Here is a 72,089-nt window from a genome sequence, read left to right as displayed (position 1 = left end):
AAAATTTTGAGCTACCCCCTATCCCCGGTACCCCTAAGGGCAACATTTTCAAAACTGACCATAATTATTGTAGCCCTTCATATCCAAACAAGTTGCCGCAAACCGATTTCAAACATCTAAAATAGTAACAAAGTTAAAGAGGGTGCAAGTTAATTGTTTTGCCACCCTCATGGTTATTTGGATTTGAAACGTTTTAGGGTGCCACTTTGTTATTAGTGAGCCGATTTTGGTTTTCTTTATGTCAATGTTTATGTTTCGTCAAGACCTGTAAAATGATACCAAACTCGACTATACTTGTCATTTGAAAATTTTGAGCTACCCCCTACCCCCGCTACCCCTAAGGGCAAAATTTTCAAAATTGACCATAATTATTGTAGCCCCTCATATCTAAGAAGGTCGCCGCAAACCGATTCAAAATATCCCAAATGGTTGAAAAGTTAAGTGGGGGTGCAAGTTACTTTTCAGCCACCCTGTATAATTATAATATCATGAACACCATTTTTCACTGGCTATAACTTCACAACAGTTTCAGACGCTATAATGTTGCACCTTAATTCCTCATTAGACAATTTCATAACAATGACTGACTTGTTCCTTTGCTAACCGAGTCAGTACCGGCGGCGTATTTCCTGCTTCCACCGTGGCCACCAACAAAATATCTGACGCGCCGAAAATCTGAATCTGATTCTGAATCTGAATCGGCGTGCACTCTGGAGGTACCGCTAATTCATCTACGGAAATTTAGGGGTGGTGAAATATAATTAAAGTGAATTCGGCTTTTATTCTTGGACTGTTATGAACTTCCTCGTTTATATGGGCGTGCGGCTTCAGTGGCAGCAAATAATGTAAATAACATAGCAATGCGGCATTACAAAAAGCACAAAATACTGTAAATTCGATGTTACGTAAATATTGACGTTTACATGCATTGTTAAAAACGTATCTTATAAAGGATGATGTGATCTAGATTAAAAGGAATATGACCTTTCTGTCATGACGGTAGCTGCTTAAATAGTATTTACTATTTGTGCCTTTTTTTACAGACGAAATGTCGTATGATTTTCAATCATGTTAATAACCCAGTTGGCAACGGTCCATAATATAGGCAACTGCAAATAATTTGTCAAGATAGGTACCATTGTAGGCAAGGGTTCTGTGTTTGGATGTTATTAGACACGATAAGAACACAATGAACTTCTGCAAATGAATTATCTGTTGGAGAAATAGAAGCCGAATTTTAAATGACACAATGCGAGTTCGAGCATTTTGTAACTATATGGGTAAGTGACATATAGTATTTTTTAGGCTGCTGCTCAGTGCAATTTAAGAATATACTTTTAGAGATTAATTAAATGGTTTTTGTTGCTGAGAAGCGCTAGTAAACATGCACAACCGATTTCGTTATTCTAATAACATTCAAAGGCTCTCTAAGAGTTCAAATTCTTATTTATAAAACATATTTATATTATAAGCTGAATGATAACATCAAAGTAACCTGTTTGAAAAGTTTGTAGTAAATTGCAGTTGTACAGCTTAATGACTTTCTAAATCATCTACATAATTCTACATAAATATTGTAAAATGTTTTATCCAGTTTATGTAAACTACTAATTTAACAAAATATGGATACGGCTCAAATGGACAACGTTCCCTTCTGCACTTGTTTTATTTTGTATTGTATTACACAATCGAAGATTTTTCCAATGATTGAAAACATGTATGGCAATAATCTCATGAACCTATGATGATCTGAAGAATAATAGGCATAGATAAAATATAGGCAAAAGTGGTGAAAAAGGCAGACAACAACCCGTATAACAGAATATATAAGATTGTCCAATAATAAATTATTGTATGATTTCTGTGATAACAGGAATTTCCATTGATTTCGTAATGAAACGTTATATTGCAAAACATGACATGACACAGAAGAAAAACAATTTTAAAATCAGAAAATAACATTGCAAATACTTCTTTTGGACAGTTCAGTAACTCCCAATTAAATGTGTTTTGTTTAAAACACAGTTTAAAAATAACGAGCTGTTTCGTTAAAAAATATACAATTCCAACATCAAAATTTTATTATACACGATAAGAGCAGATATTTCTACATAAATATTTGATATGTGTAGAATAATATGATAAAATGTAGACAAAAGTACTGAAAAAGGCAGACACCAAACCCGTAAAATATACATTAGATATTTCAATAAGAAATAATTTAAGAATTGCTGTGATAAAAGGATTTTCCACTGATTTGGTAATGGAACTTAATATTGCAACACATGACATGATACAGAAGAAAATCCAGTTTTAAATCAGAAAATAACATTGCAAATACTTCTTTTGGATTATTCAGTAACTCCCAATAAATGTGTGTTGTTTCAAATACAATTTTAAAATTAACAGCTGTTTTATTAAAAAGTATTCTCCACGTGACCAAAATGTAAACAAATCTGTGGAGGGATCTTTAAAGGGTTCTGGGACAGAGACCTAATAGAATTTACTTCGTTTTTCTTTTGATAACTCATCTATAGACCAAGACCTTTCTTTGGACACCTCTACCAAGTTTCTACGCCCAGCCGTTCTCTCAAATTAGTGGAGACAAAGTTTCCAATTAAATATTTAGATTCCCCCATGTTAATCTTATGGGAGAAAATCCAACTTTGATAGAAGATTCTGCCCAAACTAATAAAGATATCAAAAAACTAAAAACACTTTGCAAAACTACAGATCAGGGCAATTTTTTTGACACTTTAATCATCAAAATCGGTCCAAAAATGAGGGAGGAGTTCTGTTTACAAAAATCTGCTTAGCGTATTATATATATAGATAGATGGTTTCAGCACAGATGGGGTTATATTATCTGTGGTTTCAGCCTTCTTGCGTTTTTTCCCGGGTGAACATATTTTTGTATAGTAGCACCACGTTTTCTTAAATCCAGAGCTACAAGGACCGTCCAGAACAAAACAGAACTCACAACGCGAACACAGGAGACTGCACTGAATCAAATGACGTGACCACATGATGATAACCCACTTACTAAAACAAAGCTATGAGTAATTATGTTTACAACAGTTGTTTACAGACAGACATCGAGGCGAGGTGCCCAGATGCTTGGCGCCTGAAAATAGTGCGCGATACCCTCCAAACATAGCTGCGTATCGCTCTGGCTCAAGGGACTTCTTTACTCTCGCAGACAGTAGTTGAAAACTCTCTATCCCAAGCAACCGCTGCGATTTCTTACTACACAGCGGGCGAATTAGAAACCGCAGCGGGAGGTCAACCGCTATCGCTATCGCTCTTGGTGCATAAACAGCCCCATTTAACTCAATGGTGTTAGAAATCGCTCCCGCTGTCGCTACCGCTCTCGCTCTTGGTGCATAAACGGGGCCTAACCAAGATTAGATTACAAATGTACCGCACTAATTGCACCAGTTGCGAGAGTAGTGGAGAACTGCCGGTTTTACCTCACTTTAGACACGTTTTTCCCATGTTATTCTTATGGGGATCATTTTTTGGCCACCAATTCCAAAAATCCTGATCTTTGTCTAAATATCCCTATAAAATTGTCAAACCTTATTTCTTAGTTATTCCCTATAAATATATTCGATATTAAGCAAAAAATAAAAAAAAAACTAATTATTTCATTTATTGACCCATGCATGTGTATATGTATAGTAGTATAGTTTGTCGGTGCCGTTTTTTGCGCATCGGCATTTTTGGGCTAACTCCCCGCCCATGCCTAATTGCTAGTACATTTACCATTCCCCTTTCTAGTTGATGTATTATATTTCTGTCTTATCTTATCTATATATTAGACGTATGAGTTGTTTAATATTGTTAGTATAGTTTGTCGCCGCCGTTTTTTGAGGTTCGACATTTTTGGGCCAACTCCCCCCCCCCTCACCCCTCACCCCCTCACCACTCCCCTCTGCCCCATGCACAATTGCTAGTACATCTACCATTCCCCTTTCCAGTTGATATATTATATTTCTATTTCAAAATCATGTATGTGCGAACTCGGCTCATGGCGTGGGCGCGATCCTGACTCATGGTTGTTTCTTGCCTCTAGTGGTGACGTGGTGAAAACGTCACTCACTTGGGCTTGTTCCTTGCTAGTCTTGGATCTGTTGAAGTAATTTTTACAAATTTTTAATTTCTAGCTGAAAATTATTAAAATTTCCAAAATTTTGAAATTTTCGAAAAGTCTATAAATAGAAGTGACACAAATTTTTTTTGTTATATATAAAAATGAGGCCCACCTGTCAACACTGCTCCGTGTCGCTCTCCACCAAAAGTAATATGATTCGTCACTACAAGGTAATTCATCAAATGAAGGTGAAACTGTGCAAAGTTTGTAATTTAATCTGTGATAGTAACATTGCTCTAAAATCGCATATATTACAAAGTCACAAGAGTTGTAATTTCTGTAAAACGAATATTGTTGGACATTTTAAAAGACATGTTAATTCTTGCATGAAATGTCCATACACAATGATTAAATTTGTTGGTGAATCGATTAGAACTGACCTTGAAAATACTCTGAAGTCTTGTCCTCTACCGATAAAATGGGCTTTAGTTAGGAGAATCAAATTTATAAAATATTCAATGGATCAAAATGGTAAATTAGTTAATGAAAAAGAATGTATAGCAGATTTTCGAAGTCTTACTACCTTAACTATTGAGAAGAGAGATTTAAAGCCTCAAATTGAAAATGCACTTTCAAAGATTGATGCTTCCATACACAAATATCAAGCCCAAGGCAGTGGATGGATATATGACCATACTAAATATTGGCAGTTGCATGTTTACAAGTATAAACCCCTAACTCCAAAGTCATATATCCCCACACCAAAAAGTATTCAATCAAAACATGCTGTTTTAAATATAAAGAATTCTGACAATAGATGTTTTCTTTGGTCGATTTCAGCAGCTTTACATCCAAGGTATGCAAACAATGCTGAAAGGGTTTCTAATTATGTACCCTATGAAAGTCAGTTGAATATGACAAACATAAAGTATCCTGTGAAAATATCTGATATAGATAAATTTGAAACACAGAATGATATAAGTATTAATGTATTTGGGGTTGAATATGATAAATTTATATATCCATTAAGAACGACTAAACTAAATAGTAATACTCACATAGATTTATTATTATTACAAGAAGGTCGTAAATCACATTATTGTTTAATTCGTGATTTTGATAGGTTAATGTTCCACTCTACAAAACATGGCCATAAGCAGCATTTTTGCAAGTTGTGTTTACAACATTTTTACACTAATGATATATTAGAACGTCATGTAACATATTGTAAAAACTTTGATGCTCAACGAGTGGAAATGTCTAAACAAGATACATTACAATTTAAAAACTATAAATATCAACTTAAAGCCCCATATGTAATTTATGCAGATTTTGAATGCTTTATAAACTCTAATATACATATTCCATCGGGATTTGCATTTGTCGTAGTAAAAGATTCAAAAATTATTTCTGAAGAGTTGTACAGTGGCACAAATGTTATGGATGTGTTTTTTGAAAGATTATTTCAGGCTTATGATTATATTAAAAATCAAATGGCAATATATATTCCTCTTCAAATGACCCCTGAGCAAGAGGTATCTTTCCAAAACTCAACACATTGTCACATTTGTGAAAAGCCCCTATATTTTGATAGGGTGAGAGATCATTGCCATTCCTCTGGACAATACCGTGGAGCTGCCCACAATGATTGTAATTTAAACTATAAAGTAACAAAGAAAATACCAGTATTCTTCCATAACTTGAAAAATTATGATGGTCACATAATAATGCAACATTTGGGAAAATTTAATAATCGTAAAATTAATTGTATAGCTAAAGATATGGAAAAATATATATCATTCTCTGTTGTTGATTTAGTATTTTTAGATTCATACAACTTTCTGTCCCTTCCATTATATAAATTGGCTTCCAATTTGAACACATTTAGATTCATACAAAATCCACTACTACAACGTAAAGGTGTATATCCCTATGAATATATGACGGGACCAGATAAGTTTGCAGAGTCTCTACCCCCAATTGAAACATTTTACAGTTCTATAACTAAAGAACATATCTCTCCCAATGAATATGAACATGCTAAAAATGTATGGACCCATTTTAATATAAATAATTTACAAGAATATCATGATTTATATCTTAAAATAGATGTATTGCTACTGGCTGATGTGTTCGAGACATTTAGAGACCTATGTTTAAAGGATTACAAACTTGACCCTGTACATATGTATTCACTTCCTGGACTTACATGGGAGGCCTGTCTTAGAATGACAGGAATAAAATTACAAATATTCAAAGATGTTGACATGCATTTGTTCATAGAAAGTGCGATCAGAGGAGGAGTCAGTATGATTTCTACACGTTACGCTAAAGCAAATAATAGATATATGGGTGAACACTATGATCCCAATCAAGAGAGTGTCTATTTAATATATTTAGATTGTAACTCACTATACTCTACAGCAATGTGCGAGCCACTGCCTGTGGATGGATTCAGTTGGACTAATGAGATAGACTACAAATATAATCAAAATGATGAGTTTGGATACATTTTAGAAGTTGATTTAAAATATGATAAAAGCTTACATGATTTACATAATGACTATCCATTAGCACCAGAGAAAATGAATGGCAAATTAATACCTAATTTAAATGACAAAACTAAATATATTTTACATTATAAAGCATTACAAAAATATGAGGAATTGGGTTTGATTGTAACAAAATACCATAGAATTTTAAAATTTAGACAGTCTAAATGGCTTGCGCCCTATATTAATTTTAATATTGAAAAACGCAAATGTGCTAAAACTGATTTCGAAAAAGACTTTTATAAATTGTTAAATAATAGTCTCTTTGGTCGAACAATCATGAATCAACGCAAGTTTCGTGATATATATCTCAAGGATGAGTCACTATTAACAAAATATGTCACTAATCCAAGGTTTGACTGTAGCAAAAAGTTTGATAACAATTTACATGCTATACATTTAAATAAATTAGTTGTAAAGTTTAATAAACCAATATATTTAGGAATGACGATTTTGGATATCAGTAAAGTAATAATGTATGATTTCCACTATAATTATATGTCAAAATTTAAGAATAAAAGATTTCTAATGACAGATACAGATTCATTAATGTATGCTATAGTTACAGAGGACTTTTACAAGGAAATAGAATGTGACTTACACTATTTTGATACCTCTGGATATAGTAAAGACCATTTCTTATACTCTGATAAAAATAAAAAAGTCACTGGAAAGTTTAAAGATGAATTAGGTGGTCATATTATGTATGAATATTGTGGTTTAAGACCAAAGTTATATTCTTACATTCCTCTAAAATGGTTATATGAAGAAGACAAGCAAGCTTTAGAGGTGAAGAAAGCTAAAGGAGCTGATGGTGCCACTGTTAAACATCTCCTTAGACATCAACATTATTTGAACTGTCTTGCAACTGGGCAAGATTACTATGAGAATGTGACAAGAATTAAATCTATAAATCATCATCTTCAAACCTTAACCATGAATAAAAAAGTACTATCCTTTGACGATGACAAGAGGTTTATTCTAGAAGATGGCATCAATACTCTTGCGTTCGGTCATTATAAAATCGATGTTCAAAATGTGTAGATGTATAATAAATGCAAATGTTAAAAAAAATCTTTCATTTATTTACCCTTACCATCCTCTTGATAGAATTGGTCAAACATAAATCTATATTTGCCATTATTCTTTGACCTTTCTTTGTCTATTACGAAAAAGCCATATTTAGTTTGATCCCAACATTGATGACAGAGATTTTTAAATTGGTCAAATGAAAAGTCATTACCAACATGATTGTGATATACATGTTTTAAATTTAAATCATCTTGTTTGAATAATATTAGGAAATTTACATTATCACGTAAATGTTTGTGTACTTTGCTGTAAGATTGACACAAGTAAAAACAGTTAATATTTTTATGTCGACCCATTGAGAAAAATTGTGTAATATTTGGACTATTTATGTCATCAAATACAACAACTGACTGTGATTTTACATCATTTGGTGTGATTTCACAGTCAGTAAACGTGTGTAATTTCACTTCATCACACAAACTAAATATTTCAATTATTTTTTTATATTTTTCTTGTTCTAACGATTTGGATATTAAATATAAGTTTGTAAATTTTAATCCTTCCTTTCTTACAATTAAATTGTAAATTACAACCGTCTTCCCACTTCCACTTGGACCGCAAATAACACATCGAATATTGGTAGGAAATAGACCCAACTTCTTTGGTATATTTTCCTTAGTATGTACTATTTTAAATTTATGTTTTTGTTGAATAAAAGACATTTTTTATATAATAAAAATGGTAAAAAATGATAATAAGAAAACATGTAAAAAGGGCAAAGGTTTATTCCTAAAGCCTTACAGGGGTCGAGGGTTATTGAATACTCTTATAAATAACCTTCCATTCCCACTTCACATACCATCATATCAATACTGTGGACCTGGAACGAATATACGTGAAAATATAGCTAAAAATGTACCTCCAAAAAATAAACTAGACTCTTATTGTAAAGAGCATGACATATTCTACATGAATAATCCCGATACTGCTGCTCGGAACAAAGCAGACATGAGATTAGCAGACTTAGCTTGGACTAGAGTAACGGCCAATGATGCAAATCTTGCTGAAAAAGCTGCTGCTTATGCCGTGACAAATTTGATGAAGGCAAAAGCAAAGATGGGAATGGGATTAAAATTTAATAAAAAAGATGGACAACTACCAGCTGTTAGAGGCCGCAAAAGACGTGCCTCACTTCAGGGGAGTGTACCTAAAAAGCGAGCTAAAAAATCTAACACCAAGAGTAAAAGAGTGCGGAATAGTTAATTTAGATAGCTCATCTGGCACACATTGGACAGCATATCGTAAAAATAAAGATATTGTAATTTATTTTGACCCATTTGGAATCCAACCTCCAAAAGAAGTAATTAAATATTTTGAGGGATATAAAATATTCTATACAACTGATCAAATACAAGATTTAAATAGTTCTATTTGTGGAATTTTATGTTTATCATTCATAAAAAATATTTCTTTATAAAAATGGATTCATTTACTATAACATTTTCGGGTACAGAGCCAGAGCTAAAGTCAGTGTTCTTTCCTCCCATAGAATTAAATGATGATTATGTAATTGGATTAGTAGATTTTCAAAGTTATAATTCTATATTTAATGTTAAAAAACCTCTAAATACTTTAACATATTACAAAGTAGAGAAAAAAACATTACCAAAGGGAGAGATCTCAGTTGATGATTTAAACCAGTTATTAAATGGTAAACTTAAAGTTATAATAGATAAAAATGGAGAAGCATTAATTAATACTAAATCCAAACTTTTATTCAAAGGGCTTATTCCAAAATTAAATCAACTTAAAGGAAAAAAATTAACCATTAGTGAAGGTGATGATGTTTTCTATTATGACCACAATGCTCCAGTTATAATAGAAATTTCTGAAGGAACATATGAGGTGGTTGAGCTTGCAAAGGAAATTCAAAAGCAAGTCCCAGACTTTTTCCTTACAGCTAATAATAAAACTATGAAAGCGACACTACTTTCTAGCCACGTGTTTGATTTTACAAAACCATGTTTAGGGTCTATTTTATTAGGATTTAAAGGTGTTTCTACTCCTGGTGTTCAGTTTGAATCTACAAATAAAATAAACATTAATAATGTAAATGTGATTAGAGTAAAATGTAATATTGCAAACGGGTCCTATTTAAATGGCAACAAATCACACACCATACATAGCTTTTATCCAGAAGCTCCTCCTGGCTACAAAATTATTGAAGTTCCAAGAAATATTATATATTTTCCTGTAAATAAGAGAAGTTTAGATGTTGTCAGTATTACATTTGCCGATCAACATGACAAGGCAATTGACTTTAACGGAGAAGAAACTACAATTACTTGTCATATAAAAAAGATATGAGAATTTATAAGAATTTATCTATAAGTGTACAAAATGCTAGGTTCCTAAAGTCAATAGGACTAAAGTTAAAATTTTCTATTAATAAAAATGGAAGATTTTCTAGACGTTACAGGGAAATCCCAATTCGACGATAGTGTGGTTAAAATTACAAATCACTCCTATGTTCCCCACAATACTTTAGCAATAAATAATTCTGATGAAATTCGAATATGTATTAATAATCAAGATTTGCTAACTCTCCCGTGTAGGAGTTATCTGTATATTAAGGGAGAAATTGAGAATCATGATAAAGGTCATTTTATAAATAATGCATTTGCGTTCTTATTTGATGAAATTAGATACGAAGTCGCAGGTAAAGAAATAGATATTGTAAGAAACCCAGGAATTTCTAGTCTTATGAAAATATTGAGCTCTTACAATAAAACAACTAAATTGTCAAATGTAGCATTTGATTCTGACACGAATTTAAAAGAGTTCCATAAAGGTGGCAAGTTTAGTACATGTTTACCATTAGAGCTGTTAATGGGTGTATTTGAGGATTTTAATAAGGTATTAGTAAATGTCAAACAAGAATTGGTGTTGAAAAGATCCAAAAATGATTTGAATTGTATATTAACAACCGCTAGTGCTCCAGCCAGTGGCACTGCTGATTTGATTCCTAAAATTACACTTAACTCAATTCAATGGGTGATGCCACATGTAATACCATCAGATGGAGAGAAGTTACAATTACAAAAGATGTTATTGCAAAATAAAAATTTGCAAATTGCATTTAGAAGTTTAGAGCTGCATGAACTTCCATCATATCCCAATACCACAAGACATACATGGTCAGTAAAGACATCTTCAAGTTTAGAGAAGCCTAGGTATATTATATTTGGTTTCCAAACAGCTAGGGATAATAGTGCACGAAAAAGAACTGATGAATTTGATCACTGTAAATTAAAAAATCTCAAAGTATTTCTTAACTCTGAATATTATCCTTATAGTGATTTAAATCTTGACTTTGAAAATGGAGATGTCTCTAAAGCTTATGAGATGTTTATGAGGTTTAGAGAGACTTACTATAATACTATCCCAGATCCTATGATTAGTAGGGCTGAGTTTATGAAGAAATATCCACTAATTGTAATAGACTGTTCTAGACAGAACGAAACAGTGAAAGAAGGAATTGTTGATATTAAATTAGAGATTGAAACTGCAGAAAATGTGCCAGCAAATACATCTGCATATTGTTTGATAATACATGATAAAGTGTTTGAGTACAATCCTTTGTCAAATGAGATAAATAAAATGTAAATAAAAGATGAAAAACATTCAACAAGAATTGGTTGACTCTGCAAATCAAATACGAGAGAAATATAGAGCTTTAAAACGTGGCAAGTTTCTAGAGGCTGAAGAGAGGTTCCAAACATTCCAACCTTTAATAGAGCCATTACAAGAATTAAAGAAAATCACATCAGAGAGGCCTCGAATGGAGATACTCCCAATGACTCCATCTAGAATATCAATGATACCAAGATTACAACCATTACAACCATTACAACCATCCACCCCACAGAAATTAGATTTTGGTCTTTTAGCATCAGACTATTTAGGAAATTACCTCAGTAAAAGTAGTATGACAGACACTACATATGGTATTAGACGAGAAGCAAATAAATTTTTTATTGGAAATAAGGAAGTTGATATTGGCAATGATGATGTTACAGTTGCAAATAAAACCTACAAGGGGACAAAAGGTTTATGGGAATTGTTAACGTTAAAAGAACCTGAGAACTATACTCAGGCTGATTTGCAAAATTATAAAGAGATTTTGGAAGCTACAAATGGACATTTAAAGAGTTACAAAGATGGTGCACCAATTTCAAGTAATAGACATACTAAATATCTTAATATAATTAAACCTCTATTTAAATCTGTTGGTGAAGGTTTGAGACAAGTGACTGGTAATAAAATAGACTATATTTATTGGGATGATCCTAATGAGCTTGTAGATAGGTTAAGACTTCTTTGGCTAAGTCGCCAAGCCGGTAACTCAGGAGTGGATAATGAAATAGATTCCATTATTGAGGAATTGAGAGAAAGTGGAATTATTTATTAAATAAAAATATGTTTATAGATAAATTTTATCGTTTATATAATCCATATAATAAGCCTGCAGAACCCAGGGCGGCAACCATGAGTAGTGAACCTACTTTAAATTTACAAGATGATAGTTGGAATTGTTTAAACCGTAAAATTGGTAATGTTAAAGATGGGGAGTTTGTAGATGATGTATCAACTTTAGGACAGACATTAACTAGAAAAGGTGATGTCTTTTTACAAGGTAAAACTAAATATGAGTTTTTAGAATCTAAGAATAAAAAGTGGAATGCTAAAAAACAGAAAATTGCTAATGTGGAAAAGGGTGAAAGTTTAGATGATGTGCCCACTTTACAACAGACTTTAATACGAACAGATGGTGGTACATTTGTACAAGACAATAAAAATTATGAATTTTTAGAATCAGAGAATGGTGTTTGGAATGCTAAGAAACGGAAAATTACTAATGTAGAAAAGGGTGAGAGTTTAGATGATGTGCCCACTTTACAACAGACTTTAATACGAAAAGAAGATGGTAAATTTATACAAGATGATAATAATTATGAATTTTTAGAATCAGAGAATGGTGTTTGGAATGCTAAGAAACAGAAACTTATCAATTTGATGGAAGGTACAGATAGTAAAGATGCTGTGAATGTTTCACAAGTTCCAAAAATGGAAGCAGGCTATTGGAGTTTTTATAATAAAAGGTTAGTACGTGTTAAACCTGCCATTGATGAAACTGACTGTGTTATAAAAGAACAGACTATAACTTTTGATAAAAAAGAAAAATGTTGGGATGCCAAAAAACAATTTATAAGGAATCTACCAGAGGGAGAACATTCGGATGATATTTGTCTAATGTCACAAGCTATGCATTACGATGGATCAAAATTTGTATATGGAGAAAAAAATTTTAATTTGATGGAATATAATCCTGATTTATTAGTTGCTGACCCCACATCTTTGAGTGGATTTAAGTATATAGATAATAGACCATATATACCAGAAAACTATGTATTTAAAAGAATGGAAGATAATCTATTGATTGGGGCTAATGGTGATGTATTTAGAGTTACAGGAAAGGATGATGTTATAAAAAATGAATGAAATTGCATACGAACTTCATAAGCCTGCAAGAAAGAATTTCATTAGAAGGTCTTTTAAAGTATTGGGTATAAATGAAACTGTACAAATAGATTTAATTGATATGCAAAACTATGCTAGAGAAAATTCTGGCAATAAATATATTTTAACTTTAATAGATACATTTTCTAAAAAAGCTTATGCTGCTCCACTAAAGAATAAGACAGGGTTGGTGGTTACAGAAGCCATTAAAACCATTCTACCAAAGGGGGTTAAAAACATTCAATCCGACAATGGAAAAGAATTTTTTAATCAATATTTTAGCAAACTAATGAAAAAATTAAATATTAATCACTATCACACATTTTCTACAACTAAGGCTGCAATTGTGGAGAGGTTTCAGAGAACTTTAAAGAATTGGTTATATAGAGAATTTAGTGCTCAGGGGAGTTATAAATGGTTGGATTTACTCCCAAAGTTAATTCGAAAATATAATAATAAAGTGCATAGATCTATAGGTATGAAGCCTAACCAAGTGAATATTAAGAACAGTAAATATGTGCATGAGAGGTTGCATGAAAGGACTTCTAAAGTAGTGCAAGTTAAAAAGCCAAGATATAAGGTAGGTGATAGCGTGAGAATTTCCAAGTATAAACATGTTTTTAGTAAAGGATATACCCCAAATTGGACAGGGGAACTATTTACAATATCAGAAGTTAAGAATACAAAGCCTGTGACTTATATCTTGAAAGATGAAAATGGTAATATAATCAGAGGAGGCTTCTATACAGAGGAGTTGTTAAAGACCAAATATAAAGACATGTATTTAGTAGAAAAGGTAATTAGGAGAAAAGGTGATTTATTGTATGTCAAATGGCTTGGGTTCCCAAGTAGCCAGAATTCATGGATTTCCACTAAGGATGTCCAAGGGAGCATGCCCGCGACCAGGAGCGCGCCCACGCCATGAGCCGAGTTCGCACATACATGATTTTGAAATAGAAATATAATATATCAACTGGAAAGGGGAATGGTAGATGTACTAGCAATTGTGCATGGGGCAGAGGGGAGTGGTGAGGGGGTGAGGGGTGAGGGGGGGGGAGTTGGCCCAAAAATGTCGAACCTCAAAAAACGGCGGCGACAAACTATACTAACAATATTAAACAACTCATACGTCTAATATATAGATAAGATAAGACAGAAATATAATACATCAACTAGAAAGGGGAATGGTAAATGTACTAGCAATTAGGCATGGGCGGGGAGTTAGCCCAAAAATGCCGATGCGCAAAAAACGGCACCGACAAACTATACTACTTGCGAGTAAAGTCCAATGGTCTAAAGGGTGTATCGCTGCCACCACTACTCTAATTAAAGGAGAGTAGCAGGACTACTAACATATGTATAGAACATGCATATGTTAGTCCTATATATGTTAGTGTATAGCACATGCAATTTAAAACCTTTTTTATTCTAGACATTTTTTGATAAACCCACCCGTTTAGGAGTTACAGCCTATGGAAAAATGACTTCCGGTGTACATTTCACATCATGTAGCACCTAAACAAGTAAGTTAGAACAAAAATGCAAGGAGTTAATAAGTCTTAGAATTGCCGCCGTTTTTGAAATAATAGAATTAATATTTTTAACGTATTTTATGGTCTTTATGGAATGTGGATGCAATTTTAAGACTTATTTACTCCTTGCATTTTTGTAAAAACGTTTAACGATACTTTTTGTTGTAGATAAATACAGATAAATGCTGTAATTCCATCTAAAGGTCCTAATAAAATTGTTTTAGGCCTAGGTGATTAACAGAGTTAATTTAGAAAGTACGTAGGCCTATATATTATTGTTTGGATTTTTGATATTTTAGGTTAGGTCTACTTTTGATTTAATACAATCATATGTTTAATAAAATGTAAAATAAATACATTATTTTAAATAAAAAAGTTTTACATTCCTTGAACAACTGATTTGTTACTATTTTAAAAGTTCCTAATCAAACCATGCATTAATTATTTATGATCAGTTTTCTTTTGTTTTCAAATAAACTGAATATTAGTATAATGCCTTTGGCCATTTTGAATTTGGAATTCAGTATTAGTATTCATTCTTTGAAATTTTGAAAGTGGTAGCAGAGATGAGGGGTAGTGGTAGGGAGGAGGGGGGCGCGAAAAACACTGGTGACTAGACCCTTAATCAGACCCTGCATGTGTAGAGTGTAGATAAGATAATACAGTAATTTCGTTTAGTACATTTGGGACCACTGCTTGCTTCGGAGTAGGTACTCTGTTCAGCTCAATTCAGTATCTTACAGTTAAGTACTTAGTTCATTGTGATCGAGGTGTTATGTAAGTTACAAGTGAAGTGAGTGCAATTGCGATGGATAGTGACGTAGGCCTATCTGAAGGTAAGTGAATTTGATTACTCGTATTCATAAAGTAACCTAATGATAATGTTTTTTTTAATTTTGTATTTGCATGTACTGCTTTAATAGTTTGATTACATTGTTATATTAGTTACAGTATAAAGGAACATATTAATAGGAAGTACCTATTACATAGAATTGTAAAGTACCACTAATAAAATAGGTACAGTATATTGAATGTGTTCATTCAATCAAAGTTAAAACTAAAGCAAATAATGTTAATCAGCTTATTTAACTTACGAGAAAACTGTCAAGCCAGTTTTCATCCAAAGCTACGGATATTCTAAAATGTTATTGATCTTTATAAATAGGAACAAAACCAAACTATTTTAATACTCTTTTCGAAATAAATAGAGATTTTTATATGTTTATCTAGTCTATTTATATTCAAATTTATAAAGTCCTTCTAGTGAATTTTCCTGAAGGGAAGTAGCCATTACAAGCATTTACCGGGCACGGTAAGACCTATGCCTGGGACCGATTTACTTTTTCATTTTGATATAATATATATTATATATATGTGATATATATTATCTAGTTATGTATTAATTTTTTGTTTGTAAGAAAAGGTTTCCCTCGTTTTTAAAGGGGTGTACGGGTGGTTTTGGACACCAAGTTTTACATTTTGAGAAAACTCACAAAATAGTCGAAAACTACTGAAAATTTTAAGTTCTTCGAGAAGTTTGTTTGGTGGGGTTAGGTAATGTCAGATGACACTGTTAAAACCCAACATTTGATATAAAATTTACTCATTTGGGCAGTGCTAAAATGAAGTTAGGTCGTGTTTAACTTGGGCTTTATCAGCAGTGATCTAGTGATCTACTTACTCCAAGAGCTTTAAACCATTGGCATCTTGTTTATTATCATTGAATATCTATTATCACTTTCTTGAGACAGCGACGCACACCTAGAAGCGTATTTTAAGCTGATAAAATATGTATATATATATATATATTTAATAATAACCTAACCTAACCCAACCAAACTTCTCAAATAGCTTAAAATTATTTTTTTACTCAGTCCAATAGAATGTGTGAACCCAAATGTTACTTCGTTTTACTTCAGTTTGTTTTAGTACTTCTCAATTGGGTTGCATAAAAATAAAATGAACACCATGTACCATTAGTTTTCATAGTTTTTTTTATTTTTTTTTATTATTAACGAAGTAAAATCCAAATTTAAAACTCGATTATATTATGTTTTATGGACAAAACTAAAACTTTTATGGACTATTTATGGGGAACCTGGAAATTTGGGTGGACTAAGGTTTTTGACTGATTCTGACTCAGTTTTTTGCGCTGATTACGAATATGCCGGGTGCCACATTGGCACCCTTGGGTAAACGCCACCATATTGGAAAAATTGCGGCCAAAACTGGTTTTTCGATAAATACTCGAAAACGGTTAGTTTTAGAGATATTAATGTGGGGACATAAAATGTAAAGCGTAAAAAACTACACATAAATTATACCTACACTTCTTTTGTAAACCTCACGGTTTAAGCATAATTTTGTGAAATTGAAGTTATTATTAACATAAATTTGTAATTTAGTGCCAATACCTATGACATATTATATCCATTCTTAAAAAACTGAATTATATTAAGCGATACACATTAATTTGTACAAGTAACCTTTGTTAAAGATATTGTTGTAACATATGTATGTCACCAACATTAACACTGTATGTCTCCACATAAATATCTCTAAAACTAACAGTTTTCGAGTATTTATCGAAAACCCAGTTTTGGCTGCCATTTTTCCAATATGGTGGCGTTTACCCATATTAGTAATAAGCGCAAAAAACTGAGTCAAAAACCTTTGTCCACCCAAATTTCCAGGTCATCGTTAATTACAATGGGTCGACGCCCAGACTATTAACTCAAAACACATCTTAAATAAAAAAGATACGCATTTCTAGCAATATAGACAGAAACGATGCATTTATTTGATACTTTTACAGATTCAACGGCTACAGTGAAATATTTAGAAGACAAAGTGGAATACAAATGTCCACTTGGTAAAATAAAAAACCGATTGACCTTACAGCCAGGAGATAAAAGAAATGTAAAATGGAAGGATGGGTTGTTCTACGAAGCTGAAATAATTAAAATCGGTAAGTGTATATTTAAATAATAACAGATTTTACAATTTTGTTATCTGACAAGGTATTTACATTCGGATTCAATGCCCAATATAATTTGATTTAAATCTACGAGTCCAACTTCAAACCATAGACGTGTTTGGTTTGATAGTTGAAATTTTTGAACGGCTCTGTAGCCTAATAATGTTTGTAAACCCTTAATTCCTTGACATAATTATTTCAGGGATTCGTAATTTTCAAATTTTACATATTTGTTATGTTTTGACATAGCTTTGTTTCAAAATCCTAGTCACCGCTTATTAAAATAAAGCAAATCAATCAAGTACCGGTATGTATTCAAAAATTGCTTACATTATTCCACCCTCACAGTGGCTATTAAAATGTGTAACATGTTTTCTATCTCATTCCGTTTTCAGTCTATCTGTCTGTATGTGTTTTTACAAAATCATTCATAACCCCTTGACGGTTTTGGGCTATAGGGTTGAAATTCTGCAAAATATGTATATTTATTCTTGGTGCGTACGCAATAACGTAATGTTGATTTAACCTTTTAACCTTTTTAACCGTTTGAAAATGGCCGCTATTTTAATGTTTTATGCTATGCTAAACAACCCCTCTATGAAATACTTCGCAACTGCAAATTTATCGTTGCCTCTTTTACGGAAACAAAAATCCCGTACAACATCCTGCCCCTTGTGTCAATTTCTCATCACGGCTACTATTAAAAGGGGGCCTGGGGCGAGCACAAGGCGAGTCGTATTCCATACGCTTGTTCAGATTAATTGTCAGAACTACAACGTTTTCTGAATCTTGCTTAATGTACTACATTTTCAACTTTAACAAAATCTGGATTCCATCCAGGGTGAACTATGACATTTTGCATCAACCTAACTATCTTAGACCTCTAATAAAACTGGCTATGTATTGGTGTGTGTTTACTATTGTTGTTTAAATAATGAATTAAAATAAAATAACCATATCGGATTTCTCGTGCAATCATTGTAAAACAATGTAGTTATCTTTTTTGTAGAAACTGATGGCAGCGTAACAGTTAAATATGCTGAAGATAAAGTGATCCACAGAACCACTCTACAATCTGTTGAGAAGTGCACACTACAGATAGGGGACATCCGTCATGTAAAATGGACAGATGGAAAATACTACCCTGCTATGATAAAGAAATTAGGTAGGAAATCAGTTTTTTCGAGCGTGATCAATAACTATTCCAATATACTTCAATCATGTAGGTAAATTAAAACATATAAACAATACAACTAAGGTAAACGATATATTCCTAATTTTTTTGTAATTTTTTTTAATTCAAACTAAATTCCTTGTAAGGCTGTGCATACGATTTGTGATCATGCTTATAGCGCGACACGCTCGTAGTTACTGCACTGTACTATTCTTTTTTAATAGTCCTGTATACTGTACTAAACTAACAGGGTCACTTATTAATTTTTAAAACTTGGTTGTGAATTAAGCTGCATCACTTTTTTTACAGCTTAAGTGAAAATTCCGTTAAACATGATCAATATTCCCTAATCTAAGGTTTGTAAAAGTTAAGAATTGAATTTAAAAGACTTTGGTTTTATTAACCACTATGCCACTATTTAAAAGACTTTGGTTTCATTAACTACTTTTTGGAATTACCAAAAGGTATGATCATATGTGAATAATGATTCATGTTCTGACTTTTAAACATTGCTTTTGTGTGTTGTTATGACAAAATTTAAGAATATAAAGTTTTATAAGAAGATAATAAAACAGGTTTTTTTATTAAATTTGCTCTTTGGAACATTAAATTCAGGAAAATTTATAATGTTTTCAAAAGTTTTCTTAAACTTGTTAAAACTTAAAAATAATATTCAAACGGGCTTCACAACTTGATCAAACTAGGTGAATTTGACATCAAGACTCCATGAAAGTTAGTTTTAACACCTCCTAATCTAAAAATTGAATAATGCGACACGTATTATTGACTCTCAACAGCGCCCACAACTAACTCAAAACATCGAGCGTAGAACTAACTGGAGCGTCAAACTACGATTTTGGTGCTTGGGCAATCGGCAATCTTAAGGTCATAAATTATTTATGAGAAGCCCTAGAGTCCATCCCACTAGTTTCCTGAAGTCCACAGCAGGCATAGGCCTACAGGATAGACGGACGAACGTTCCAAGTAGACTACGCTGTACGAGCACGATATTCCCCCATTTTCACTGGTGTGCCACGAGCATGGCGCTGTACAACAAATAAAATAAAACTGTTGAAACAATTTTGTATATTGAAGCCATTATGCATGATTGAAGGATAAACGGAGATAATTCCACAAAAATGTTACAAATGTTCATATTATTTTTATGAAGAAAAGAAATTTGCTGTTTTCTTTTTTATGGATATATCTTGTTTGCAATTTGATTCACTTATTTCTATGTTTGCTGTGGCTTAAGGGTTATATAACTTACAGGAATCGGCCCTATCACACTACAGTTCTTACACCATTCGATTAATCGAAGCAACCTCTAATATTTTATACATATTTTTGATTTTATGAAGTACCCGTAAGCTTGTGCCCGTCCCACGAGGGTACTTTGGCCACGTTTGCATGTGTATCAAATTTATAAACCTTTTGGGGTCTATAAACTGTAAATTGTATAGAATTGTTTAACAGTAGGCCTACTAAAATAACGTGTATTACAAATTAAACTATACCAAAATCAAAAGCATAGACTTGTAAACAAATGCAATTTAACGGAAAATAATTTCTAATTCACCTTAAGGCATTTGACAATGAACATTTTCCTGCCTTGCGCTCAAAATTAAATTTATTTTGTTTCCACTGCAAAATTGTTTCCCAACCAGTAATTTAAATTTCATTAAGGCTCATTTACTTATATTACGCGTTATTTCTTAAAATGCATTTTTTAGGTTCAGACAAGACAGCTGCTGTAAAGGGTGATAATTACAAAACACCTGAATCTCAAGCTGAATCAACTATACCTTCAATCTCATTACATAATGACAAAGCGAGCAAAGTGATCATAGCTTCAGGAATGAATGAAGATTTTGTAATACCTAACAATCATCCAGACTATAATACTAATAATCAACATGCATCATCGCCTACCTTACATCGCCTACCTGATCTTTATGAAAAGAGTTCATTACCTTCGACCTTCTCAGAAGATAATAATGAAATCCAAGAGAGTCCATTTAACGACCAACCTGTAACATCACCCACCCTCGAACATGAATCCGTCAGAAGTGGGACAGATGAGACACCCTCGGAAGAAGACGACAGTGACAACGACCCCGACTTTTGCGCCAAGAGTTCACAAGCTTCTTCGACCTCATCAGAGGATGATAATGCCACTAATGATAAGATTGAGACGGGAAGTAAGAATATTTTTGAAAACTCTGAGAACCCTGACTGCAATATGGACAATTCAACGATACAACTACCTACACTAGAAGATGAATACGACATGGAACATAACATAATTGATTCTCAAACAGATGCTCAAAAAGTTGTTGTCGCTCAAACATCAAACCTGAATAATAAAAGGTCTTGGGACAAAAAATTTCCTTGCATATTTTGTAAATCTTTTGTCACAAAACTTCCTAGACACTTCAAACAATTGCATAGCCAAGAAAAGGACGTAGTAAAATTAGAAAGTTTGCCTCCATGTGATCCAGAAAGAGTAAAGATCCTAAATCGATTAAGAAATGCTGGCCTGTACCTTCATAACTCCGAAGTATTGACGAATAAAAAAGGCACTTTGATCCCTAAGTACAGGAAAGAAACAGCTACGTCTCCTTCAAAACTAATCCCCTGTGTCTATTGTAATCAATTCTACACTAGGAAAATCTTATTTAGGCACAAGAAAATATGTCAAGGAAGAAATAAAACAAATGCTCCTGTTGGGAGGGTGATAAATACGGCACAGTATATGTTACCTACATCCTCAGTAGCCGACTACAGAATACTATTAAGAAGATCAATTATTGCAGGCATGAGAGATGGGCCGGAAAAACATGAAATAGAGAATGATGACACTATAATGCAGTTCGGAGCGGAAATGTTTGAAAAGCTCGTTAGTATGCCTGGCAAGGAAAACCACATCCGCAACAAACTTAGAGAGCTAGGAAGATTTATGGTTTGCGTAAAAAAAAGGAAACCCTTGATAAAGAACTTATCTGAACTCTTGAAGCCAGAAGAATTTAAAACAGTTGTTGATGCCACAATGGAGTTGGCTGGCTTTGATTGTAGCACTAACCAATTCCAAATTCCAACATTGGCTAAAAAAATTGGTGAGTCAATTCAGAAATGCGTCGCGATAGAGAGAAAGATCGCCATTATTAGCAGAAATGAAATTAGAAGGAAGGACATCGATGATTTCATGTCAGTATTCGACGTAGATTGGGGAACGAGAATCACGTCTAAAGCTTTAAATACGCTATATACAGCCAAATTCAACAATTCAGATCCACTACCTGATGCTGAAGACACTAAAAAGCTATCGAGTTTTATTATTTCTGAGAAGAAACGTTGTTTGGATGCTATAGAGAGAGATGTCAACTCCGATACTTACACGCAACTGTTAAAAATTACTTTGGCCTGTGTTATAGTATTCAACAAAAAACGAGTAGGTGATGCGCACAACCTAGGAGTGACCGCGTATATAACAGGAACGAGAAGTTGCGAAACCAACGATAATATAGTACAACATCTAAAAGATTCTGAAAAACATTTGATTGGTAAGTTAACCAGGATTGAGACCAGAGGAAAGCGAGGGAAGAAGGTGGCGATTTTGCTAACGCCAGAACTGAAGAAAATGATGGATATTTTATTGCAAGAAAGAACTCGTGTTGGGGTAATCGCAGACAACAAACATTTCTTCGCAATACCAGGAACGTACAACTCACATTATAGAGGATCTGACATTATAAGAGATGTAAGGACAAAGGCTAAACTGAAGTATCCCCTCAGGATAACAGGAACGAATTTAAGAAAAGAGGCTGCTACAATAGCAGCTGCAAGCGGTCTCAGCGAAGCTGAAGTGGACATTCTGGCAACATTCTTAGGTCACGACAAGTCTACTCATAGAAAATATTACAGGCTACCGGAAGAAACTCTTCAAAAGGCTAAAGTTGGACACTTCCTTCTAAATATCATGGAAAATCCCGAAAACAATGTGGGGAGACCTTTAATTAATCGTGAGCAAACAAGTGAAGTAGAAAACGCTCAAAATTCGTCCGAAAACAGTATGGCCCTTGATGACCCCGTGACTGGGACACATGGTTATGAACCAACAGACATTGACGAACCCATCCCACCGACATACATAAAACCGAAAAAATGTCCAAAACCAAGGCAACTATGGACGGAAAGTCAAAAAGAATTATTAAAAAAAGCCATGCAAAAGCATTTCTTATTGGGAACTTTACCCGGAAAGATTGAATGTGAACAGTTCTTAAAAAAGAATAAAACTCTTTCAGAAAGGAATTGGAGGGACATAAAGTATTTTGTAAAAAATCATTTAAAACGGTAGTTAATTGTTAGCAACTTATTTTGAAATAGTAAAGCTACTTTGGTTTATATTGTCATGTAGTATACCACATTATTGTAATGTGGCTTTAATTGTCCGTGATTTTTATTATATTATTTTAAATGTCTTTTTTGAGCTCGAGGACTTAAAATCTTCGAAGTTGAACAAAGTTATGTTGAGTATTCAAGATGGATACTTATTGTTTGACAGTTAGACCACTTTGTTCTAAATCGAAGATATTTAATTATACTTAAACATTATATATAAATATGCATTGTCTTAATTTCATATTGTTATTTTCGCTCAATTTTTTTATTATAAATTTCATCGTGGTCATTATCACTAAACATTAAACCAAATTTTGATGTGTTGCATAGTTTTCTTATTGCTCAGTGTGTTGCAGTATTAGGTACAGTATAATATACCCCGCCACTTTATGTTTAATCTGTACGAGGATGTCGTTATTATACAAATGTAAATTGGTGGATTGACATTAAAAAACGATATAAATAGATTTAATAAATAAAAAAATACAGTATTAACAGATTATTTAACTTGATATTATTATGGTTAATACCTGCTAAACGCCATGCAAAGCTACTGAAAATTGATGCAGTTTGTTGTTAATTGGGTTTCTGTAGTAAGTTAATATTTATTTAACACATAATTTAATATACTGCACTACTTGTTCATTTTATAATTACTATGTATGAGAATATTTGTGTGGTAAAAAAATACAAATGTGATTTTACAACCTAAATTTATTTACTTATCCATCAATCCTACCAATTCCAAATGCACTGTTTCTGTTCATAAATACTGTACTAAATTAAAAAAAAAATTGTTTTTTAATAGTGTTTATGTCTAGAAATACTTTTCATTATACAGTAACATGACAGTTCTAATAAATAAACACTAGTTATGTAATTTTATAAAAACAAACCCATATGAATAACATAAATGTTTATGTTGCCTTTAGGCCTATAATCTGTTTGACAATCTGCTTAAAGATGAGTGGAGCTTGTCTTATTTTAGGATGTTTCGGTCTTCATTCAATGAACTTTTATAAATCGGTTAGGATTGGAATCGAAAATGTTCGGACTTTGTGTTCAAAAATCATATCAAATGACGTAATTCAGGCCAGATCCGATTAAGAGACAAAATACAGACGAGGCAGTTTTGTTGCCAAGTATGAAGACTAGTTTTCTACCGTAAATATAAAATAAAATTTTCATTAGACTTTAATTATCAACCATAGTGTGGTGATATCACATTTGATAAAAAAAATAGTGTTACTAATAATGTATGGCAATTTATCATTTGGGTAAGAAGCTTGCGTGATAGTTTCCATTCTCACAAACTGCTTGGTAAATAGTTTTTAGTGGTGAAGGTCCTTACTTACGCTTTTATTGGCTATTACAATATGTCTGTAAAATTCGTCCATAAACATTACAAAATTTCTAAGTCAAAATAAGTAAAGAAGCAACCGTATGGTGTGTCCAAAAATTCATACTAACCTAAATATACAACATTTGGTATATTTCACAACATAATCTCCATTTCAAAAATTACTATACTGTTGTAGTTCAAACTTGGCATGAGCTTTCACTGAGTTTAGGCATTTTGTATAATAAAATCATCTAAAAAACAATATTAAAATGAGGTGATTACTGTCCAGGCGGTTGTTACAACAAATATCCAAACCGATATAACACAAATCAAGCAGAAAAATAATCCATGTATCTAGGAACGTCATGGGCATATTCCATTCACTTCCCTGGGTTCCACTACGCTTGAGCGCCATGGAGTTCAAAGATCTGAGGTGAGATTTTGAAAATTTAATACTGTATTGATTGGTCTCCATGGCATATGAGAAAAATCCAAATGTTTATGTTTTCATTAACATTAAATGAAATCAAGCAGAACTGTTGAATACTTACTTTAAAATTTTATAGAGCTGATCTATAACAATTAAAATATAATATTGTACACAACTATGTGGAAGGGTTGGCTTCATTTTTATATTTTTTTTATTGACTATAGAAATAAGTAAGATTCAATAGTTGTTGCTGTATATACCTAGACTTAGTCTCAAAAGATATTAACTAATTTAAATTTCACTCTATTATTTATTAATAAGTACCCGGGGACCGAGCTTTGCTCAGGGAACTTGATTAGTATACTCTGAGAGTGTTCTTTGGTCAATATAATCTGACCTGAAAATATTGTTTTGCAGTCTATTTAACTTCTGTTAAAATAATATCGTTGACTGAAATAATAGGAAAAAGTTTTTTTTTATTTGTTTGAAGCCCATAAACTGCTAAACTATAGAAAATGTCCAGTAAGGGTTATGTTATGATTTTACACCTCGGTCACTCACCCTTGTCAGCTGACGTCGCTCGAGACTACAGGAGTTGGTGATGGAGCTCGCTCAGGTCGAGTCGACTATGTTCGGCAAAGCTCGGCAGGGTTGAATTAGCACAGGGTGAAGGCATTTTCACGTTGTCCTAAAGAGGGTGGATTTACATGCGATAAACTGGCACTTTCTCCACGTCTATGGTATATGTGTCAAATTTCAGCTCGAAAACTCTCTGACGTCTATGCATCTTCCATATTAGAATAACTCTATTCCACTTTTCGCGTAATTAAATGACGGAGGACCACAAACTGTACTCACTGCGAATGTACACAGACGCATTGAATTAAATTAATGGAACCAGTTGTGAAATGAACTTGGGTTGTCAGAGCTGAATTATAACGCTACACATAGAGAAAAACACTTGTTGCGAGTGTGTTAATCCAACATTGTAGAATAATAAATTATAATACCACTAATACTTTTAATTTAACTAGGAATTTATTAATGCGATGAATAAATTATTGCTGAATCGAAACTGACTATGTGACCTAAAACTAACTAATGAAATAGAAGGGGTCTGCCTCACACGTCCTATTAAGAGAATGCTATGCTAAAAACTAGTGATACTCGACCAACACGACAATGAGTACTGATCTATCCCCCAGACTGGGTCCTAGATAACGACTCTAAAGGCAGTTGGAAAGGGTTAGTTTATGTGACCGTATTTGTTCCTTACGCAGAAGGACGGTCTCACTGTTTTTTATAAGCCCGTAGCAGAACGAATGGGTGGTTGATGCGATCGTAAACAACTCTAAATGCTTGACAATATTTGAAATTTGGATAACGTATCTATCTTTTAACAGCATAAATATAAATATACACAATAGATTAAATACATGCAATTACTCTCTCCAACAACACTGTTTATTGAATTACTAGTGGATTATAGGGAGATAAGTCCCTAAAAAGCTCAAATATAAAACAACTTATTGAAACATATTGAACAGAGTACTTTATTGAAGACTTGTTAATCCACCGATCGATTGATTTTCACGATACAGTGTAAGCATATCATGGAGGTATCTAATAATTAAGAGTAATATATGACTAGAGGTCGTCCAGTAGTCGAAAACTCAATAAAAATATGTAATGGACATACTTCTCTATTTTCCCCCATGCTGTAAATAAAACATGTGATTGGAAAATCTTTCATTTGCTGTTTATGTTTCGTTGTTATTTCGTCACCAGCATGGCAGCACATAGGGCCCATGTTAATTTTTTAATTTTTAATTCATTTTAATGCTTATTTTTGGCCTGTTTTAATTTATAAAAGTATCCTGTAAAATATCTTTCAAAACATCTTTCTTTTCCGTCTACAGGAAAATATTTTTCAAACAGTATGCATAGATTTTCCCTGTGATGCACAATTTTTTTAAAAGAAACATGCTTGCCTATATACACAGTGGCTTAAAAGTAACTTGCACCCACCCCCTTAACTTTTGAACCTTTTGAGATATTTGAAATCTGTTTAAGGCAACCTTCTTAGAAATGAGAGGCTACAATAATAGTGGTTGATTTTGAAAATTTTGCCCTTATGGGCAACGGGGGTAGCTCAAAATTTTCAAAAAAACAAGTATAGTCGAGTTTGGTATCATTTTACAGGTCTTAAAAAAACAATTGACATAAAGAAAACCAAAATTGGCCCACTAATAACAAAATGGTGCCCTTAGACAATCCAAATCATAAGGGTGGCTGACAATTAACTTGCACCCCTCTTATTTTTTAAACTATTTGAGAAATTTGAAATTGGTTTGCGGCAACCTGTTTGGATATAAAAGACTACAATAATGATGGTTAATTTAAAACATTTTCCCTTAGGAGTAGTGGGGGTTGGGGGTAGCAAGAAAATAGAATTCTTAGAAAATAGAATTAACTCGGACCATGAATAACGAAATGGCAGCTAAAAATTATCAAGACAATGGTTATTAAAGGTAATTTTTAACTGCAATTTTGTTTTTAGTGGTCCGATTTCTATTTCGTTTATGTTAATTGATTAGTTTTGTCAAGACCTGTAAATTGATATCAAACTCGACCATACTTCATATTTGAACATTTTTACTTACACCCTACCCCCACTACAAGGGCAAAATATTAAAATTTACCATTATTACTGTAGCCCCTCATATCTAAACAGGTTCTTGCAAACCGATTTCAAATATCTCAAATACTTGAAAAGTTAAAAAGTGGTCAAGTTAATTTTAAACCACCCTCATGGTTATTTGGATTTCAACAGCTTTAGGGCACCATTTTGTTATTAGTGGGCCGATTTTGGTTTTCTTTATGTCAATTATTTGGTTCATCAAGACCTATAAAATGATACCAAACTCAACTATACTTGCCATTTGAAAATTTTTAGCTACCCATTATCCCCGCTACCTCTAAAGGCAAAATTTTCAATATTGACCATAATTATTGTAGCCCTTTATATCTAGGAAGGTTGCCGCAAATCGATTTCAAATATCTCAAATGGTTGAAGAGTTAAGGGGGAGGGGGTGCAAGTTACTTTTCAGCCACCCTGTGTAGAATAGCAACCTGCGTCACTTCGTGACTTCAAATTCCGTGATATATTTTATACATAGCGGATAAGGATTATGTCTCATCATATCCCTATTATTTGCATTGTGAGCCCTATTATTTTCATTTCGTGCACGATCCCTTCGAGACATCTTAGAAATGTTTGAAATACTAACAAAAATAAAAAATGCTATGAAAACACAACATATAACGTACTTATGTTATATGTTGCGTTTTGATAGCATTTTTTATTTTAATTTTATTTTTTTGATTTTTTGATTTTTTTTATTTTATTTTTATTTTTTATTTTTTTATTTTATTCTTTACATTTTATGCAACCAACATTACGACATTTACAATTTATACAAATGACATTACAACATTTTACATGACTTAAACATCGCCAACTACAGATAACCCCATTTTCGTATGGATGTAAAAAAATTGTATCATGGCTATCTGTGTTGATTGAAAAAGTTCAGATGATTGGAAACAGAATTAAGCAGAAACTATGCACTTTTAAAAGCCTTTAAAACGAAGGGATTAGACGGGATATCATCCAAACCCACAAAAGGTACATCTAGAGGATAAGAGCTTTAAATTGATTCCTAATGTCTATAAAAAATATTAAGGGGTCGATTTGCTGCACACAAAAATCCAACAAATTATTTTAATAATATAGATACGAAGGGTACATTAGAAACTGGAGATTACTTCATATTTGGGTACAAAAATATACTAACATAGTTTTAAGCTCTGGTATGGTCAAAACAAAAGGTTTTATTTCAAAAATATTGTGGGATATTGGATGTGTTGAAATCTAGATGTGTGTTTAAGACCTCGCTACGAAGGAAAATTATGCGGGACCTCGAAAGTGATGTTAGTTTTAATTTGTGTTTAGGACCTCGTTGGTTAGGGAAATAATGCGGGACCTCGAAAGTGTTGATATGATGTTTTGTGCTTAGGACCTCGATTTTGAGGAAAATAGTGCGAGACCTCGGAGGTGTTGTTACTTTTAATTTGTGTTTAGGACCTCGTTGGTTAGGGAAATAATGCGGGACCTCGAATGTGTTGATATGATGTTTTGTGCTAAGGACCTCGTTTTTGAGGGAAATAATGCGGGACCTCGGAGGTGTTATTACTTTTAATTTGTGTTTAGGACCTCGTTGGTGAGGGAAATAATGCGGGACCTCGGATATGTTGATATCTTGATTTGTGCATAGGACCTCGTTTTTGAGGGAAATGATGCGGGACCTCGGAGGTGTTGTTTTTTTTTAAATTTGTGTTTAGGGCCTCGTTGGTGAGGGAAATAATGCGGGACCTCGGAGGTGTTGTTACTTTTAATTTGTGCTTAGGACCTCGTTTTTGAGGGAAATAATGCGGGACCTCGGATATGTTGATATCTTGAATTGTGCTTAGGACCTCGTTTTTGAGGAAAATAATGCGGGACCTCGGAGGTGTTGTTAGTTAAAATTTGTGTTAAACACCTCGTTACGAAGGAAAATTATGCGGGACCTTGGATATGTTGATATCTTAATTTGTGCTTAGGACCTCATCTTGGAAGGATCTTGGATGTGGGATCTCGGAGGTGTTGTTACTTTTAATTTGTTTTAGGACCTTGTTGTAAAGGGAAATAATGTGGGACCTAGGAATTTTGGACATCTTCGTTTGTGCTTAGGATGTTTTGGGGGAAAATAACGAGATACCTTGGAGTTGTTGGCAAACAATGAATTTCCGGTCATAGGTTCATTTTAATATTTTGCTTGTGTTAGCTGCTGAGTTATATCTAAAAGTATTGAAGATTATGTAGGAAACACCAGATACACAGTTTACAGTATAAATAATGTAAGGTAAAAGAGTCGGTGCACAATAATAGTACGGATGACAATAATAATTATGAATAAATAATACATATAATAGCAATAAACAGTTTTATATGTAATAACAGCAAAACGACACACTCATATTTGTCACATATCCTTCGACACACTGTTGTTGTCGAAGGAACCGAAGCTCCCCAATGAATACCCGGTAGGTACCTAAACGCTCATACCCGGGTCCCATGGCGTAGGCCGGAGCTTATGCACCAACCCTGAACACACCATGGGGTGGATGACTTCAAGCTCACCATCAAGCCCCCGTTACCTCCTCTTTCGGGGCTAGACTTCCCCGTTTTTCACCTCCCAGGAAGAGGCTACTTCCAGAGCCGAGGATATGCCTTACAAAATATCAGTCATACACATCAGGCAGGGCAAGTCCCAAAGAACCACAGCCACAGGCAGATGATAGACCGAAGTCAACCTGGATGGAGGAATATCACTGGGGACTCTCACTTTGGGTACAACCCAAAGATGCTGGCTTGCCCAGTCGTCCATAACTGTGGCCAACCTGAAATGCCGGTTCTGACACCGGACACACTCATATAACAGAAATCCTAAACTTAATTCAGAAGTCCTCGTTTATGCTAACTGGGCCCAAAGTGGTTAAGTCCTCGATTATGCTTATTAGGGCCAAAGTGTTTAGGACCTCGTTTTCGTGCATTGGACTGACATTTTTAAAGTCAACGATAAAATTGAAAAAAATGCATAAACGTACTATATTATGCATCTTAAGTTATACTAAAGCGTTTACAAAAAATTAAATATATTATTTTTAATGTAATAAGGATTTTTGTTTGAAGTCCCCCATCATGATGATTGGGCTCGAGTACCTCGGTTGTGATGGTTCCGCCGCACTTAGTACAATCGAGGTCCTCTTACAAACATGTGTGGGTGAGCGTGAGTGTGTGTGTGTGTGAGGGGGAGGTGGAGGGGGGCGTTTTGGGGGGTTAATGGTATTAATGGTAGGGGAAAGTCAACGAGTCAACCTGATATCATTTTATCTATGTTCCAATGTGATTTGCCAAAATTCCGCTAGCGCTTTGTAATCATGCCAGTGGATAGAAGTATTTTGTTTTGTTTCTTATTACGTATAAAACTTTTTTTTTCTCTTTCATATTAAAGTACAGAATGACTCACTCCCACGCACGGGTTCTCCCATGTGGGATTAATTTCGTTTAGTTCAAGTACTCAGTTATATTCTAATGGTAATCTGATACTGTATTTTGTAAAAACTGTAAAAATGATTATTTTTTACGAAATAAAGACATTTTGATTTGATTTGATTGATTTGTTAACTTTATGTGTCGGTCGAAGGGTGTTTATATATCAACGAAAACTTCCGTAAAATTTATTGACTAATTTTATGTGGGTTGAAATTTGTAACCGAAACTAGTTACCCCAGACTATTTAAAAGACTGAAGACGCAAAAAAGTTACGCAACCTATCATATTATTTGTTTGTAGGTAGCCGAATGGTTATAGTGCTGACTTCGTATCTGAAGGTCGCTAGTTAGAATCCAAGCGAGATCTTTACCAGACCCAGTTTCCATTTGTCATTGGGTGTCAATTTAGCATGTTATTTAACAAAATTTGACGCTTTAGATGGTACAAGACTAGGGTTTTGGGACCTGTTCCTTAAAAAACAACTTGAAAATACCAATGGCATGGATAAAATACCATAACATCAAAATCTTACCAAATATCTCAAAAATGCTTGATCACATAAATATATATGTTGTAAAACCAAATTAGTAATATATTTTCATAATAACGTGGGATTATTTGACATTCTCAGTTAAGCAATGTTTATGAAAGGAACTCCACGTACGCACAAAATATAAGTTTTATTTGGTTTACCTTGTTGAGTCAAGGATAAGACGAGTGCTTCTGTTGTTTCTGCAGAAACTTTTGAGCGGCAAAATAAACTGTGTCGAGTTGCCCTGTACTATCAATTCATTATATCCCAGTTTTCATTTATTTTCTTTCTTTTCAGCAAGAACATAGGTACTTCGTAATGTATGTTACATGTACAAATTTATGTTTTATGTAGCTTTCTTACTTACGAGGAAAAGTTATCAAGTATGCTTGTATGAATAAACACTATTTTTCGGAGATAAGCGGCTGTAGGTACGGGCAGTTTGCCAGGAAATTAACAAATACAAATTATAAATACTTCTTATCACTATCAGCTGTGTTGCCGTGGCAAGTCTATTCTGTAAATCAACCATCCGACCAATAATACCAGCCAATTTGATTGGATACTTCTGAAAATACATTTATTGACCGCTTGCCCAAGTTAAAAACTCAATTCAAACCTGCACTACTTCATCTTATTCCTGGTTTTATTTTCTACAAACAACGACGGCACCACTTCCCAGCTTGCCGATTTTAGGTTAATTCGCATGCATTCGCTGAATCTTCAATATAACTAATCTCTGCATTATAGTCGATCATCTCGTAGTTATTTCAATTTTGACGGAAACCCCAGGATGAGTAATTGTAAGTTAAACAAAAGGTATAACGTTTCGAGCATAATTAATTACTGTTTATCACAACACTTTTAGGTATGTTAAAAGCCTATTAACCTGTCTTATTGTTGCAGTGCCCGAGTTGATAGAAGAGACTAGCCTAGAGTCAAGGATAGAAGGAAGGCGTAAACGAGAGGACGTTGACCCCAGCGAGCCAATGGGAGACGACTTGAGGAGTTACGCTTTCGAGGGATGTTGTGAAAGTGTTGTTGGATCTCTGTCGTCGCTGGAGTCTTGTAAGTTTCAATATTTGTCAGGCACCTTGAGAAGTAAAAATGGTTCACAGTCAGTTTTGATTCTGTAGAGCGTGGTAATAATAATTTAAATTAAAAGTGTTGTTAAAATTGTGCTTAACTAGTTTATTATGAATCCGAGCCAAGAATAACATACTTTTATCTACAACAGTTTTTTTTTTAAAGTAGCAGTTTCAGTTTAGTTCTTAGAATAAAAAAGTTTCACATAACAGCATTGTTTACTTACATAACAGCATAGTTTTACTTAACAACACGGGTAACGGACGAATACGGTTCAATGATTGAGATCGAAGAAGTTAAATTGTAATGCTTAGAACTTCACCTATTCAGCTGTTTACTTAGTTGTTAACGATTGGTGCAATTAGTGATTGGTACCAATGAATACATAACCTTATAAGATTCTGTACAGTATTCATTGATGGTACAATGAGTCATCAATGTCAGTGGCAATAAAGGTTAAAAACAAAAACATACCATTATTAACAGTGTCGTCAACACTATTTTTACGCGATTGTTGCGTAAACTACTTTTACAGAACAATTAAGCATCGAGAAATTTCATGTATTGAGAAATTAGATTACGTATATGGACCAAATTTTTTCTTGTAGTTAAACTTGACATTCAAATTTTAAATTATTTTTTAAAATAATTTTGTTGTGAGATCACTCTAAATGCATGGTGGACAATACGTAAATGTACTGAATTCTTCCGTGTAAATAGAAATATTAACGCAGAGATGATTCCCTTTGGTTGAAAACATTTAATAATAGGCCTAGTCAATAAAATTAACACATTTTTGAGCTGTAATTGAAAAATCTCTACATCTACCTTGTTAACTTCAACAAATAAAATAATAATTGTAATGTTTTAGCTTAAATTATTCAAAGGTTTTCTAGTTCCGCACTATATTCCCCAGAGGTTAAGAGTTAAATGTTTTATGACTTTCCTAATAAATGTACAATGTTTTGTAGTTTTCCCCTGTTTCTTTGATGTATTGATTTATTTGTTAAAAGTTCACTTTTATTTAAATTGTAATTTGATAAAAACCTCTATGTAACTATAAATATTAGAATAAACATGCTACACAATGTAAAAATTGTCAAGAGCAGTAAATAAATAAATAAATGGTTAGATAGGATGCAATTCGAATCAATAAATAAATATATTTTAAATAATATATTAGTATATAATTATAATATTTAATAAAATAAATAACATATTTATTGATTTATTGAAATTCTAAAAGACGGACTCAAGTTCACTTAAAGCACAGAATCCTAAACTACTTTTAGTTATATTTTAGTATAATCTTCAGTACATCTACCATTATGTTCACACAATTTCTTTCTGTCACCTTCCTAGATGGCAAATGCTCCTGATATTGGCAATCAGAATTTCAATCAGGACCGTAAGATCTAGCTGTCAAAACACTAATGTATACCAGTCACTATTTCAACGACAATCATACTCATGTGTTTTACCATAGACAAATAGAATTAAATATAGACCAACACCAGTGCAGCGGTTAGCATAAGTTCTAGCGTCCACTGCTAGGAGTGCCATGTAGATATGGCGCAGGCGCAACGTGACTACACGGCACTCCTAGCGGTGGACGCCAGAACTTATGCCAACCACAGCACTGCTTCGGTTTATATGTAATTATAATTGTCTATGGTTTTCCGAAGCTTAGGCGTTTTAATATTAAATTAAAATTTAACTGTAGCTACCTTTTGATCATGTATTATCTTTGGGACATTAAAAAAGTTACTTTTCATTTCTTTTGTTTTTGTCTCCTCACAACTTAAATTCAAACTAGAGGTTAAAATACCTTTAATCCGTAAATCCGATCAACTTCAATTATGAGCACCAGCCGGTTTCAGACTGACGGATTAAAGGCATTTTATCCTTTAGTATTTACTTTGTTTTGTATTAGTTTTTATACATTTTTTGTTTTACTTTGATTTCCAGGTGCAGACCCTGACGAGCCAGTCAGGTATGTCATGTTAGGTCCAAGGTTTGCTAGACTGGTCAGCATATACTCATCTGCACAAACTCAATCTACAACGGAGGGTGTCTTAGAGGCAACTGTATAGTGAATATTCCTAGTAAGTATGTTTCCTTTCCATTATATTTTTCTGTGGTATATTTGAAATTGTAATATTTTCTATTCAAGGGCGTTTGGCATAAGATACCCTAACTAACTTTCATCAAAGTAACTATATCTGACTTTAAATAATAATCATTTTAGACCAAGAAGAAAATTGTATTTCCTTTTTAATTTATTCACCCTTTTTTATTTTTTAAAGATCTTTTGGAAAATTTAAACTACGCAGTAAAAAGTAACAACGATTATTTTTAATGGTTTTTGTATTGGATTTGTTTAAAAATTTGTTTAATATTTTATCCAATGTAAAGTAAATTAAATTGTTTGTATGTGAATGGTTAGTCAAAACACGATCAAGTTTATGCAATATCAAATTACATTGTGCATGAATATAAAATATTATCAGGTACTTAACTAACAAATCAATTTTTTACAGATATTTGGATACATCAAATTGCTTCAAACGTTTGAATGATCAAAAGACGGATGTGCTTCGATTTTAAACTCCTCTTTGGATTTTATTTTACTGGGGGCACATTATGAAAAAAATTATTTTACTATTAGATCATTCAGTTTTAAGTAAGTTAATAGTACTTTATTTTACAACTAATACCTATGTAAACTACAAATTATTAATTACTTTACGAATTAGTTTGCATAATTTGATATCTCAGCGTATATTCTCGTTAAAAATGATGTTGTTAAGGTCAACAAATGTTAAATTAACACATGTTTGAGCTGTAATTTAAAATTCTCTACCTTGTTAACTTCAACAAATATAATAAAAATTGTAATGTTACAGCTTAGATTATTGAAAGGTTTTCTCATGTGCGGTTGAAACTGTGCTACTACTACTTTTAAACAATTTATATTTCATAGTTTGATATATATTCTGATTATAAATTTGAAATGTGTTAAAACAATAAAAAATTGACAAGTAACCAAACAGATTGAATGGAATAAACAATGTGTTGAATTTGTTTACTTCCTGCATGAAATGCATTATTACAATGTTTGAAAGAATGTAATTATGTAAATATATTCTGTAAAATAATGTTTGTAACATTTAAATCAAAATATTTGTACGAGCTTAGCAAATAAACTATTTTTTGTTCCTAAGTGGCATTCTAATATTCCTTTGTTTAGTATTTTACTTAATCAGAGGTTTAGATACTTGATTTTAAAAACAGTGTGTAAATTAAGTCTTGAAACAAATCTGTATTTTTTAAACCAAAATAGATAGAAATATTCAGTTTGTAGCATTGATACTTACAAAAGTTCCGCTATTTTTTACACACAAAAATTGTATAACCCTCCTAACAGGGTAGAGGGTTGGGAGTGACATTTTTTTTTTCAAATAGCAACCCCTATAGAGTGACCCCTCATTTTGAAGGGCTTGTAAAAAAAAACTTAATAATGCAAATCCAAGGTGAATATCTCACCCCTAGCCAAAATAGCGGGGATTCCAAAATGGGTGCTTTTTCACATAAATCAAATTTTGGAATACCCGCCATTTAGTCTAGGGATGACATATCTACCTTGGGTTTGCGTCATTGTATTTCTTTTGAAAATTCCTTCAAAATGAGGGGTCACTAAATAGGGGTTGTTATTAAAAAAATAAATAACCTCCATCGCCTACCTTGTTAAAGGGCTTAAATATTGTTGATTTATTAAACTGTGGAGCCTATGTCAATAATCAATTCCACAGGTAGGATATTTATAGTTATTATGTTTTTAAAAATACAGATTTGTTTCCATATTTTTTGTGCAATTTGGAATATCTGTCATTTTTGCTAGGGGTGAGATATCCACTTTGGGTTTGCGACATTGTATTTTTTGGACAAATCCTTCAAAATGAGGGATCACTCAATAGGGGTTGATTTTGAAAAAATAAGTCACCCCCTACCCCCTGCCCTGTTAAAATATTTTTGATGTAAAAAATTACGGAACATTTGTTAACGGTCAACGCCACGAACAGAATATTTCTATCTATTTCGGTTTTAAAAATACAGATTTGTTTCAAGACTTAATTTACACACTGTATATTATTAAAACTTTTTATAGACTACGAAGAAAATTTAAATAGATTTAGGCCAAATAATGATATAATACAGGGAATATGTATACAACATATATCAAATATATCTACATACTAGCAGAGCACCCGTCCTTCGTACGGGGTCAAGCTTTGCGTTTTCAATGGGAAGAGGACACAGTTTGATCAAATTTGGTTCATAAATTTACGGTTTGATATAGTATAACACATATCTACTATTGCCATACTGTTCTACCACTGCACCTAAACAATAGAAAAAATAAATTATCAAATATTCACACGATATCACAAATTATTCATTCAATTAAAAACTCAAACCTAACTGTAAACAGTCCTACTTTGACAGTTCTAATTATGTATCACAGCTTTTTGTTGCTATTTAGTTCAAATTAGCTGTTGTCATATATCAAAAAACAAAATAATAATAGTGCTGCACCCTGTTGGGAAACCTTTATAACTTTTTTATGCTATTGCATTTATAGAACCAACTTGTAAAGTTGAAACAGCTGACTAAATTCTTTAATTCCCTTTAAATATGAAAACTCAGAAGGTTAACATGGGGAACTACAGAGCCACTGGGGCGGAGCCCGAAAGGATTTTTGAGATAAGAATATGCCTTAATGTTTATCGGGAATGTGAGCTACCATCAGGCCAAATTTCAGCCCAATGCGTCCAGTGGTTTATGCGTGACTGAGCAACACACACACACAAACTTACAAACTTTCAGATTTATAATATTAGTAAGATAAGATATTTCTATTTATAAAGAAAAGTAGACTATTAAAATAAATATTTTAAATCTAACAATTCATATGTAAAATTATATCTCTATGGTAAAGCATTTTAAATGTATAAACACTTGTGTAACCAAGCAAACATTCTTCAGGGATATGAAGAGAAAACGTCTTCTTAAGTACATAAAAAGATTAATGATTTGATGAATAATACAGTAACTTTTTTAAGATATATTTGAGAGGCCAATAAATATTAAGGATATGGTAATTTAGAAAAGGTTCACCATAAAAAAGAAACACTAAACATATAATCCACGCAAAAAAAATGTTCTAACAGTTTTTTTTTATATTTTAAACATGACGTTGTATTTTCCCTTAAGATTGGTGAACTTCTTTTTCCCTAAAAGTTAGCACTTACAGGTAAGTAGGCCAAGAATAACTTTTCCATTACCAGCATCCTTTCAGAAAAATACCCTCCGTTCAATTCATATATATACATAACTCAAGCAAAAATGACCCGATTTCGATGAAGACCAACAACACAGTATTAACACACCTATTAACCTATTATCTGCACAGTATTAACTAGTACAAACGTGTAAACGTATTTTGATTCAAACGAGTTCGCGAATCAGCATGATCAGACTATGGTTGGGGGGGGGGGTTTATGGGGTAAACTTGGTGTTTTCCTATTTTTGACCCAAAAAACACAACATTTCACAACTTATTTCTGAACTATTTTGTAGAGCTCAAAAAAATTATTAATTTTGTGTATTGAAGCGATTTTGTATGCCTAACGGATATGGAGCTAATAAAAAAAACAAATATTTCCCGTGTTATTCTTATAGAACTGTTGTCCTGTAGTTTGCTTGTTTATGTTTATTTTTATCAAATTCAAAAATTTGGTTTATTTTATACTAAGCTATCAACATCTCAACAACAACAAAAACACGCCTCAATACCTTCCCTGTAGCTGTAAACCTAAGTACTCATTAAAATTAATGTTTTTAATAAGAAATAAATCTGACAACTTTAAGGGAATATTTTTGTAAAAACCACCCAGCTAATGGAAATTCGCTGACTCTGCAGGTTTGCTGCAGCGGGGTATTGGTATTTGGGTTACACGAATGCAGGCTTTCTATATGGGGTTCTCGTAATTAAAGAGCCAAACTCCAGGAAATAATGAGTCATAAAAATTTATAGGTCAAATTCATGAAAAAAATCAAAAATATTTTATTTATCTGGAAGTCTGATAAAAATGTTTTCTTTGAATCTTTCTAACCAATTAAATGGTTTCCTTTTATTTTAGATCGTTATGAAACTTTGGATGAAGGCCTATGTTAAGATCGAAGACACTTAATATGTTAAAACAATAATTTACTTTAACTAATTTAACATTTAAAATTAACAGCCGTTTTAATTTTATAATTTCAATTACATATTCAAGATTTTTTGTCGTAAGATGAGGCTTAATTATGAATAAGTCTAAGCTAGTCAGGTTTGACCTAATATTGCCTGATATTAGTTTCTTTTTCGTAAATTTCAGCTTTTACCAGTTTTTTTCAAATTTTGTGTCCTTTGACAGACAATTTAAGATGCTAAATAAAAGTATTTTTGTAATTTTTCCATAAAATTTTCGATCCCTTAGTAATTAAAATTATAGAAATTACAACGACCACCATTTTTTTTTTCGAATTAGACCATGATAATACTTAGGTCTACTTACTACTACTTACTACTTAGTTCTACTTAGGTCTACTTAGGTATACAGTACTTAGGTACTTACTTAGGTCTTAGGGTTTTTTTATTTTTATTTATTTATTTATTATTATTTTTTATTAACCTGCTCTTAATAATTGGGCGAAAGATTTTTTCAATGATTTCTCAGTATGCTCAAACAGGACTACACACTATGACCACTTTGACCCGTTGAAGGATGCAACGAGTCTATAGATGCAACACAGTGCTTTGTCTTTGATTGCTGGGATCAAATTCCGCTTATCCCCCCCTCCCCCCCCCCCGCTACATGTGTGATAATCCCTTCACCTGGTGGCTTAGATTATACATAAATTATGAGAAAAAAGGAAAAGGATGTAAAACACTTCTGAAACAAGAAAACAGTACATTGACTAATTAAGGCAAAGAATTTCCCCTTGGGTAGATAATTAATGAAACAAATGGAATATCCTTAAGCTAAATTTAGCGTAACTTAACTTTTAGTTAACTCTTCCCTCTTCATGAAAAATATACTTCTGAAAGATATTTTGGTTTGATATTTATATTAGAATAACTAGTTCGGAAAGTAAATAAATTCACTAAATTAATTAACACTTTAGCAATAATAGTAAATCCCGGGTTCGGTGACTTCTGTGGTTGATTTGTTCAGTAAACAAGGCAGTATACTGTGTATAATAATAATACGTTGTACCAATAATTGCCTACAACCTTATAGTGGTAGAGTAGTGTACATGACAAAGAAAATACTGTAAAAATGTCTCTTGCTGTCGTTACGTCGTTACAATTAGTGTTCAGTACTTTCAAATACAAAACCTCTTTCTTTTAAATATAAAATCAAGTATAAGTAAATGTAAAATTAAATCAAAAGTTTATATGTTTAAATATACAAGTAATTTAAATACTTTAAAAAATCATTTAACTATGAATCATCTAAATACTCACTAAATACTTAACAATATTTTTTTTACCAAAGCATACTATTTCGGCCATCTATATTGTGATACTCAGACCGACCCTATTCCTTTTAATATTAAGGTGTTGTATGACTTAATAATTGTTGGCTCAATAAAAACAACACGTAGTGCAAAATGATTAACGAGAATCAAATATTAGTGTTTGAAAATAGATACATTAAAAGTTATAAACAAAAAAATATACAATCTTTCTTTCTTATGGTTATGCTGGCTGCCAGGGTATTAAAGTTATATTTTGTTAGTAGAAACATGTTGACTCTAACTTGATTCGAAGCTGTTGAACTCAAACGTAAAGTTCGACTGGTTGAGGTCTCAACTAAAACAAATGACATTATTATACCTTACAAACAATAAAGTTAGTTTCTACACGATCAACAATCTATAAAGTAGCTCGTTTATTTTAATCTTTTTTTTACCTGCTACTTGAAAACTATATCAATTTGGAAGCTTTTACAGTACATCTTCTAATTGGATGCTTATGTATGATCATATTAACACGGTAGAATAGTTCAATTACACGGTGTGTTATGGATGTATTTATATTGAAATGTACTTCATTAAAAATGCTTAAAGCAAAAGGATTTTGATAATTCCATTGCTTACATGAACAGAATCTACATATACCAGGATACAGGTTTTAGATTGCCAGTTTTAGTGTATGCAAACGTTTGATGTATCCCACTCCTTGAATTATAGTTATATATCAATAAATATAGACTCCTTTAAATATAAAATAAAATTAATTTAAATGAAGTATTACGATGTATATGCTATGAGGTAGGTTAAACAAACATAAATGAATCAAATTCTATTAAACATTTTATCATGGTACCCATTTTGATTTCAATTTAAAGCATTCATAGAAGTGAAGAGAGAAAGTCACAGACCGAAATTCCATGAGCTACCGACAGCACCTCAAAGCCCAACAACTTTATGCTGTTTTATAATTAAATCTCTGTAATGTTCGACACCTATTCTGTACTCTATGTTCAAGAATAAGGTATTCTGATTTGATTTATTTGATCCAATGATTTGTCTTTCAATATAAACTTATGTTATTAGTAGTACCACTTATAGTACAATGGTATTGTTAAATATTTCAAGATAATAATCTCTTCTTTTCGTTATATTATTTAGTAACATACTAAATAACTACAAACACCTATACAATTATTTACTTGTTCATCGAAAGTCCCACGGAAAAATCTATTAAAAAACTACATTTATCCCTACTTATTCTCATAATTTGTATAGGAAATCTGTGTTTTCTTGGTTACCCCTGTTATGGATCAATTATATTGATAGTTTATTGAGATATAACTATTTAAAGAAAAATAATTATTTTAAAAAATTTATACATGTAATATTCTTGATCTAACGTCTTTCACAAAGATGTTTTTGAGATACATATTGTAATCAAATAATACGTGTCTATTCCGGAAAAAAGGTGTTTACGAGACAAGTGTGGTCGTTCCCACATGAGACGAGGTCCAGTGCGGGATTATCATACGAGTACGGTTAACACATTTAGGACGAATGACGTACGATATTTTACGCCACACTACACTATTTTGACGAACTTTCCACGCAAGGATTTAGTCCAGAAAACAGCTGTTTGCTGCCAGCTTAATCAAATATTAAAAAGACTGTATATATCCGGTATATATTCCCACCAACAAATAAACCAACAATCACTACTCATAACCTATAATAGGGGTTAAGTATTTGTTTATACAGTTCTGTCCGGTCAGCTGGTGTCCTGACAATCAGCTGGTGTCCGGCAAAAACTCATTACAGTACAGTTGTACGTAATGAAGCCACATTTGATTAAGCAGGTGGCAAACAGCTGTTTTTCAGTCTGAATCCTTGCGTGGAAATTTCGTTATAACGGTTTAGTGTGGCGAAATGATATTTTACCTATGACCGTTTCTTAAACTAGCCTTTTTAATTCAGTTCTTAGAACTGAAAGTATTGTTTTGTAACCCAACAGTACAAGTTTGGACCAATTAGGTTCAAGAATTCAGAGAAAATTAGTAAAATTGTAATACTTAAGTCAATTTATCAGCTGTTACTAATTTGATTGCATCACAATTAGTGGCAACAAGAGATTATAAATGAAAACATAATCTTTCTTAGAAGTTATGAGTAATGATGTTTTTTACGCTCGTTGGTAGAAGCAGTGTACGCAATTCTCTATTAATTAGCCTTGGTGATCGTTGCGTTAACTACTAATTTGGACAATAACCCGTTCTAAGAGCGTAGACAGTTAGAACATAGTTGTCTAAAATTCAATTGATTACATGATAATCAGGCGGTGTTCAACTGTCATCAGGATTCGTGTGTTAGTATTGACGTCTTTACCTAACAGGAAACATCTGTACTAATAATTATTACAAAACATAATCTGTTTAGCTAATACCTGTTATTATTTTGGAACTGAAATATAATGTACTTCTAGTAAAATGATGTCCCATCATGGTTCCCAGGTAAAGTTTATGATTTATAATGTAATCGTGGTAAAGTGAAGACTTGTTGAGAACCTATTCACAATCCTTATGCGCCCATAAAAGTTACAGATTTTAAATATTTTTTGAGAGAATAATTTTTTCATACAATGTTCATAGTGTGATTTTTCTTTTGTTTATTTGTAAAATAAATTTGAAACTAGAAATACTATATAACTCATATGAACTGACTGATATCTGTAGACTCTATATTGATTGATTATATTTTCTTAACAGTTGTAGCTTATCCAACAAAAATTTTTTACACGTTTTCTAATGTTCACATTTTAAAATGTAGTATTTAAGCGAAAACGCCTTAAAACCTTAAAAAAGTGATTTACGCCTCAAAACTTCAGTTTCCCTTATTATTTTCCACCGCTAATAATACTTACCACCAAGTATGTATGGAATTGAAATTAAATCAAAGAACTTCCTTAGCCTATAAAAATAAATCATAGGATCGTATGGTATGAGCAATGTTACCAAAGCTCTTTTAGCCGAAGTAAATTTCCGACACTGTCCAAGACGGGATGTTCTCATCAACTTGCACCAAAAGGCATCTTGATGAGTTCCGGCTAAGCTTTCTTCTTCTTCTTTGGTAAGCTTATCACGGATATTAAAATATGTGTCATAATGTTTTATTAAAACCTAAATGAAAACTGTGGTTTTGCATATTATATTCACGTTTCATCCTAAACATTTAATTATATAGAGCAGTTTAACAGTCACCCACCAACGACTGTTCCTACTGGTTTTTAGTGCATGTTTAATATTTATAAGAATATTATGTAACAGTTTAGGACGATATTTATTGGCAGCAAATATTAATGTAACAAAGATGTTAGCTAAACATTAGCATAATAGACTATCCGTCTAGCCTAACTTTAACAACCAAAATTGAAATACTAAAACAGAGAAAAATCTAAAAAATCCTTTTAGAAAATAAGACCACTAGTATTGGCTCTGCTCTTTTTTAAGCACTCATTTAATTGCGAGAGACAAACGCATACACAGATGCAAATTGATCCACATCGGTACAAAAACTCAATTATGAAATTCTAAGTACTATTCCAATAAATTAATCAACCCTATCACTATTTCATCTCCTCACTAAGAAAGACAAAAAGTATATACACTTAACATGAGGACTCTTATAGAATGTACACCAATACAATATCACATATAAATATATATATAAATATATATATATATATATATATATATATATGTATGTATATTTTGTATGCATATATACAATATCTCTCAACACCGTTGATTTAACATTCAAATGACGACTTTTGTGTTGAGCCATTCAACTCTCCGTCATGCGTTGGATAATGGTTGGAGCTTTCAGTGGTAGAGATTATTCCTCTCGGGTTTTCAATGTTGCAATTATACAACTTTTGCTCGTCGAAATTTCTCATAATGCTTGAATCTTCTCTGCATATATTTTAGTATTCCAAAATCATTAATTTATGTATTACAAACTTTCTGATGAACGACTCGAGTAAATTTAATGCGTGCTTGTTTTCTAGAAAGACAATTGTTGTTGATGTAGGTAGCAAAACCAAATGAAAATATTCTTTCCTATGCAATCCTTTTTGGTTTTCAATTTCATAAATAATGGTTTATCATTACTGACGTTTATTTACGCTAAGGACAACAGTTCTTACATTATATTCCTGCAAACGTGGATAAGCGGTAACAACCGGTTTTGTACGTGATTAGTTTTGTTATAAAAGTTTTACTGAAATAAGCCGATGTACATTTTTAAGTAGTTCGCAGTAAATAATATATTGAACATATGCTCTAAGCCCACGTTTACACGAGGTAAGTCTGCAGGCAGGGTACTTGCCTCAGGTAACATGAAATACATTAGAAACAAGTAACCTGCCCCGTTACCTGCCAGCTCTACTGGTCTTGAGTAAACATGGCTTTATAATACGACATATTGATTTATTTGAATTCAAGAACATCGTTAAACCACATAAAATTTGAATGCGTAGCTGGTAAAAACCCTGCAAGCAGGCCTAAGCTCAATAAAATAAAAACAAGTATAGGCCTATAATCTTTTTCTGCAGTTAAACTGTTTTTCAAGCTTACAGCAGTTTCCTTCTATTTGGTTGTTGTATTTGCTATTCAGTAAAATACATTTAAACATCGCATCAATAATACAATATACGTTGTAGTATGTATTGAAGGCATCAATGTCTGATATGGAAACCAATTTAGTGTTGATGCATTTAAAGCTCCGCTTTCTACAATCGATGTTTCATTAAAATACAAATTGGTTGTTTGATTGAAAGCATGCTTTCGACTTCCTGCTAGAGGCATTATTATCATTATTATTATTTTTATTGCAAGCGTTTATAATGACATTAATGTTTATGATAAGTGCGGCATCAAACGTAATAAGCTAGATAAAACTTATTGGCATTCAAAAGTAATTAAATCGGTTTTGATCATATTATTTAATAAATGGTCATAGAGTTTATTTTTGCATGCAATATTTGATCAGATGTGACTGTTTTGTAAAATACTCCTGCTGATAATTTATATAAACAAGAAAGAAGTACAGCTATTTTATTCTTATTTTTTATATCCTACTGGTATAAAAAAATGTTTAATTAAATTTGAAAAACAGAGTTTTGCATTTTTACAATGAACAGAGTTTGTAACAGATATTGCCATCTGAATAACTAACAATATGTGGGATAAGTAAAACTCTGCTCATTAGGTAATACACGGTTTATGTACTATAGCATTATGTGGTGTTCAAGTATTGTACATTTAGAACAACATTGCTTTTTACAAGAGTTGTCTATATTTTCATCTAAAACCAAAAGTTACATTTAAAAGTTCACTGTGTAAGTAACTACATTTATCACCGAAATTGTACTGTATAAAGCGGGGTAAGCTATTTTCAATAGTTCAATAGACCGTCGGTTCAGTTGAGTTTTCAAACAAAGTTCTTGATTCATTATCACTTCATTCCCTTCATATTGGCGTTTAGTTTGCTAATTAAAAAAAAGTCCTTTATTGAAAATTTACTATGATTGATTACTATTGCGGCAATCAACATCATCAGTAGAATGAGGGAAAGGGATATTAACTGCAAGTAGAATAAAAACATTTTTTAAATAAATACAATTCAAGACAAATTTATAATTTTTAAACATGACGATGATAAAATAATTTGTCAAAGCGGTTTTAAATATCGACTTATTAGTTATTATTATTTTATTTGTTTGCATGACCTGTCTTCTTAAACTAATAAATGACTACCATTAATTATTCTCTATAGGCTTACTCTCGTATTTTAGTGAATTTTCCATATAGGGAATAAGCTATTACCGTAGTACTTGTGGTAAGACCCGGACCCGGGACCGATTTACTCCAAACAAACACACTCGAGCAAATATAATCAGATTGTGATTAAATTTTTATAAACGTGTAAACTTGCATTTATTTGGACGAGTTCGCGAACCAGCATGATCGGACTATGGGAACAGGGGTTTATGGGGGGTTTTATGTGGTAAAAATGGATTTTTCCCATTTTTGACCCTAAAAAAGTACAATCTTGCAATTTCTTTTCAAACCATTTTGTAGAGATTAATAAAATAATTCGGTATATTGAAGCTTTATCATGCACCTAACATGTACAGAGAAGAAAAAAAATGACTCATTATTCTTATAGATAATAAGAAAAGTGTTGTATTTTGCTTGTTTATGAAGATATTTTGATTAAATTTGGAAAATGTATTTTATTTAATAATGTTAAACTACTAACATTTCACAAAAAACACACGTTTTTACCCTCCCTGTTGCAGCAAACCTATGTACTCGTTAAACCAATGTTATTTAAATGGGGAAAAATGTGATATTTTTAAGGAGATATTTTAGAGTAAATCCAATCAGGCAAATGAAAATTCGCTTAGTCTGCAGGTTTGCTGCGGCGGGGGTATTATAGTTTTCGGATATTTTTTTATCCTAAATACATTCAAAAGCCGTACAAGATTTAAGAATGTTCTAATGTTCAGGCAAACCGTTCAATAGAGAGCGCTTGCAGATGTCAATATCATTATACAAACATTGGTTCGGTTCTCTGGCTACGAATTGCAGTGGTGTTTGTGATTGCGGATACACGTAAACAGAGTTTTGGTTTAGTTTAGTCAAAATATTATCAAAAGAAACCTCACGTAAAAACAAAAATAACCATACCCTACCACAAGTAATCAGCCAATTGTTTGTTAAAAGATGTATTTGATCTTATTTCCAAATGTAATAATATTTCCGTTACTGATTAAAATATAATATACCCAAAGATCAGTTCATTAGTGCAAATACAATATACGGGGTGTCCCAAGAAGACTTTTAAACATTTGATTTTATATTTCTTGCCCATTTAGACCGAACATTTTGAAACTTTACACAATTTATGAAGTAAGTTTTAAAAGTAGGTATTCTAGGAAAATGTCAGCTCCCTAACCCTCGTAGGAAAAATCTTATTAAATTGAATATTTTATTATTTTATAATATACAATGAATAAATAAAGATTTTGTAATAAATAGCGATGGTTAAAATTTTTTTTTTACTCTACTTTAAGGTTTTTAATTACGACATGTTCTAATTTCCTGATGAAAAAAGCTTTATTTCCCTAAGATGTGGTAATACAAATATTTTACAAAACCAAAAAGTACCATTTTTTACTATGCCACAATTTTGTTTTTACAAGTGGTAGGGAGCTGAAATTTTCCCAGACTATTTTCAAAACGTACTTTATAAATTGTGTAGTTTCCAAATAATCGAAGCATAAATGGGCAAGTAATATAAAATCAAAAATTTAAACATTTTCGTGGGACACCCTGTACATGCATAAATATTACACACAATTTGTGCTTAAAGCTTCGCTTGTGACAATTTTATAATATTTATAACGTTGTAAGATCAATGCATAACCTATTTTATTACATCGTAAGTATATAGTCACCATACGTAACAACTATTGAATGTAGCCTGGATACTGTACTAGAGTACTTATTGAAAATACTGATTCATGTTTGGCCTAAACGCAGTAAACATAACAACATATCGGTCTTTTCAAGCCAGAGAATGACAATATGGTTGAAGAAGTCAAGTCGCTCTAAGTTGTTTGCAAGCTTAATTAATTTAAACTGGCGAGACGGTTCATTAATTTCAGATTGTTTTGAGGAATTTACTGATTAACTTGACTTAGCAAACTTTTATTCTGATAAAACCGTAATTAGTTTTTATTGGAAGTAGGAAGTTTTTATCTGGCAATTGTCTGTTAATATTTTTTAAGTTCATTGATTGTTTGTTTTTATATTTTTGTCACAGAACGGTTTATATTGTCAATATTACAATTTTTTTACTGAATTTTACTGTGGGTACTTTTTTTGAAATTATAATGTGATTCCTCTATCCATATCCATTCCATCATTGGCTTACTACTCTCTGAATTTTACGTTTTCTTTGAATGCAAAATCTAATTTAAAAAGGCGAATCTTTTTACCACCATAATAATAATGTATTTTACAACAGTAAAATGCTAAAACGTCATTTTATTGTATAATTACATTAACTAAGTAAATCTGTGTTTAGTAAAAGTTTCTCAAAAACAGTTTATGTAAATGTAAGATTAATTTCCCCAGTACTAAGCTCGTTTAGTCAATAACGTTGATGTTGTTTTGTAGTTGGGTCCATTTTCTTATCTTAAAATTGAATTATTGTTTCAATCAAAGTCGTTTTTAGAAACGATAATTTGGATATTATTGAAATTTATATAATCTAAATCGAACATATTTTGCACGACAATGAAGTCAGATTAAATGTTCCGCGAGCTAACATTTAAGTGGCCGTTTGTCAGCAAAGTCATTAACAACTGCCTTCTTTTACGGTAAAGACCCATTAAATTCTTAGCTGGCAATACTATATTCATTTTATAAAATTATTCAAAGAGTTACTTTCCATCTAAAAAATCTGAAAAATCTGTTAATTAAATATTTATTTTAAACAAATTCCAAAGTATTTGACATCGAAAAATTTCAAAGGTAAAACGGTAGAAAATAATTAAAAAAAATTTTAGCACATTATTTTGTTTAATGCGTAGTTGATATATTGTAAACTAATCAAATTAAATTCCTCGACTATTGATTTATGGAACACTCAATAAATGATTCGATCATCGAAATGTATCGTTGGAAGTCTTGGTTTGGTGTTTTATACATCACTAAATGCACAAATAATAACTTCGGTTGACGTCCTAGAGCCCTGAGTCCTTCCCTCCTACATTACAATCTAATATACAGGGTTAGTAAAAAGTGTGGAGACCCCCTGGTTTTTTTTAACGGTCCATACTAGAAAAACTAAACTCGGCACACATTTATGACATGTTATGAAGTACTTTTTGGGCATAACCGTCACTTAGTGTACATCCCCAAAATGGGGGATTTTGGGGGAAACTCAAAACATTCAAAAGCAAAGACCCATCGAGTGACCCTTCATTTTGAAGGTCCTGGTAAAAGAAAACCAACAACGCAAATTAGAGGTATTTATCTCAATCCAGTAAAAGATTGCAGCCAATTGAAATTCTCAGAAGTTAAATTTAACTTACAGCTTTCCAAGTCTGGAGACCACCTGTACATTTTGTAGCGGCTTACACTAGGAAAACTAAACTCTACACACCTTTTTGGCATGTTATGAAGTACTTTTAAAGCCTAATAGCCATTTGCTTACCAAACCCAAAATGGGGGATTTTGGGGGAAACTCAAAGGTTTTAAATGATAAGCCCCATCGAGTGACCCCTCATTTTGAAGGTCCTGGTAAAAGAAAACTAACAACGCAAACTCGAGGTTTCTATCTCAATCCAGTAAAAAATGGAAGCTGATTGAAATCTTTAGAAATCAGAAATAACTTGCAATTTTATATTCAATTGGCTGCCATATTTTACTGTGTTAAAATAGAGACCTACAGTTTGCGTTGTTAGTTTTCTTTTATTATGACCTTCAAAATGAGGGGTCACTCGATGGGGCTTATCATTCAAAAATTTTGAGTTTCCCCCAAAATCCCCTATTTTGGGTTTGCGAACTTATGAGAATTTCAATTTGCTGCCATTTTTTACTGAACTGAGATAGAGACCTCTAATTTACGTTGTTGGTTTTCTATTACCAGGACGTTTAAAATGATTGGTAACTCGATGGGTCTTTGTTTTTGAAATTTTTGAGTTTCCTCCAAAATCCCCCATTTTGAGGATGAACACCAAGTGGCGGTTATGCCTAAAAAGTATTTCATAACATGCCATAATGGTGTGCCGAGTTTAGTTTTTCTAGTATGGATCGTTATAAAAATAACAGGGGGTCTCCACACTTTTTACTAACCCTGTATATACGTATATTTAATATGTTGTGCATTATCTGTGCTATACTTAATAGTTCATTTGGGTAAGAACAAACTAATCAATGACATAAGTATATTTTCCAAACGATGTTTTTCATTTCATTCACAAAGCCTAATGTTTGCAGTAAAATAATTACCAAGCACTCTTCAATGTATTTTGTATTAATTTGACTAGCTAACTCATTATATAATAATAAATTGGATAATATTTATATTGTTTAGGCTTTCTACTCAATGATACCTAAATATCAGTATGGCTGACTTGAAAACTCATTTATTCCCCAAATGAGTGAGCTTTAAATTATATTTAGTTTAAAAAAAGGAATGGCGTGACGTATTTATCATCATATACCCACCCTTGAGTATCATACCTATACCTTTACTAAATACAATTAGTCGTAATCATAATCGTTCTATAGCACTGGGGAGGGGGAGGGAGGTGGTCTAGTGGATAGAGCACGGGACTACGGTGCCCAAGGTCCCGGGTTTAAATCCCGCCAAATCACGAATGGATTTTATCCAAGTGATAATGCAGCAACCCCTAGTACAGTAATATTAGTATGTTGTAACAGGTTGAATTTACAATGAACATGTTGTGTAACATGTATGTTGTAATATTTTGTCTGTGTTGATAATATCTTTAACAACTAAAATGCATACATATATTTTTATTATTATTTTTGTATCAATGGACAAACAATTAAGGCATGTTTTGATGTTTTTTATTTACTTATAAAATAGCGTGCCGCTGTGCGTCACAACTTTATTGGATATTTCTTTAATTGCATAATAGTGAAATGTATAAATGTACAATAAGATACGTCTGTTATGCTTTGCCCTAGAACCATTTCACTTCTGGCCTTTGGTTTAGAGTCCGTAATTCTATTTATAATACTCAAATATAGTCATAATTGTTAGCATCTGGGATACTGAATTTTAGGCAAGTGGAGAAATGTACTGTACATCCTAAAGTGGTAACTTACTAAGCCTATATTATAAGCTGACTACGAACATAATACAACCCAATGAGTTATTATTATTATTTTGAAATTTATCTTAACCTGGCATCTTTCTAATAGGCCTACATTAAACTGTGAGCATCAAAGGGTCTTACAACACCAATACAAAACGCAAGTTCGAGGTTTTCATTGTTGAGTTATTCTGGTGATGTCAATGGTAAGCTAGAGTCAGTTAAGCTATTTATTTGTGAGGTGGAATACACTCTGTTGCCTCAGGCTATAGACATGCAGTCTCTCTCTGTGGCTTTGAAAGATACCCAGACTAGAATGGAATACATGCAGTGTATCAGTGTGGTATTTGCTTCTTAAGGTGTATTCCGGATTTTTTAAAATCTTATGTGACAATTTTCTAGATTTAGTCACAAACCAGAAACATCTGACAGGTCCTAATATCACATCTGATGTTGTAGCTAATATATCACAATCTTAATTTAAGACAAGTCCTTATTAATCCTTACGTGAAAACTGGTCGATGAATAGTCGATAAAAGAAATTATAAATGTATAGTCACTTTACTACACTAACTTTGTAGCTTATAAAAATTATAAGAACACAATTTTGTTTATAGAAGTGAACACGTAGTTGAATCGTGTTGATAAATTGTAGTGATTGACACATCAATGAATGCTGTTTAGCAAGCTGAAAGAGATATTTAATGAGACTTAAACTATATTACTGAAAATGGTTTAAGGCTTTCAAAGCGAAATATTAAAACCGATCTTTCAATTTTTTTTCTAAAAGCTGAATTTAAAGTTAAAATACAAGCGAAAAAAAGGAAAAATGGAGGTAAAAATAGATCCAAAACCCTGATAAGCAAATATATTTACCATAATTTGTTGACAATTAATAGTTTTAAGAAAGCAGGTTACTCAAACATTACTGAGATTTTTTAATTTCGGCCTCATCAAAGGTAGAGCAAAAACCTAGATAAATTATAAGTGTTACACTTGTATATCATATGCACATTTATATACATGTAACAAAAAATTAGAGAACCTGTACATAAAATTTATATTATGTAATACGTATATAATCATAAATGCATTCAAAAATTGTGATTTCTATAAAAATGTAAACCACCATGCTCTAACGTAATTAAGACGTGTCACCGTGCATTGTCACAAACAATAAAATGTAATTATCTATTTAGAAAATTATTTTATTCGTATTGTTTTATATCATAAGTATTATTAATTAATTATTATTCTTCCAAAACTTATACAAATATTTTATAGATACATTGAGAGAAAATATGCTAATTACAAAGGAGATACAGCAACTCTGAATAGTAGTAAAACGGAAGTTGAATGAGGCAGGTATGTTTTAATACAGGAAATGTAGCGTAGAGGGGAACTGCAGCTGTAAAAATAAACTGTTATGACTGCAGATTGAGATTATAAGGTTGGCTACTCTCATAATGGAGTGACATGATGATCTTTTCTTTAATTATCATCATTCCAACCATATTAGTGGTATGTTTTGTTGTTTTTTAACTTCCATAACTTCACACTTGAACTAGATTTAGATATGCCAAAATACTTTGATCGAATTTCAAAACTTGATTAAAGTACTGTAAATTGTTTACCATTCAACGGTAGTATACATGGCCTCGTAATACTATTTTTCTTAACTAAATAACATTTTTAGACTGGTAAAATAAGAGAAAATTCACATTCGACCATAACCTCTAACAATTACAAATACATAGCATTATTTATTTTTATAAATAATAAACAATTTACCAATATTAGTTTGCTGCAACACTATTTTATAGTGTTGTCCGTATTTTGTAAATTATAACATTAACTTTCATCACTCTACAAAATGTATATGAAAGAATGCGATTACTGCCGACTTTTAAAATCTATGCCTAGTAAACAGTCCTACGAAACATGACATCTTCCCAAAATAAACACAAAAAAGGTTGCAATTGTTAAGTAGCAGTACAAATTATATGCTCCTGATTTCAATATGAATGAGTTTTGCAAATAACTTGTATGTGTATAAATATAACTATTTTATGTCAACTTAAATTTCCTCACCTTATAAAAGTTCTGACGTTATTTGTGTACTAACGTGGAAATAAAAATACCACCTTATTTATATTTTGTCATAATGTTTGCCTATCCCTACAAAGGTAGATACCGCCTTACAAATGAACCAAATCTCAAGAGGAACGTTACGATTTCCCTTCTAAAGAACATCTTTATCAGATAAGCAAAGTTGCTCTCTTCAAATGTGCTCCAAGGCAACAGTCAATTATATATTTACGCTTATCAACGATCCACTACTGTATATTTTAATGGATTAAGATATACAGTAGTGGTATAATGACTAAAATATAATAATATAATTGTAGTATAACTATAAAGATTTAAATATGTTTTATGACTAAATTGTACACAATTTACGACATTTCAGTCATCATATCTTTCGATCGTTTTATGTAGGTTTCAGTGCTTTTAAAGTCTCTACCTATAAACGTGTTACAGTGATACTAATGCAATAAAATATCTTGATATCCGTACAAAAAATCCAATTTGTCAAGTGCATTTCTATTAAGCTTCTACTAATTTTAACCCCCTTAAATCCATTGTACAAACTTGCAAATATTTACAATATACTAAAAATAATTTTAGCTGAAGTTGTTTTATTCATCTTGCATACAGATAAGCATATTTTATGAAAGCAACTAACTTAAACGTTCAAGTTAGCTAGATATATTGAATGTACATGTTTCAACACCTGTTACATGCTGTAAACACAACTGATGAATTGGGAGTTGTAACTAACGGTGGAGGTAAGTTATTCTAGATGAGTGTGGTGCTGGACAACCGAACACTTTGCATTACAACAACCCAATTTACGTTAATGTTCAGGACTTTCCTAACACCCTTCCTATACTGTATGAGTTTGTAAAGATCTAACTTATTACATTGATAATTAGGGCAATGTTTAACAATAGTTACAAAAATGCATTAGTATAAGCATCAACAGTATTTCTGGCTGCAGAAGAGTTACTTAGTAAAAGTCAATCTCTGCAATTCCTTATAAGTATTTATAATAACTAACTCAATCGATGTTGTAAATTGTATAAAGCACAAGTCTATGTGACTACAAGTTTAATGATACCACAGAAACCCCACTTTACTAGATTTACTCAGTTTAAACTTTGAGTGTTAATTTCCATTACACGTCCGCTAACTAAGCCCCGCTTTGTTAATCATGTTGACGTCATTTTGGGGCTCATCCTCGGCAGTTTAATCCCGTTGTGTATGCAACAGAGGAAGTAAATCCTGTAAATGACAAAAAACTGTGAGGTATTCAGCACAAATGGTGTTTTAAACTGTATCCATTTATTAAAAAGTACACTTATATTTTTTAATAAGCCATCCATATTTCCCTTGCAAAAGAATGTATTTTTATATTTTCCTCGTTTATTGTTTGGCATTGTTTTAACTTTTCCTGTGTTTTTTATTGATGTTGTCTAGCCTCTTAATAATAATTAAATTATTTATCTATATAAATAGACTACTTATAGTCTTCGCAATACTATTTAATTGTAAAGACTGCAAGTAGGCTTTTTATATTTATTAATATTTTATTAATAATATTACAATTTTATTATATGTATTATTATTTATTAATCTACCACACTGAATAGTCTTATTTGTATCTAATGATTTTTTAAATAATTTGTTAAGTGCTTGATTTAGTACGATGATAATACGGTTTTATACGACAAACCTCAAATCGTAGCACTTATATCAAAATTGTATGCTTATGATAAATTTTCAGTGTTTTAATGTTTTTAATATTATAATTTTTTTTATATTCCGTAATGAGAAAGTCTTACTAGGCTTTTAAATATACATATTACAATATAAATACATATAATTAAATAATGCTATTATGAAAATAATTTGTAGGTAGGATTGTTAGTTTTAAAATAAACATTTTTCACGCTTATCTTACCTGGATAAAACTCCCATCCACGTATCACGCATAAATTTACGCAATGTAAGTTTTTTGACAGTATTTTTTTACATAATATTTTTTTAGCTATCGAGGGTTTGTATGGAGTTAACGTCTGCTAACATGTAGTCGATGTCCAATGGCTGGCCAATTTTACCCAGGTGTGAATTCGGGTTGTTGAAACTGATGGCCAGTATGTTAGTAGTCCTATATTTATACATTTACTTACCGTAATTAACTGAATAAGTACTGTATATTGAAAGCATGACTTTCGGTGAATAAATTAGTGTTGTGGTTATTATGTTATCGTTGGTGAAAATAACCAACATATTTATCCCATTTTCTAAAGTGTTATAAACAATTACTGTAGATAGATTTTTTTATAAAATAATTTATTTGTTACATAGTACGTAAGTAAGAATGAACCAATCTTGTCAACCTTCTAGTTAGTCAACTGGTATTACTCTTGTATATGAAAAAGCTTTCAAACAGTTTTATAATAATTTATATGAGAATAAAATGTTGAAATAACATGTTAAATAGAAATCAAGAATAAGTAAGGTTATCCCTAGAACATGGTATATTTACTGCACACACATTGCAAGAGGCTTTGCTGCATCGAATGGTGCATATCCAAAACACTGATTAAGATAGAGTACTTTTTTGTAATCTTCGTTGTTGGTCAAGTGTTAGTGGAGTTGAAGAAAACGTTCAACTAAAATATGATCAAATGGTTTATTTGTTCCCTGTAAACACATTTAACTGATTTACGATCCATTGACTCTAATATTTAGACCTATCGTTAGAATATTTTTTTATATTTATAACGATTTTGCATGTTTGTGATTTCATTACTAAACATTATTAAACCATACAAGTTAGGCTCAAAACAAAGTAAAAAAGTAAAAAAATGAAAGTTGATACTTGAATCACTGAAAATAGGGAAGATGAGATAGTAATGCACTGCTAGAGGCAAGGAGTCTGTACGTTACAACATGTAATGGAAATACGTTTGGGAAGAAGAAATCTTCTTATTTTTCCTAATACAATTGTACTCTCAAACGACAAGACAGAATATTTTAAATATATTTGTTAGCATCAGTCAATGATGAAGAAACAATTAAGTGAATGAGACTCCATTCATAATGTTATTGATCGCATTTTATAAGATTTAATTTAAAAGGCATAACAAGATCGTGACATGTTTCGAGTGTGAAGTAGTGGGTTCAGTCATGACGAAATAAAAATAGAAAACATTTAGTTGGAAAGTTTTTGTAGACCTACAAGAACCCAAGATAATTTTTACTTTATATTAACGTTATAAACTAAAATTGCGTATAACATAATGGCATTTTGTTACTATAATTATTTATTGTTAAATTGTGTTTAATTTGTGGTAGGTATGTACAAAAGAGTTTGTACAAGTATTATTTATTAATTAAAAGCAATGCCTTTACTTATTTAAATTAAATACTTTTATTTTAATATACAAGATTAATATTTATACTCATATTACATAAGGAAATTTTTAAGGTTGTGAACAGAAATCATTTTATATCCTAAAATATACTGATTTATTAGGTTGGTCTGCTTTGAAATCCGGATTAACTTATTGTTTTTGTCAGTATAAAACATTTACTAAAGGTTTTACTGTTGGTCGTGAAATATTAACCATTAAAATTATTATGATGCATTTGATAAGCCTATATTGCTATGTATATATTAAATATACAGTTTCAAGTTATTGGTTTGTAAAGGGCAACATAATGATTGCAAAAACATAAAGTATAATTAATAATATCACAAGAACTAATATTTATAAAATACTTGTTCCGTGTTATATTCACTTTCAACGGATACTGTAACTGTTTTCTAGAAAAAATAGCTAAGTATTGTAACACTTTACTAAATAATATTTACTGATTAATGTAAACTTCTTCACTTTGATCATGACTAATTTAACGATTGTGACTCAAAAAAATAGCAGGAGAAATTTACATTAGATTTTCCACAAAACCTTTAGATACATATTAATATTTAAATTTAAACAGCAGACGGTTACAGGTAAGGAAACGCAAACCTTCCACTGACGTAACATTTCAACAATATAACACAGTTGAGGTTTAATGCCACAAGCAATATATCATGAACCCTTTATCATCACAGTTTATATGAGTTTTTGCACAAAATGTTAAATGAATACATCACTACAAATATGTTAATGCAATCTATAGTCTTTGCTACAACATGCTTTAATGTAAGTCTAATACGTTTTTAAATTAGAATTAGTGATATCAATGTATTGCAAATACTATGTCAACAAATAATGTAGCTAAAATATTGAAATTAGTTCAACGTAGAATTGTATAAATGAATTGTGTGGTTAGTTACACCATTGATTATTACACAGAATAGACGTGCCATGTAAAGTAAAAATGTACAGCCAAGAAAATTGATTAAGTTGACCACCATTTCATCACAGTTTACTAGTGTACTAGGTGTTTTGGGTTAATTAACATCAATGCAGTATCATAGAAAGCAGCTGATTTATGACTTTACACAGAATATTGTCATTAGTTGGTGACCATCTCGACAGATTGCACCATATTTGTTTTACTTCAATTTTTTTGCATTACATTGGAAGTCTATTCTGTGTATGTATAGTCAACTGTAATACTAAAGTAATAGTTATAACCATTAATTGTAATTAGTTTCAAGAATTGTCCCCACTGAGAGCTCTTTTAAAAGTGATAAGTAATTTGTTGTAAGTATAAAGACTTTTTCAAATGAAACCTTAAGTACACACCCCAAACAAAATCTTCTACTTTCGAATTTGCAACCCACCTGTCTGATTCCATTGAATCTTCCTCTTCCCTCTTGTTATTTAAGAACATTTATTTAAGTTTTTTTCTTACAAATGTTTTAGGTCAATGATGTTTTCTGCTTTCCCTTGTACATTCACTTTTAATGGTTTTAAGTTGTAATACTTATTACTATAGACACTATTTACGTATATTATGACAGATACAGAATAAATTGATTTGATTACAAAGATTACAAAGAAGACTTTCAACAGAAGATAACAAATCAATTATTCTGTAAATTTTCATATTGGTTACACATAGCCTAACTATAACCTTTATATGCTATATATTTTTTTGATTTGCATACGAGCATTTTTTATCGGTAAGTTAAGCTTTTCCCTTCTTTCCTTGACGGCTGGCTATATTATTTTTAGTTATTACCAACAATAATTGAGTTACTGGTATCTAAGTAACATTATTTTTATAATCAATGAGGGGTACAACAATTGTCGACAACTTTTACTTTAGTTCTGTCACTTGTAATTAAGTTGGTGATTCAAATGGTAGTTAAATAATCATTAGTAATTACTTTATTTTTAGTTAATTCGTAAAATCAACGTTTACCGACATAAACGAACACAACTGAGACATGTTAGTTTCATCTGTCACACAGCTTTGACTGGGAAATACACACAATGTTGTGATTGACAGTTTAATTGTGTGTGGTTCGTCGACACAGTTCAATGGTTTGGTGTTGTACGTCATGTACTTAAATGCAATTCGTTATGGTTGAAAAGTCTACATATTATCAACGAGCCAAAGTAATTATCAAATCCAAAAAAGATTTAGTAAGTCTGTGTATTGCATTAAGTAGACTATTTCTCATAAATACAAGTGTAATGGTATCATTGCAGTTGATATCTTGATTTGAACCAAAGTCTCTCATTATTTTAGTACAGAAGACTAACAATAAGCTTTATAATTTATTTTACTGAATGATTCTTAATCGAATGCATACCAGTGCAATAATTTTACGCGATAATCTCCATAGCTTTGCGTTTTATAATATTACTAACGATTGTTAATCAAAACATTCAGTTCCACGGTGTATTTGTAAAGCGTGTTCTGCGAAAAAAAACAAATTGAATAGATTTTAAGTATGTTTAGTTGCGACTGATATACACAGTAAAATGTGCAATCAAACCAGAATTATCCATGACTTGTACTTGCTTTGGAATTTGGTGTTGTTTGGATGACTCAAACAATACTAAATGTAATATATTCAATGAACACAGTAAACCAAAGTCACACAACGCCACACCGGATAACCCCTCCATTGTGAGAGATATGATATGACTCGTTGATGGCTGAATAGCGGTATGGCGGGATTTTAAAACCCCTTTGTTTTCCACAAATTCCACTTCCAAGTGATTTTTATTAAATGTACGATGGTTGCAATAATTGTAACATTAAATGTGGATAGTTAGGTTATTTGAATATGAGTGTGGATCATTTTTGAAAAGAAGTTATATGCGAATGAGCTTTATCTTTGATTTTTAAAGTAAGAATATATCTCAATTCTAGTTTAAATATTTGTATGGCGATTCCACTTCTTTGTTAGAGTCTCGGTGTTTTTGTATTACTATAATTTGAAACACTGAAAAGTAAAGAGGTTAAGATATAAGGTCCGTAAAATCCAAAATCTGTTTTATAAGACCTAGACCTTTTCATAATGACGAAGTACATTTACCTACCATTCTATAGATATTATAAGCTAAGATGGTGCTGTATAATATTATTATATTCACATACAATCACATTTTTAAGCTTCTTTTGGAAATACGTTTATGAATAAAGGTGTTTAGCATCAAAGTGTGTTTAAGTGCAGGAAGTAGAATTCCCTAATCCTGAATAACAGCCATGACTCTGAAGATGATGATCGGATTTGAAAACTTGACATTTACAAATAGTTCTATATTGATAGTAAACCCTTGATTTACTTTTACGTCAATATGTTGTTTTAGTTGAATAACACTGACTTACCTATGTGTAGCCGCATCTGTTTGGACGTCAGTTATAAGAGAAATGTATATACGCTTACGTTAACAATTATTTTTGCTATGCTTAAATTTATTTAAAATAATGAGTTGACTTACATTTTAAGCACTTAACACGTTGGTTATACCATTTAAACTGTTAACACACAAAACAATCAAACTCTTTTTAAATATAAGTTTAATTAAATAATCTCTCCAACCCATTGTAGGGTGTTTGGACTATTTTTTAAAATCGTAAAATGTAAGAATGCACTGAAAAAAGCAGTAAAGATATTTATAAAAATCTCTTACAGAAAGATAGCAAACATTTATGTTAACATGAGTAGGTCTTTGGTATTAAATGCAACTATTTATACTAATAGAATATCACAAAAAGAATGTATATTTTAAAATTAAAACCGAATGTCACTGAAATATTTATAACGAAAGTATGAAATATTCATATAAATAAATTAAACTATTCATATTAAAAGTACATGTAATTTCTCACAAATTGTAGCATACTAAGCTTTCAATTGAACAACAAATAATTACGCTACTTTTCCTTGTCAGTGCAATTAAACTTTCTTGTCTTACGCGTTTGAATTGTATAAATAATAGGCTAAACTCCTTCCCGGTTGACACAACCACCTCATATATATTCTAATGTGACAGAAGATAAATATTGTGTTGTAGTATCACTTTTACCCAAGGGAACATTTGTCTACACTTTTAAGCAAGTGTGTATATGTTTATTCATCTAGTGAGTTCTTTTTTTCATTTAACAATTTAATAAATTTGGTTATACAAAAACTACTATTTAAATTACATAAGTGGTGTTACTACTAATGAAAAAAATGTGTTTAATTATTGTCTCCAAGTCTTAATTTCACTGGCCAGTGCTCACAATAGGTTTGAAAACATCCAAAAAACATTCATTGTATTTAATAATAAATCTTGATGTACAATATTAGATTTTACAATTATGTAAAACATTTAAAATATATAGGAGTTGGATTTGGATTCGAATCCACTTCCTATTCAGTGTTACACCTAACCTTAAAGCTAAGCAGATGATAGTGGGAATCTGAGAGTGGTCTTTATAACATATTATTAGTTTGTCCATGTTTGCCTCCTAGGTTAGATAAAGAGCACTAATAATTTATTAGTATATTATCAGTGTGTTTAAAAATGTGGAGTCATTCTCTCAGCTTGGTTCTCAGATCTTCAATACTCTTCATAAATTGTCGATGTATTTTGACTCGTATATTTTCAGAAAGGAGAAAGAAAAGTTCAATAGATAAAAGAATTATTAAATGTCAATGCAAATATAATATTACATAATATATACGTTAAACTTTTAGTATAATCTTATTAAATCTTTTCTTTCTAATTATTTAAGTCGTCTTAAAAACAGCAGATCTGTCGCTCTTGTCAAAAATATATTTATTTTATCATTTCATTTCTTATACTTGTTAAAGTAATTAAAATTTTAGTCAGGAGGTCTACTTTTGTAGGGATAATAATTGATCTGTAACACTTTTTAAAATGTTTATTAAAATTATCATCATACATAGCTCCAGAGCCAATAAAAAAATCAACGACTTTTCGAAATAGAATATAATTTGATCGTATAGATCATTAGATACTGATCATTAGATTATTACAAGAGATAAGTTGGCATTACAGTAAGTATTTTTTCAATAAAGGAAATGTATTATAATAAAGAATGGCAGCAGTAAAAATTGTATGACTGAAAACAAAGATAATTAAATTTTTCCACGTTAAATGGTTAATATGAAACTAAAAATAAAACGTTTGGTCATCAATCCTCCTTTAATGATGTTCTGATAGCATTATAATGTGGCGAAAAATCTATAATTAACATTTGGAATGTATGATTGTTATAAGAAAATAAGTCGAAAGGGATTGTATTTTGTAGACGTACAAACCAAACTGTGATCAGACGAGAATTAAATGGAACATGAAAAACAGGAAACTTCGATTTTAAACGGTAAATTAAGACAAGGAAGTCTTGTAATTCAGTTCGCTCTCTTAAATTATCAAATCCTGCGTGCCAACCACATTCCCTCTCTTCCTTCCTGGGCTCGGGTGGTGATTACAGAGAATGCCTGACGCATATCGTCTTGGTTTAAATGTATGGAATATTTACCTAAAAGAATGCAAGAACAGTTTTTTTTCACATTTCGTCCTTTGAGGGAATGTCATGTTATAAGTTAAACATATAATTTAAGTTTTTGCCCGTTTCAATATTTTACGAATATTGGGTTGGATTGTTTATGTTCAAGCTATTATTAAGATACGACTCCAAGTTTATTCAACATCATTGCGTATTTATAACGTATTCTGTAAATTAAAATTAGAATTTAAATGGCAATTTTTATATGTATTTTAAAAGTTTTACTTTTGGTGTGTGAATCTTCAAAATTCTGTAGAGAAATAGTATATTTTCGTGTAAATGTCTGCTACGTTACAGTAGAAATAGGAAAATATTACTTTACCGACTTACTCAATCCTAAAACTGCCACAAACAAAATCTTATCTATGCCACTGCCAGCCTTCAGTAGGCAATAATGATAGTTTATTGAAATCCGTTATAGTAAAGCTTGCCATCGATATTTATGAGTAACATATTTTGCACATACTGATATCTATTGAATAAACAACGTGGTTTACTGTGTAGTGTTTCGTCAAATTGATATTTTATTCATCCTCGATATCAAACATAATTTTTTTTACTAATAATACATTAATTTCTAAGGCGCAGACAGGTAAGTGAATTAACAAACAACCAGTAGCGAAGGTAAATTATTAAATAGCTTATATCTATGAAATACAAACAGTAGCAGTATTTAAATAAAAATAATAAGAAATTTAGTATTGTATATTTTCTTTTAGCATGTAAAAGCTGTATTTCCCTCTTCATATGACCAACAACTTACAAAAACTCAGAAAAGCAATACAAGACAAGTTTTTCTTCGAAATAGACACTGAACAATAATGATTTTAAAGCCAGTATCAGTACACTCATCAAACATTATGTAATGATCAAAACGAAATAGTGTTTAATCACGAGGGCGTGAATAACTGTGTCCCAAACTTCAAAGTTTAAATATTATAAAATTTCTATAACACACTTTTTTGATGATGAACAGCATGCTTCATGATACTGGATTTTTTAAGCTAGCTGAATAAAAGTTATACTGTTTTCCTCTTTTACATTATTGTAATTGAGCTTAAATGCTATTTCCACTTATTTTATTTACCAAACATATAAAGATTTTGCCACTTTTTAAAAGCATCAAGTATTACTCTGCCATGAAAAAAACAAACTCGTCGAGAAAACAATGAAGGGTCGTAGCCAATGTCATTTTAGTGAAATGCACGTAGTTACACGGCATTAAAAATAAACATAATGTGATTGTAATGCAATAATATATTAATCATTAAGACTATTTTACCAAGCGAAATCAAAAAACGAATCTTTCAATAAAGATCTACAGGTGACGTCATCTCGCCTCAGGCTGATTTCCTCTCCCCCCCCCCCCAAACCAATGCTTAGCGTTTTTCCTCGTAGTATAACAGAATTGTATAATTCATCTTTCGAGTTTAAAGTACAGTACATGTTTTTATACTGTCTCTCATAAAACATGGTAGTATATAACTGCGCGGATATTTCCAACCAGCTAGTACAGGACACTACGACGCGGCTTGGGTCAGACATGCGCAGTTATGACATTTAAAGACTCATGATCATGAGAATTTAGTCTCAAACCGGTCGCCTTAGACAATAGTAGGATGACCAACAGTACAAGTAAATTAAACAATACAATTTTACAAGTGGACCTGGGACAATACGCACTACAAAGTAAAGTATTCACATAAGCATTTTAAATAAATTATCCAAAAAGCATCAATAATGTTTACGCAAAGGTGAAATTTCAAATTTAATTAAACTGCCTGTCTGGTTTTAGAACCCCAAATTATTTTAAACTAGGTAGAAAAGTTTAAATATGAAATCGTAAACATTATAGAATTTCGCAACTTTGATCCAAACATATCATTTTTCACTATGATAATAAATTAAATTAATTGAATTTGAACCTACTGCATGAATACATTTTGAATCTTTAGAAATAAATAGGTTATTGAACAGATACGAATAAATTTCCAAACAAAACTTTTACATACACCTACTTATTCATGGATAAGTAAAGGTAATGCAAAATGTAGCATTTGTAATGATAGTGTTGAATATGAAAGTTAAAGTGAAGTTATATTAACTGTTAATTAGTAAAACATGTCACCTAACTCTAATAAGTTTAAATTTAGTTTTAATGTTTTTTTGTAAACTCCACCCGTTGTCAAGTGAGCTGACATGGTGTCATGCTTATAGCTCCAGCAGTTAACACAATTTGGAGTTGATGACAAAGGAAAGTAAATCCGATAAATAGTATAACGCTATTTCATGTACGACAGTATACGTTTGTTAACCTAATGGCTAGCTTTTCAAAAGTATATTTTTAATTATAAAAGATAATTTTAACGGGATTTCAGTATTATATTAATTGCCGATTGCATATGTTTCAAATTAAGATTCATTCCGAATACTGCCGTTGTCGTAAAACTATGAAAGTATAAATTAAATAAAAGCAACTGATAATTATATCAAAAATAAGCTTTATAATATTTTTGAATAACTATAAAAACAATTTAAATTTCTGAAATTGAAAAATCTAAAAAGCTAAATTTCAATCGAATGGATTCATTCATTGCTAGGAAAACATACTTAAAACAATGGGAACTTAGAGGATTTACATACAAAATGGCCCTTTGCCCTGAAGTGCCACCGGACTGTTGAAGACCTGTTGAAAATTGATTTTAACTAAGTGACAAATCCCAGTGGTTCAGAACCAACAACAAACGGTGACTAGGAAACAAATGTACGTCTCTTAAAACTTAGAGTAAGACAATTTGCCCTACCGTACAAATCTTTCTTAGCTGAATTTGATACCAAATCTATCTTTAACACATACTGTTATAATACAACGTTTTTAGTTTGCGAATGACATTAAGTCTTGATCACTTTTTGACCTCGGGATGTTGATATAGAGATAAAGGAAGGCAATTACTGTCGACTTGGGAGGATTTGGCTCAATTAATGAGCGCCACATGCCAGCTTTCTGGACCTGATAATTGCTCTTGAGAAAAATAAATAGCCAAGAATTTCTAAAGCTTGTAATTTTGAAACGATGGAACTTAAAAATTTGTGTGTACACCCAAAACATAGTACTGTGGAAGAATCAAACTATTATTTAGAACTTACGCTTGATAATTATCAGTATTGCTAGTGCACGAATCAATGTTTGCTGAACAGTTACAGAAAATATTCGAGTTTAGATGAAAGGTAAACCTTTTGTTTGAATGTACCAACATTGTTCCAAGGTGTTAACAACGGCTCGTTCGGTCAGTATTGAAAATTTATGTCTTTGAAAGCTGTTTGGGATTGAGTTAGCAGATAGGTTAAACAAAATAATGAATAATGGTTTTTAGCTCTTACCCGTACGTAATGTAACATCTTGTGCTTCTTAGTTTTTATATTAAAAGTATACATTTTTTAATAATGGCGATGGTAAGTGCTTTAAAAAAATTGCTTCAGACATTTGAAATTACGAGAAGAATCCTAAATACTAATTACTTTATGTAAGTGACCAATTAAAGCTTATTCTCATTGACAGAAGAGTCATTGTAATGCAGCATGATAAAATTGCCTGCTTTACCACAGAGAATCCGGTTAAAAGTATTTTGCTTTTATTTGATTACAAAGTAGTTAAATTGTATGATGAAGCTGTCTTTGAGATACTTTTTAATCACCATTCATTTCAATTAAAATTGCAAATTTTGCGAATTGACCAAACACCACTTTTTTGTGTTTTGGTGATGTTTTGTGGTTCCTAGAAGAAAAATTTTTTGGTAATAATTGTTCAAAAGTTTTTCACCGCACTTTGATGTGTTTAGCCGTTTTCCAAAAGGTTAATTGGAGGCTGAAAGGTACGTACTGCTGCCCATGCCAGCTGTCATAGTCATTTGGGGACAAAATAGGTTTTTACATCCCTAGGATCGAAAATCTGCCGTTTACTTATTTACTTAAAACATTAATTTATATTAAAGTCACAAGCATTATCTACGTTATGCACCGCAAAAGACTTGTTTTATTGACACCACTGCCTTGCAACTATTTATTATTTTTGATGATTCTTCTGAATATTTCTTCTTATAATCTTAAAGTAATAGTTGTGTGCATTTATTATATATTTTTTCTCATGTTTGTGTAGTGTGGTGAAAAACCGTAGCACGGCCGAATGCAGATTTTGATAGTTTAAAATTAAAAAAAAATCTCGATCCAGCAAAACCTCATGTTTGGCCCTAGGTACGAAGTATACTATTGTATGTACACAATTTGCACTTTCGAATGAAATACTAGTTCAAAATGTTAACTTTGATCGTAAGCGTACCACCAGTCCCAATCATATTATTCAATCGCGATATTTAGAGAATTAAAAATGCAATAGCCTACAAAATGATTATTAAGATCATATTGAACAGTTTTCAATGAAATACCATCGTAATTTTTACAGCTTTGTTTGGTTAATTTGGTTAGCTGTAATTATTATTATAAACCTGAAAAATGTATATGATTGGCTTTTAAATGTGTATACACATACCATACAGTATCTTCATTTCTTAGTTTTTAATTTTTTGGCAGGATACAGCAACTATGGCACCGTACTTATTTTACTAAGTTGTACTAATAGTCCAAATTATTTTAACGATTGCCATTATAAACGTTATTATTTAGCACACATTAAAAAAACAAACAGCATATCCAATGACATTTATAATTAAACTGCAGTTACAGTCAGCTATGAACGCGAAACATCTGTTATTGGCAGCAAAACATTTCAATTATAAAATTACTTCTGATAATAACAGATTTTTAGAGCTCACGTTGAGTTTATTTGGATCAATTGGCTTAAAATCACATTATTAATCATACCATAATTCATATTACAGTATTAAACATCCATAAGCTTATCATACTGTATAATTTTGCTAAGCTGTGTTGAAAGGATTTTTGTGTAAAATACCTTAAAATATAAAGTGAAAATAGCATACTTATCTTAATATAAGATAATATAAGATATAAGATAAGTAACGATATATTACGATTGGTAATAATCGTTGGTGTTCCTTAAAATGTTTTAATAAAAACAGTCAACCTAATCTTTTAAAAATAAATACTTAAGTTATTACGTAAGTTATTAAGTTTATTACAAATTAGAATAAACATAGAATATTAATAATGCCAACAAGTTTTCAGAAGGTGTAAACAAAATAATGCAACTGATTATTAAATTTCCTCATTACCATTTTCCAGTAATTAAGATACATGTTTCTATGGTAAATTAACAACAGAAAAGACACACATTTCAACATTTTTTAAATGATCTTGTATTTCACAAAGAGACGCAGAGTTGAGTTCCAGAAAAGGCGATGAACTAATAAATTATGTGTTCCCCATGCAACGTAGTTTAAGAGACAGACGGGTCAATTTCAGATACTGCATTGCCTTTGTGATATCCAAGTGATATATGTAGTGCAGGAAAATGTAATTTAGTGTTTCTTCCCTATCTGCTATTCTATTTTGAGGTACGCCGATTTACATTCTTGTAAGTGGGTTGGTTGGATTTTGCAAACATTTTAAATCAATATTTATAATATTCTAACACACACCTGGAAAAATTGTACCCAATTAAATATTATACCAAAATCCTAATTTGTGGTTATTTGATTCGTTGTGCATGGACTTTTAAACTACGTTTGGCATACACACGGTTTTTATGACCTGAAAAAGCGTTATGGTATTCGGGGCTTAATACGTCGGTCTTAATATCTTAAATATCTTAATCTTGATATCTTAATATCTTATTATGTGTTTTTATGTGTATTTGTGTATTAGATCCATCGTATTTGACGAATCCCAGACACATGAAAGCTGAAGTAAAAGTGAGTAAAGTCCAGAATATTAAAAAAGACACAGTTAATCAAGTTGATATACTTTTAAGAAACTAAATTATACTAAAAAATATATAAATCACTTTAGATGATTCTAACACTCAAATTATTTCTAAAAATATTTTTCCTTTAGCCTTACAATCTTAAATCACTTATAAAATGTGACTGTAGAAAACCGAAACATAAAAATAAAAATAAATCTTCTCTCAACTTAACGTGTTCTTGCACTCTAAAACATATCGTTCAGGCTATTCGCCATTAGCAATACTTCACGATGTCTTGTATCTCCTTCTTTTTAAACAAAATACCTTACCTTACTAGCTAAATGTTAATATGTGTTTAATTTAGGTACCGAATGATATTTTTACTTTTGTTATTTCATAATATAAAATGCTTTTTTATTTCATGTATAATTTTTGTAAAGAGTCAACCTATTTTACATAAGATCGCTTGATTATGTGTAATAAAATAAAGTTTTCTTTAGATATAAAATCAAAAGCATTCGGATTTTTTTAAATATATTACATATACAAGAAGATCAGTTTTCAGGTCTTAAACATTTTTTTTTCTTTCGTCAAATAAATGTTTCAACTGATATCTCTCCACAGTCCATCGACCATCGCCCAAGCAGAGACTTTAGTTGACGTGGTCAATTCTGACGAAGTGTGAGAATCTCACAGCTGACATTCATCGTTGAAGCGGTTAAACAACTTCGCTATCTTATCAGCGTCTTACTTTTATTTTATAATATTAGTATTGCAATAAATTCGGTAAAATATAATTAAATTAAAAACTTAATTTTTATCTCTCATATTGGCCTTAATGGTTGGATTTAATGCTAGTTATTTGTTACACATACATGATTAAGGATCTAAAAACATTTGTAGGCTCTCGCTCACTTTTATAACAAATGAGTGGACTACGTAAATAAAATAAAATTTACTTTTCTATTTAAATTAAGCAAAAAACACAAAATATATAAAAACTGTGTTAAAATATACACCTATTTAAATATTGTTTTTTGTATGTAGAAGCGTATAATTTTCTGACCAAGTTTGCTTTATATATATGTATTAAATACGTTGATACAAAAAAGTACAAATCTAACAATGTCATAAGATATAATTAAATAGAAAGAGATCCTGTAAAAAAACTATTCATATTTAGTTATAAAATATAATATAGAAACAAATATGCACTATGTACTTTTATTATAATATATAGGTAATACTTTAAAATAGTACAATTGTAAACTTAATACACTATATATATATAAACAAAATAATTAAATGCATTAAGGTTTTTCAGTGAACGAGTTCTAAAAAGAAATTGAGATCCTTGTCTTAATTTTCAAAGCATTAAAAAAAATTATTATTATAAACTAAACATAAGGTTTAATCGTTGATTTTGAGTACAAGGCCAGTTTACAGCCACAACGAGCTTATTTCAGCCTGTGATAAAACCGCAAAGCCTTTGATCACAGACGCTGAGCTCGGCCAGTTTTACAAACTCACTTGTTGAGATTTCACCCTAAAAACCTCCCAGTTTTAGTTGACCTTTTAACACATATCACTGTTTTATAATTATAAATAATTTTGAGGAATTCATATTTAATTTAGCTGATATGCGGTTAATATATACAGTTAATAAACCTAATTAAACATATTAGAACAGCCGAAGTTTATATTTGATTTAATATGTTGGAACAAAAGATGTTTAATTTATGAGATCTTTGCGGAGAGTCTGAAGAGAAATTTATTGGTAACACAAAAGACTCGAATAAACATTACCTACATATATATAAAGGTATCATCGAAGGCGTTCATTTAACAAATTCATCATTACCAATTCATCTTATACTTGCATAAAGCATTGGATCTCCAATATGAACATTTTTATTTGTCAATAAATTGCAAAACATATATAACTTATTTATTTCAAACTACAGCAGAAACTTGAAATCAATATTTTCTCAAAACAAAAATTCTAGGGATTAAATGTAAAAGAAACACGCAAATAAAACCTATGCTTTAATCAACCGATTAAATATAAACTTAGGCTTTCGTTGTAAACTTGTGGCCTTGCTAATTCAAACTAATAGGTAAATCAAGCCACACTTCCTTAAAAATAAGGGAAGTTAGTAAACATATTTTCATATATTAGTTAAATATTTTGGTTTACTGCTTAATGTCTGCGTATTTCTTTGCAAACATTTTAGTTTAATAAAGGGCTTTAGACTGTTCAATGACTTTTCCATATTTTAGTTCGGACACTTTAATTCAGCAGTAACTCAAACCACAAGTTAGACTTTACAACTACAACTCCTTCAAGCGTTGCTACAAACTGACTAAACACTTAAATTGCCTCTCCTCATGGAACAACAAGTAATTCAACAAGAATATAGGATATTTGGCGTCTGTTGACATTATGTTACTTACATTATGTTGTTATACTTTCGATACATTTAAATACGTCAAATAATCTTTACATGTGTAAAATTAAAACTATACTAGTGGTACAGGTTCCAAAATTAAATACAGATAACTACAAATGTTTATTTATCACAAATAAATACGTATCAAGTTTAAAATCGCAAGATTTTAACTAACCCCTCACACTACTATATATACTTTATTGATAAAATAAATGCATCTGTAAGTAAAATCAAATTTTAATTAAAATCTATTATCAGTATTGTAAAAATAGAAAATACTCTCCACTTGACTCCGTGTGATTGAGGTAGTTTTGTGATTTTCGTTTAACGAAGTGATACAAAAAGGTTTTGTAAGATTTAATAATTCGGTTACATTTTTTTATTGGAAAGCCAATAAATTATTAACACATATTTTAGTAAAAGCAATATTCCAAAAATCGAATCCATCAAAAAACGAATCTTTCAATAAAGATCTACAGGTGACGTCATCTCGCCTCAGGCTGATGGTTATTGAACAGATACGAATAAATTTCCAAACAAAACTTTTACATACACCTACTTATTCATGGATAAGTAAAGGTAATGCAAAATGTAGCATTTGTAATGATAGTGTTGAATATGAAAGTTAAAGTGAAGTTATATTAACTGTTAATTAGTAAAACATGTCACCTAACTCTAATAAGTTTAAATTTAGTTTTAATGTTTTTTTGTAAACTCCACCCGTTGTCAAGTGAGCTGACATGGTGTCATGCTTATAGCTCCAGCAGTTAACACAATTTGGAGTTGATGACAAAGGAAAGTAAATCCGATAAATAGTATAACGCTATTTCATGTACGACAGTATACGTTTGTTAACCTAATGGCTAGCTTTTCAAAAGTATATTTTTAATTATAAAAGATAATTTTAACGGGATTTCAGTATTATATTAATTGCCGATTGCATATGTTTCAAATTAAGATTCATTCCGAATACTGCCGTTGTCGTAAAACTATGAAAGTATAAATTAAATAAAAGCAACTGATAATTATATCAAAAATAAGCTTTATAATATTTTTGAATAACTATAAAAACAATTTAAATTTCTGAAATTGAAAAATCTAAAAAGCTAAATTTCAATCGAATGGATTCATTCATTGCTAGGAAAACATACTTAAAACAATGGGAACTTAGAGGATTTACATACAAAATGGCCCTTTGCCCTGAAGTGCCACCGGACTGTTGAAGACCTGTTGAAAATTGATTTTAACTAAGTGACAAATCCCAGTGGTTCAGAACCAACAACAAACGGTGACTAGGAAACAAATGTACG

The 72,089-nt window shown here is 31.5% G+C and overlaps 1 long non-coding RNA gene across 1 annotated transcript; it reads left to right on the top strand.

Moving 5' to 3' along the window:
• Positions 1-32,735: 32,735 nt before the first annotated feature.
• LOC129004615 (uncharacterized) lies at positions 32,736-35,811 on the top strand. Its single transcript, XR_008491743.1, has 3 exons — positions 32,736-32,870; positions 34,857-34,993; positions 35,429-35,811. It is a non-coding gene; the product is annotated as an uncharacterized LOC129004615 (long non-coding RNA).
• Positions 35,812-72,089: the final 36,278 nt, after the last annotated feature.

This window comes from Macrosteles quadrilineatus, unplaced genomic scaffold, assembly GCF_028750875.1.
Source record: "Macrosteles quadrilineatus isolate MER2022 unplaced genomic scaffold, UCM_ALF_1.0 Scaffold_10__1_contigs__length_6754688, whole genome shotgun sequence".
NCBI classification, from domain to species: Eukaryota; Metazoa; Arthropoda; class Insecta; order Hemiptera; family Cicadellidae; genus Macrosteles; species Macrosteles quadrilineatus.
This window is presented reverse-complemented; position numbering and strand designations above follow the sequence as displayed.